This window comes from Zea mays, chromosome 1 (genome assembly GCF_902167145.1).
Source record: "Zea mays cultivar B73 chromosome 1, Zm-B73-REFERENCE-NAM-5.0, whole genome shotgun sequence".
Classification (NCBI taxonomy): domain Eukaryota; kingdom Viridiplantae; phylum Streptophyta; class Magnoliopsida; order Poales; family Poaceae; genus Zea; species Zea mays.
In genome coordinates, this window is record NC_050096.1 from 69,901,706 (window position 1) to 69,973,794 (window position 72,089).

Consider the following 72,089-nt stretch of genomic DNA (forward strand, 5'->3'; position numbering starts at 1 on the left):
CGAGGCGCCGAACCCCTAGCTCGATGGCGATGCGCAACCCGTTAACCGGAGCCTCGTACTCGGCCATGTTGTTTGACGCTGGGAAATGGAGGCGCATCACGTAGCGAAGGTGCTTCCCGAGGGGTGAGATGAAGAGCAGGCCCGCACCCGCTCCTGTTTTCATCAGCGACCCGTCGAAATACATGGTCCAGAGTTCCGGTTGGATCGAAGCTGCTGGAAGCTGGGTGTCGACCCATTCAGCCACAAAGTTCGCCAAGACTTGGGACTTGATGGCCTTTCGAGGAGCGAACGAGATTGTCTCGCCCATGATCTCCACCGCCCATTTTGCAATCCTACCCGGGGCCTCTCGGCACTGGATGATCTCCCCTAGGGGGAAGGATGACACCACAGTCACCGGATGAGACTCGAAGTAGTGTCGCAACTTTCGCCGCGTCAGAATTACCGCGTACAGTAGCTTCTGAATTTGCGGGTAGCGGATTTTGGTCTCGGATAGTACTTCACTGATGAAGTAGACCGGCCTCTGGACGAGCAATGCATGCCCTTCTTCTCGTCTCTCGACCACGATCGTGGCGCTGACCACCTGAGTGGTTGCGGCTACGTAGATCACGAGGGCTTCTCCGGCAGCGGGGGGCACCAAGATGGGCGCGCTTGTAAGGAGCGCCTTTAAGTTCCCAAGGGCTTCCTCAGCCTCGAGGGTCCAAGTGAAGCGCTCGGTCTTCCTTAAGAGGCGGTACAGGGGTAGGCCTCTTTCGCCGAGGCACGAGATGAAGCGGCTCAGAGCCGCAAGGCATCCCATGACCCTCCGTACTCCTTTCAAATCCTTGATAGGCCCCATGTCGGTGATGGCCGCGATTTTCTCCGGGTTGGCCTCGATGCCCTGCTCGGAGACGATGAACCCTAGGAGCATGCCTCGGGGGACTCCGAAGACACACTTCTCGGGATTGAGTTTTACGCCTTTCACCTTGAGACACTTGAATGTCGTTTCAAGGTCAGAGAGGAGGTCGGAGGCTTTCCTCGTCTTGACTACGATGTCATCGACGTAAGCCTCGACCGTTCGGCCAATGTGCTCTCCGAACATGTGGTTCATGCACCTTTGGTATGTCGCGCCTGCATTCCTCAAACCAAATGGCATAGTAATATAGCAGTACATGCCAAAGGGTGTGATGAAAGAGGTCTCGAGCTGGTCGGACTCTTTCATCCTGATTTGGTGATACCCTGAGTAGGCATCGAGGAATGACAGGGTTTCGCACCCAGCAGTGGAATCCACGATTTGATCGATGCGATGCAGAGGGTAGGGAACCTTCGGACATGCTTTGTTTAGACCAGTGTAGTCTACACACATCCTCCATTTCCCACCTTTCTTTTTCACAAGCACAGGGTTGGCTAGCCATTCGAGATGGAATACCTCTTTGATGAGCCCTGCAGCCATCAGCTTGTGGATCTCCTCGCCTATGGCTCTGCGCTTTTCTTTGTCGAATCGGCGTAGAGGCTGCTTCATGGGTCGGGCTCCAGCTTGGATGTCCAGCGAGTGCTCGACGATATCCCTCAGTATGCCAGGCATGTCCGAGGGACTCCACGCAAAAACCTCGGCGTTCGCGCGGAGAAAGTCGACGAGCACTGCTTCCTATTTGGGGTCGAGCTCGGAGCCGATCCAGACTTGCTTGGAGGCGTCGTTGCTGGGGTCGAGAGGGACGGACTTAACCGCCTCTGCTGGCTCGAAGTTGCCGGCGTGGCGCTTCGTATCTGGCACCTCCTTAGAGAAGCTCTCCAGGTCGGCGATGAGGGCCTCGGATTCGGCGAGGGCCTCAGCATACTCCACGCACTCCACGTCGCATTCGTACGCGTGTCGGTACGTGGATCCGACGGTGATGACCCCGTTGGGGCCCAACATCTTGAGCTTGAGGTAGGTGTAGTTGGGGACGGCCATGAACTTGGCGTAGCATGGTCTCCCCAGCACTGCGTGGTAGGTTCCTCAGAACCTGACCACCTCGAACGTGAGGGTTTCCTTTCGAAAGTTGGAGGGAGTCCAAAAGCAGACGGGCAGATCGAGTTGCCCAAGGGGCTGGACGCGCTTCTCGGGGATGATCCCGTGAAAGGGCGCCGCACCGGTTTGGATCGTGGACAGATTGATCTGCAAGAGCCCGAGGGTCTCAGTGTAGATGATGTTGAGGCTGCTGCCTCCGTCCATGAGGACCTTAGTAAGCCTGACGTTGCCGATGACGGGATCAACAACGAGCGGGTACTTCCCTGGGCTCGGCACGCGATCGGGGTGGTCGCCTTGGTCGAAGGTGATGGGCTTATTGGACTAGTCTAGGTAGACTAGCGCCGCCACCTTCACCGAGCAGACCTCCTGGCGCTCCTGCTTGCGGTGCCGAGCCGAGGCGTTCGCCACTTGCCCACCGTAGATCATGAAGCAGTCGTGGACCTCAGGGAACTCCTCTGCTTTGTTGCCCTCCTACTTGTCGTTGTCATGGCCTTTGCCACCTTCCGCCGGGGGCCCGGCCCTATGGAAGTAGCGCCGAAGCATGACGCACTCCTCAAGGGTGTGCTTGACGGGACCCTGATGATAGGGGCACGACTCCTTGATCATCTTGTCGAACAGGTTGGCCCCTCTGGGAGGCTTCCGAGGGTTTCTGTGCTCGGCGGCGGCGATAAGATCTGCTTCGGCGGTGTCACGTTTCGCTTGCGACTTCTTCTTGCCCTTCTTCTTCGTGCCGCGCCGAGCGGACGCCTCGGGGACGTCTTCCTGCTGGCGTCCCTAAGGCTGCTTGTCCTTCCAGAAGATGGCCTCGACCGCCTCCTGACCAGAGGCGAACTTGGTGGCGATGTCCATCAGCTCGCTCGCCCTGGTGGGAGTCTTGCGACCCAGCTTGCTCACCAGGTCGCGGCAAGTGGTGCCGGTGAGGAACGCGCCGATGACATCTGAGTCGGTGGTGTTGGGCAGCTCAGTGCGCTGCTTCGAAAATCGCCGGATGTAGTCCCACAGGGATTCTCCTGGCTGCTAGCAGTAGCTTCAGAGATCCTAGGAGTTCCCAGGGCGCACGTATGTGCCCTGGAAGTTTCCGGCGAAGGCTTTGACCAGGTCGTCCCAGTTGGAGATCTGCGCAGGAGGCAGATGCTCCAACCAGGCTCGGGCGGCGTCGGAGAGGAACAGGGGGAGATTGTGGATGATGAGGTTGTCATCGTCCGTTCCACCCAGCTGGCAGGCCAGCCGGTAGTCCGCGAGCCACAGTTCTGGCCTTGTTTCCCCCGAGTACTTAGTGATGGTAGTCGGGGCTCGGAACCGGGTCGGGAACGGCGCCCGTCATATGGCCCGGCTAAAAGCTTGCGAACCGGATGGTTCGGGCGAGGGGCTCCGATCCTCCCCGCTGTCGCAGCGTCCCCCACGCCTGGGGTGGTAGCCTCGGCGCACCTTCTCGTCGAGGTAGGCTCGACGGTCGCGGCGGTGGTGCTCGTTGCTGAGGCGACCCGGGGCTGCAGGCGTTGCATCTCGCGCGCGCCCAGTGTGGACCGAGGCTTCCCGCATGAATCGGGAAGTCGCGGCGCGATGCTCCGGGGGTACCCTTGCCTTCGGGAGGTAGAGCTCTCGGCCCGTCGGACCGCAGCATCCTCCAGGAGATTCTTTAGTTCTTCCTGGATACGCAGCCCCTCAGTGGTGGATGGCTCCGGCATCACTCAGAGTAGTATTGCTGCTGCAGCCGGGTTCTGGCCGACCCCACTGGAAGCCGGGGGCAGCCTTGCCCTGGCATCGTCAGTGATGCAGTGCTGGACGTCCTAGGCCGGATGACGCGCTTCTCCGGCTAGTGCTCGGCCTGCCCACTCCTGCCCGATGTTTTGCCGGAGCTGCACAAGTTGTCCTGCTTCCTCGTCGAGCTTGGCCTACATCTCGCGGATTTGCTCGAGCTGTGTGTCCTGACCCCCCGCAGGGACTAGGACCACAACTAGCTCCCGAAGGATGTCAACGCGAGGCGCAGGCCTAAGGGGATCATCGTCCTCCGGCATACCAAGGTGGTTGCCTTCGTCGAGACCCCCTAGAACGACGTGGAAACATTCGCGACTTGTGCCACAGCCCTCGTCGTCAAGGTCATGGCCATCATCGGAGCAATCGGAGAGGCAGTGGTCACATGCGGTCATGAAGTCTCGCATGGCGCTTGGATTACCGAGCCCAGAGAAATCCCAACCAGAGTCAAGCTCGTCGTCTTCCTCGGAGCCCGGGGGCCGTGGGTCGAGACGGCCGTCAGTTGGTCCCAGGTTGACCACATATGGTACCCCGGAAGGTTAGGATATGCCTTTATGAAAGCGTCCACCGAAGCGGGGTCGCTTGGTGGGTCGAAGCTGAATTTAAAAGGCACAGGGTGGAAAACAAATGGTACCTCTCGATCGATGGATGGTGACGAAGTCGTCTCGGGGACGGACTGCACCGTTATCTAAGGTACGAGGCTAACGCCCAGCAGGCCCTTCGCGAGCTTGCTGGCGTCATCCGTCTGCTTGGGGTTGGCGTGTTGCGGGGAAATGACGCTCGTCTTCATCTCAGACGCGAGGTCAACGCCCGACGTGTCCCCCGCTGGGGCACCGGCGTCGTCGACTCGCTCGACAGCCAATGAGGTGCCGCCTCCTGCTTGGCCATGGTTGCCCCGCCTCCTCCTCCTGCGGCGAGGAAGGTGACGGGATAGGCCCGGATGCTGCTCTTCCGCCATGGGGGGAAGACGTCGTCGATTCTACCACCGTCGGGCAGGCTGACGACCGTCTTTGTTGTTGTCGCGCGGCGGAGGAAGGAGTACCATGTCGTAGCTGCCGTCGAGGGACATGAACTCGAGACTCCCGAAATGGAGCAGCGTCCCGGGCTGGAGAGGTTGCTGGAGACTACCCATCTGGAGCTTGACGGGAAGCTGTTCGTCAACACGCAGTAGGCCCCTACCTAGCGCGCCAACTGTCGGCATTTTGACCCCGGGGGCTCCCAGGACTGACGAGTAAATTGTCGCTGCGTGCCCCAGCCCAGATGGGTCGACGCAAGATGGAACACAAGGAGGGGAAAACCGCGGCTTCGTGTTGTCCTGCGCCCAGGGTGGATGCGCTTGTAGTAGGGGGTTACAAGCGTTCGCGAGGGAGAGAGAGAGAGCTTGTCCGTCAGCCCGTCCTCCCGCGCGGCCGCCTCCCTCGTACGAGGGCCGTGGACCTTCCTTTTATAGATGTAAGGAGAGGGTCCAGGTGTACAATGGGGGTGTAGCAATATGCTAACATGTCCGGCAGAGAGGAACCAGAGCCCTATGTACATGCCGACGTGGCTGTCGGAGAGGTGTTAGTGCCCTGTGCATGTGATGTCGTGGTCATCGGAGGAGCGCTTGAGCCCTGTAGAAGCACAGCTGTCGGGGCTGTCGGGACCTTGCTGACGTCTCCTTGCTTCCGTAGGGGGCTGAGAACCGCCGTCTTCATGGGAGCACGTGGGGTGCCATCATTACTTGTTTACCAGGGCGAGCCAGATGGGACGTCGGTCTTGTTCCCTATAGCTTGAGCTAGCTAGGGGTAGGGTAATGATGTACCCCCTGTAGCGTGGTCGGTCCGAGCCCAAGGTCGGGCGAGGCGGTGACTCCTCCGAGGTCGAGGTTGAGGCCGAGCCCTGGGGTCGGGCGAGGCGGAGACCGTCTTCCGAGGTCGAGGTTGAGGCCGAGCCCTGGGGTCGGGCAAGGCGGAGACCGTCTTCCGAGGTCGAGGTTGAGGCTGAGCCCTGGTGTCGGGCGAGGCGGAGACTGTATTCCGAGGTTGAGGTTGAGGCCGAGCCCTGGGGTCGGGCGAGGCGGAGACCGTCTTCCGAGGCCGAGGCGGGGGCCAAGCCCCGAGGTCGGGCGAGGCGGAGCTTCCTATGGCGCCTGAGGCTGGACTCGGCTGCTGTCAGCCTCACCCTGGCGGGTGGCACAGCAGTCGGAGCAGGGCAGGCGGCGCTGTTTTCCCGTCAGGTCAGCCAGTGGAGGGGCGAAGTGACTGCGGTCACTTCGGCCTTGCCGACTGAGGAATGCGCGTCAGGATAAGGTGTCAGGCGATCCTTGCATTGAATGCTCCTGCGATACGGTCGGTTGGCGAGACGATCTAGCCAAGGTTGCTTCACTGTGAAGCCTGTCCGAGCTGGGCCTCGGGCGAGTCGAGGGTGCGCCCGTTGCTTGAGGAGGCCCTCGGGCAAGGCGTGAATCCGCCTGGGCCTACTGTTCCTGCGCGAGGCTGGGCTCGGGCGAAGCGAGATCGTGTCCCTTGAGTGGATGGAGCCTTGACCTGAATTGCGCCCATGAGACCTTTGCAGCTTGTGCTGATGGTGATTACCAGCCGAGTTTAGGAGTCTTGGGGGTACCCCTATTTATGGTCCCCGACAGTAGTGTAGGTAGTAATGTAATGTATCGAAAAATGGGGAGAAGACCGGCTCATAATGGGTCGGTCTTTTAAGTTTGTGGAAGGACTTCCCCTTTTATATAATGAAGAAAACTTTGGCTTGTTCCGTGCATATCTTTTGCCTTTCCATCGGTCCTTTGTAGTCGATCGACAGCTTGTATTTGTGCCCAATGCAGCCGTTGTTCTCAGAGATAATCGCTCGAGTAACGACTTGTAATTGATCTATCGTATTTAATTCTGCCTACATTTACGTAGAGAAAAAAACGACTGAGTTACTGCTGGTGTCTTCAGAGGTAACAGCCGAATTATGCTAGATTGCATTGGTGTTTTGGAGGTAACAGCCGAGCTATGCTTGGCGGCGTTGGCACTTTAGAGGTAACAACAAAGTCATGCCGAGCCACGTTGGCGTTTTAGAAATAGCAGCCGAGTGGTGCTTGGCGACGTCGGCGTTTTAGAGGTAACAGCTGAGTCATGCTAAGCCACATCGACGTTTTAGAAATAACGGCCAAGTGGTGCATGGCGACGTTGGCGTTTTAGAGGTAACAGCCGAGTCATGCTGAGCCACGTCGGCGTTTTAGAAATAACGGCCGTGTGGTGACCTAGCCCTTTTTAGAAACGGTGTCTGACCCGGGAAAACCCCATTTATATCATGTCACCGCACGCCTCTGTGTTCTGAGCCCTAGCCTCGCTTTTTTGCCTCCAAACATCCTCTGTTTCCCTTTGATTTCGCTTCCGCTTAGTCCACCGATGAGATTGAGATGGCGCCCAAGCGGAAGAACCAGAATTCTGCTGCTGTGGTCATTCCTCCTATCGATTTCAACAGCCAGTTGTCTTTCATAGGTAATCATATGTCTGTTGTTTCCGAGTCGGATCTTCTCCACCTTGTCGCTGTCGGAGTTCTTCCTCCGAAAGAGCTTTGCTCTTGGCGGATTTGCTGTGGGGTTACCATCCCGACAGAGGATACCCACGAGTCCGTTGTTTACATCCCTTTTCTTATCTGCGGCCTTGCTCTTCCCATTTCTCCCTTCTTTCGCGGTCTCCTTGACTTTTACAATCTAAATCTGACTCACCTGAATCCCAACTTTATTCTGCAAATTTTCGTCTTTGTTCATCTGTGCGAGGCCTACTTTGGAATTCTTCCTCACTTCGGTTTGTGGAAGTATTTGTATCACTGTCGTCCTAGGATGGCCGGGGGGCAGCACCTGCTCGTGGGCGGTGCGAGTCTGGAGATGCGCCGTGGGAGGAAAACAGAATACCTTGATATCCCACTTAAGGATAACATTAAAGGATGGCGTTTAGAGTGGTTCATTATGGAAAACCATGGCAAGTCCCTCCCCCCTCGGTCAGGGAGACAGCCGGATGTTCGCACTCCAAGTTGGATTAAGTCTCCTACAGACATGGAGATAACAGAAGCCAAGGTTCTGCTTGCTGAAATTTGTTTGTTGAAGGAGAGAGGTCTGACCGCTGAAGCTGTGGTTGCAAACTTTGTTTTTAAGAATATTCAGCCACTGAAGGACAGAGCATATCCGGCTTATTTGTATAGTGGTGTCACCGACTCAACCCGGGTTACCAACAAGAGGATTCCTGCTGTGGATTTGGTGAGCCGACTGGAGATGATCTTGAGGGGCAAAGTATCAAATATTGGTGCTCTCGTTGCATATTCTGCTTGGAATCTGCCACCTTCTAAGTCCTTTTTCGATTTCGTGTCCAATCCTCCTACTGGTGATAGTGGTTTGGGTCTTAGAGTGCGACCCTCTCTTGAAGAAGTTAGGTCCTGGTTGCTTCACTTGGTGATCTTCCCATTGATGAGAGGCAAGTTCACTTTGAGATGCCTATGAGTCCAGGTGATGCAGAGATAAGTGTTATGCTGGACATGTTAGCTGGGGATTCTTCTGACTCGGTCCCTGCTGAAACAATGGCTGTTGCAACTATCCCAGAGCTTGAGAAAACCGTGGACACTCGAAAGCCTGAGGGTACTCGCCCGAAACGTCTCTGCCAGGTCAGTCATCCAACTGCACCTGTCGAGGGGAAGAAAAAGAAAAAGAGACGGCTTCGGCGAGTGTCGTGTTTGGACCAGGATGCTGGCCCTTCTGCTCCTGCTGCTGAAGAAGTACCGGTGGAACTCTTTACTGGAGCTGATCCCAGTGGGTGTGACCCTACCAGAGCTGAACCCAATGGGTGTGACCCTGCTGACGCTAATCCCAATGGGTGTGACCCTGTAAGAACTGATCCCAATGGGTGTGACCCTGCCAGAGCTAATCCCAATGGGTGTGATCCTGTGTCGTTTATTGTCCGTATTGTTTATAAGGACGGAGAAGAAGAAGAGGAAGTCCCATTGATTCGGAAGAACAGTCGGCGTTACAGAGTCAGTGGGGGGAATAGCGATATTCCTTCTCCAGCTTTGTCTGCCCTTGTTAGCCTGCAAGAATTATCCATAGCAAATTTTGATCAGGCTCTCGAGGATGTTGTTCCTGAAGATATGCTGTCAGAGCCAACTGATGGTGATATGATGGACGTCTGCTCTGACACTCCAGATGTGGGATTAGAGGTATCCCGGGCAGCATCTTGTGCATCATCGACCTTGGAAGGCGGTCTTCGGAGCCAAGAGGTTGGTCAAGGTCGCTCAATTCCCACGGAGGTGACTGAGAATCCTTCAGCCTTAAAGGTGGTTGTTGCAGAGAACCCAGTCCTCAAGGGTGGTGTTGGCGGTTGCCCAGCCCCCGAGGATGTTGCTGGTAATGATCCGGCTCGGGTGGGTAGCGCAAGCTGCAACCCAGCCCCCGAGGGTGTTGCCGGTGATGATCTGGCTCCGATGGGCAGTGCGGGCCACAACCCAGCCCCAAGGGTGTCCGGGCGGGCTCCCCTTCTCATACCTCCATGGATGTCCACGTTGGGTCTTCTCCACCACATTCTGATGGCGTAATAGTAGCGCATGCTTCATGAGGAAGTCGCCTTAAAGGTCGGTGCACCGGATGCTAGAGTTCTAATGCCTGCTAGTGGTGTTGAATTGATCCCTGGTTGATGTTCTTCAGATTGCCCCGGTTGATATTCCTGCTCAGGCAATACTCCTAGCAAATTATTGTCTTTGCACTCATTTGTTTTTAATATCAGGCTTTGGTCGACGAGATGGCTGGTCAATTGAGATCACAAGGTGCCTCTATCCCAGAAGGAGCTCTGTCTCTGACGCAATGGATTCCGTTGCTGCTTCAGAAGAAGATATCTGATCTGAAAATGTCAAATGCTGGTTAGTGTCTTTGTTTCTTCCTTGGCTGATTGATTAGTCTGTTTTTAACTGTGTCCTTCTTCGACTGTTTTTTGTTAGATATGGCTCGGTGGTACTCTGAACTCGAGGGGAAGTATTCCCAAGGTCAGATTGACCTGGCTCGGGTTTCTGCTTCTTTAGACGATGCAAATTCTTTGAATTCCTCTCTTAGTGCTTAGCTTGACTCTGAAAGGGCGGCTAACGAGGTAAGCTTACTTGACTTTCTCTGTTGTGTTTTTACTGCTTACTGGATACTTGAGAGCTGATTCTTGTTTGTAGGAGAAGAAACGGGTATTGCGGCCTCTCGCGATAACCTTGATAGGTTGTATCGTGACGCCAGCAATTCTCTGACTATCTTGGAGAGGAGTCACCGTTTTACCATGGCAGATTTGGATCATCACCGTCACGAGTTGCAAGTATCGTAGGATGAGGTCCTGCGTCTTAGGCAGTTGGTGTCGAGCAAAGACTCCATCATCAAGGATCTGCGCGCCTCCAAGAGATCAGTCATCCAGGAGCAAGAAACCGCTCGACTGGCTACCAAGGTTGCCGAAGACAACTCCACCATTCTGAAGGCTCAGCGCGACAAGGCTATGGATAAAGCCATTCGTGCGGGGCGGATCTTGATGAGAAGGCCGGGCGTGGTTGTTCCTGATGATATAGTTGCCGATGTCAAAGCTGCTCCTGACTCCTCGAGTCGCCCTTCTTCGTCGGTTGCTCCTAAGAAAGACATTGCCAAGTAGAAATACTAAATACATTCATGAACTATATGTGTATGTGATCAATGTGCCCGAATACTCTGTTAGAACATGTTCTTGGTACTGAATGCTATTTTTGTTTTTCTGTTGTTGGAATTCAACAGTTGTTATGATTGCAGAAGTAAATGCAGTGTGCTAGTTTCGAAGCTTTTTCCTGTTTTATGCTAATTGATTAGCTAGTGAGGCATAGAGATCGCCATAAGATGAGTGATCGTAAGCATGTTATACTAGGTCGAGTAGGCGTGAGCATGTTGCACTGTCTTAAGTCATTGCCGACTTAAGTCGATTGCTCCGTTAGTAGGGTATAGTGGTCACCCTAAGTCGAGTAAGGGTGAGCATGTTGCACTGTCTTAAGTCATTGCCGACTTAAGCCGATTGCTCCGTTAGTAGGGTATAGTGGTCACCCTAAGTCGAGTAAGCGTGAGCATGTTGCACCGTCTTAAGTCGTTGCCGACTTAAGCCGATTGCTCCGTTAGTAGGGTATAGTGGTCACCCTAAGTCGAGTAAGCGTGAGCATGTTGCACCGTCTTAAGTCATCGCCAACTTAAGTTGATTGCTCTGTTAGTAGGGTATAGTGGTCACCCTAAGTCGAGTAAGCGTGCAGATTGGTAATAGATAGTTCGAGTACCGTTGAGAATGAGATCTTTTTATTGATGATGTATTTTCCGATTACAGAATACAATGCTGCCCCGATAGCTTTTGAAATCTAGCTAGGGGTAAAACTTTCTGAGATGCTCTATATTCCATGAATTCCCTATTTCCGTGCCATCCATCTGAGTAAGCCGATATGATCCTGGCCGAGTGACTTCTGCTACCATGAATGGCTCTTCCCATAGTGGCGACAATTTGTGCCGGCCTTCCCCCGTTAGAATTCGGCGAAGGACCAAGTCTCCCACTGTGAAGGATTGATGTCGTATGGCTTTATCATGATAGCGCCTCAGGGTTTGCTGGTATCTAGCTGACTGAATTACTGTATTCAATCGTTCTTCTTCTAATATGTCAATATCCTCTAGTCTCGTAGCTTCTGCCTCAGCTATGTTTTCGAAGACCAGCCTTGGTGCCCCAAATCTGAGGTCGGCAGGTAGCACGGCCTCCGATCCATAGACCATGAAGAAGGGAGTGTTTCCATGCAAAGCTCGACTAGGTTGAGTTCTTAGGCTCCAAATCACATACGGCAACTCTCTGATCCACTTTCTCGCGAACTTTTCATTCTTGTCGAAGACCTTCTTCCTGAGTGCTTCCAATATCATTCCATTAGCCCTTTCTACCTGACCGTTGGCTCTTGGGTGTGCTACTGACGCATATTTGATCTGGATGCTTCTTTGTTCGCAGAAGTCAAAGAATTCAGAGCTAGTGAAATTGGATCCCAAGTCAGTTATAATGCTATTCGGTATTCCAAACCTGAATATTATATCTTGTATGAATTCCACTGCCTTAGCTGAAACCAGAGAAGCAATGGGTTTGTACTCTATCCATTTAGTGAATTTGTCAATGGCAACCAGCACGTGAGTGTATCCTCCCTCAGCTTTCTTGAAGGGTCCAATCATGTCCAGTCCCCAGCACACAAATGGCCATGTTACGGGTATGGTCTGCAGTTGCTGTGATGGTAAATGCTGCTGCTTTGATAAGAATTGGCAAGCTTCACACCTCTGGACTAACTCGGCTCCATCACTCTTTGCTGTCGGCCAGTAGAAACCAGACCTGAAGACCTTCCCAACCAGAGTCCTGTATGCTGCGTGTATCCCGCACTGTCCGGCGTGGATCTCATATAGCAGTTGCTTCCCAGTAACCGAAGTAATGCACTTCATGAGGACTCCTGTTGCGCATCTTCTGTATAGTGTATCACCAATGAGGGTGTAGTGGGCTGACTGTCTTGCGATGCGTTCTACTGCCGCTTTATCATTCGGTTCTTCTTCATTCTTTATGTATTTGATGATGGGCTCCCTCTAGTCATTAGAGTGACTCTGGCTAGCTCAAAACATTGCACTCTTCTGCCCGATCTAAGGAAATACTCGGGCGTGGTACTTCTTGGACGAAAACTCCAGGCGGGACCTAGGTCCGACTAGATTCTAGTTTCGACAACGCGTCTGCTGCCGCGTTGCGATCTCTTTCCACATGATGAAATTCCAGCCCTTCAAATTTGTCTTCCAGCTTTCGGACGGTTGTGCAGTACTTGCCCATAGAGTCATTCGAGCAATCCCATTCTTTATTTATCTGACTTATGATCACCAGTGAATCTTCGTATGCCATCAACCTCTTAATGCCCAGCGATATGGCAATGTTCAATCCATGGATCAAAGCTTCATATTCTGCTGTATTATTGGATGCTGAGAATAACAATTGAAGAGCATATTTGAGTTGTTCACCTCCAGGTGCAATGAAGAGGATCCCTGCGCCTGCCCCCTGCAGCTTCAGTGAGCCATCGAAATACATCTGCCATACTTCTGCAGTCTCCGGGTTATCTGTTACTTGTTGCTCGATCCACTTTGATATGAAGTCAACTAGTGCTTGAGTCTTTATTGCAGTGCGAGGCCGAAACTCAATGTCGTGAGCTCCTAGCTCGCAGGCCCACTTGGCTATTTTTCCGATGGCTTCTTTGTTGTGGAGAATATCCCCTATTGGAAATCCAGTGACTACTATAACTTTGTGGTCATCAAAGTAGTGTCGGAGCTTGCGCGCAGTTAAAAGTACTGCATACAATAGTTTTTGAACTTGAGGATATTTCTTCTTTGAGGGTCCCAGAACTTCACTGATGAAATAGACGGGGTGTTGCACTGGATATGGATGTCCTTCTTCTGCTCACTCGACTACCAACACGGTGCTCACCACGTGAGTCGTGCAAGAGATGTACAACAACAGATCTTCGGCCGGCTGACTCGGCGTGGCTCGGCGTGGCGGCTTTAACACTGGCGATGTTGTCAGGAACTTCTTCAGTGCATCAAGGGCTTTCTGAGCTTCTGAGGTCCACTGGAACTTGTCTACCTTCTTAAGCAATTTGTAGAACGGTAGGCCTTTTTCTCCTAGCCTTGATATGAACCTACTCAAAGCTGCCATGCATCCAGTAAGCCTCTGTACTTTCTTCTGCGATCGTGGTGCTTCCATTCTCATGATAACTTCGATTTTCTCTGGGTTGGCTTCAATTCCTCGGTGGCTGACAATGAAACCGAGCAATTTTCCTGTTGGTACTCCAAAGACACATTTTTTGGGGTTAAGCTTCCACCGATATCGCCGCAGACTGTTGAAGACCAGTTGCAAATCTTCAATGAAGTTTTCAGTCTTGATCACCATGTCATCCACATAAGCTTCTACATGCTTGCCCCAGTGATCGACTAAGCATGTCTGAATGGCTCTCTGTAAGTTGCTCCAGTGTTTTTGAGGCCAAACGACATGGAGGTATAGCAGAAAGCTCCAAACGGGGTGATGAATGCAATTTTTTCCTCGTCTTATTTTGCCAGGCTGATCTGATGGTACCCGGAGTAGCAATCCAAGAAGGACAACACAGAACACCCGGTGGCATGGACTTCTTCGTGAGGCCTCTTCTCCCAATGTTTGTCGAGTTGTTGGTTCGCGTCGCGTCGCGGTGCCGTCGGTGCAGGCTTTGCTCCTCTGATGAGGTCCTGAGCTCATTCATCGGTGGTGATGTAGAGGTCCGCTTCCCTGAATAGCTGCTCGGAGGTAGTCGGTGCCTTTTGCAGTATGGCTCGAACGAAGGCCGAGTCATTAGATCCCCGGTAGAAGTCCTCGATTACTGCTGCTTCCGCAACCTCGGGGATATTATTTCTCATGGTCTAAAACCTTTTGAGGTACGACCAGAGAGTCTCATCCCCTCGGCGCTTGATGGATTTGAGGTCCCATGGCTACGCCAGCTTGTCGGAGAGAGATTGGAAGTTGGCAATGAAGCACCGACTGAAGTCGCTGCAGTCGTGGATGCACTGTCGGGGTAGGTGTCGTAGCCATTGCAGTGCATCTTGCCCGGGACGATGGGTAAGTATGCAGTCATCACATCTTCAGTTGCCCCAGCGGCTCGGGCAGTGGTGGTATAAACGGCCAACCAGCCTCCTGGGTCCTGCTTAGGCTCGTACTTGTCGACGTTGGAGACTTTGAAGTTAGGGGGCCACTGAATGGCCCTGAGACGTGGAGTGAGCGCCGATACTCCACATGTGTCCTCCTGTCGCCAATGATGATGTCGGTCCCGGGGAGGGGAGTTGTCGACGTGGTGCCTCGACCGTCCCCGGGTCATGCCGCCGGTTGAAGCTATTGCCGACCCAGCTCTGGTGGCCTGACTTCGCGCAGGGATGCCGTGATCTCGATCATACTCTTCTCGGTGCCGAATCTTGTTCTCGTGTCGTCGTTCGCGCAAAGCATTGATGGAGCTCCGTGCATCCCGCCGACTGTTGATGGCGTGTCGTAGATCGCTCGGAGGATGAGCGAGAGGCAGAAGATGATTAGATGCCCGAGTGAGCAGCCGCTGATAGCCCTCGGCGTCCGGAGTCCGGGGGAGGCCATAGGCTATCCGAGCCAACACTCCACCGACCTCGCTCGGTGTGTTCATGGCTCGAGCAAAGTCGGGGTTCAGGTTCCGTCCGAGAAGAGGGTTTTCTCTGCTTTGTCTCGCCTCCTGTTCAGCCTGCTCTTGAGCTTGCTGACGATCACGTCGTCGGGAATTCCTTCTTTCCCTGAAGACCCGTTCTTCTGGAGTTTCTCCCACCTCCGAGATCTCATCTCGTGACACAGGCTGCGCAGGGTCCTGCTCTCCGGCTTCATGATGTCGCTGGATATTTCGGCGTCGGTTCCTTCGTCGGCGAGATTCCCGCTGAAGAGGTTCCTCCCCCGGCGCGGTTGGTTCATCGTCAGAGACAGGGGTCGATTCCACTCTTCCCTCGATGAAGAGGATGTCGGGGTAGAATGGAACCGTCGTAGTGACAAGCTTTTTTCTGTTCTCCTTTGAGGGTGGAGGTACCAGAAGAGCAGCTTGACGAGCCTTCACCTCGTTTGCTTCCTTTTTCCTTGTGATCCGTGTACATTTTTTCGTAGAGGAGGTGGACAGCGGGGTTCTCTGGGCAGACGGATCCTCTGTTCCTGGCTTGCAGGAGGTAGTCTTCGCTCGGAGCGCTGGAGGTTGCGCTTTTTCCTGCTTTGCTCCGGCTTTCCCGGAGATCGTTGAGGAAGGCTTTCTCTCCGGCGGATCCACGATTCGATGTAGAGTTCCATCTTCATCTGCCACGGATGGCATGGTTCCAAAGCAGAACACGGATCCAGGGCGGAGGATGATCTTGTGCTGGAAAGTGATGGACATTGAGCTAGCTTGGATCAGTGACACACCCCCTACCTGGCGTGCCAGATGTCGGTGTTTTGGGTCCGACCGCACACCTAGGGTTGCCCCTCGGGGGTGCTTTTTGGTGTAGGACGGTGTTACCGACTGTAGCACAATGGTTCGTGCCAGATGCACGAGAGGCAGTAGACAATCTTATATAGGTTCGAGCCGCTTTGAGATGCGTAACACCCTACGTCCTGGTGTGGATCTTTTATGTGGTGGGTTACAGGGGAGTTCTCTAGTACCAGAGATGCTAGAGAGCTGAGTAGATGGCTAATGAGTGAGTTGTGTTCGAGGGGGTGCCCCTATGCCTTATATACTCGACCATGGGGCGTTACATGCGGATATGATAGCAACGTGTGCCTAAGTAATAGTGAACCGACTGAGCTTATCTTCCTATTATTCTGCCGACTTATCATCATTCAGGTCCGACGCCTGAGGCCGCAGCGTAGGAGAATCGGATCACTGCTGTGGATAATGCTTGAATTCATCGGGTCGCCTGGGCTCGAGTTGATCCAATCTTGCGCTGATCCATTCTGCCAGATATTCCTCCCCAGGCCCACGAAGGGATGGCCTTGCGAAACAATGGGCCCAAGACCTTTCTCGAGGTCTTCTAGCCTTCTAGTGGACCCAGGGGATATCTGTCCCCCACACATACCATGCTCTTGGGGCTTGCTTGAGCCCATAAAGCGCCTTTGAGAGTTTATAAACATGGTTAGGGTACTCACTATCTTCAAAGCCAGGGGGTTGCTCAACATAGACCTTTTCCTTGATTGGTCCATTGAGGAAGGCACTTTTCACTTCCATTTGATAAAGCTTAAAGCCATGGTAAGTAGCATAGGCAAGTAATATGCGAATTGACTCAAGCCTAGCTACGGGTGCATAGGTTTCACCAAAATCCAAACCTTCGACTTGTGAATATCCCTTGGCCACAAGTCGGACTTTGTTCCTTGTCACCACACCATGCTCATCTTGCTTGTTGCGGAATACCCACTTGGTTCCTACAACATTTTGGTTAGGACGTGGAACTAAATGTCATACCCCATTTTTCGTGAAGTTATTGAGCTGCTCTTGTATTGCCAACACCCAATCCGAATCTCTTAGTGCATCCTCTACCCTGTATGGCTCAATAGAAGACACAAAAGAGTAATGTTCACAAAAATGAGTGACTCGAGATCGAGTGGTTACCCCCTTATGAATGTCACCGAGGATGGAGTTCACGGGGTGATCTCTTTGAATCGCTTGGTGGACTCTTGGGTGTGGCGGTCTTGGACCCTGCACTTCTTGATCATCTTCCTTGTCTTGATCATTGTCATCTCCCCCTTGATCATTGTCCTCCTCTTGAGGTGGCTCATCTTCTTGATCTTCTTCTTCATTGTCTTGAGCTTGATCCTCATCTTGGATTGGTGGAGATGCTTGCATGGAAGATGACGGTTGATCTTGAGCTTATGTGGGCTCTTCGGATTCCTTAGGACACACATCCCCAATGGACTTGTTCCTTAGCGCGACAAACGGAGCCTCTTCATCATCTAGATCATCAAGATCAACTTGCTCCACTTGGGAGTCATTAGTCTCATCAAACACAATGTCACAAGAAACCTCAACTAATCAAGTGGATTTGTTGAAGACTCTATATGCCCTTGTGTTTGAGTCATATCCTAGTAAAAAGCCTTCTACAGCCTTAGGAGCAAATTTAGATTTTCTACCTCTTTTAACAAGAATAAAACATTTGCTACCAAAGACTCTAAAATATGAAACATTGGGTTGTTTACCGGTTAGGAGTTCATAAGATGTCTTCTTGAGGATTCGGTGAAGGTAGAGTCGGTTGATGGAGTAGCAGGCGGTGTTAATCACCTCAGCCCAAAACCAGTCCGGAGTCTTGTACTCATCAAGCATGGTCCTTGCCATGTCTAGTAGAGTTCTATTCTTCCTCTCCACTACACCATTTTGTTGAGGTGTGTAGACAGAAGAGAACTCATGCTTGATGCCCTCCTCCTCAAGAAAGCCTTCTATTTGTGAGTTCTTGAACTCCGTCCCATTGTCGCTTCTTATCTTTTTTATTCTCAATCCAAACTCATTTTGAGCCTGTCTCAAGAATCCATTCAAAGTCTCTTGGGTTTGAGATTTTTCCTGTAAAAAGAATACCCAAGTGAAGCAAGAATAATCATCCACAATAACTAGACAATACTTACTCCCATCGATGCTTATGTAAGCAATCGAGCCGAATAGATCCATGTGGAGTAGTTCCAGTGGCCTGTCCGTTGTCATGATGTTCTTGTGTGGATGATGGGTTCCAACTTGCTTTCCTGCTTGACATGCGCTACAAACCCTGTCTATCTCAAAATGAACATTTGTTAGTTCCGAAATGTGTTCTCCCTTTAGAAGCTTGTGAAGAATCTTCATCCCAACATGGGCTAGTCGGCGATGCCAGAGCCAACCCATATTAGTCTTACAATTAAGCAAGTATCAAGTTCAGCTCTATTGAAATCAACTAAGTATAGCTGACCCTCTAATACTCCCTTAAATGCTACTAAATCATCACTTCTTCTAAAGACAGTAGCACCTATATCCGTAAAAAGACATTTGTAGCCCATTTTGCATAATTGAGAAACTGAAAGCAAATTGTAATCTAAAGATTCTACAAGAAAAACATTGGAAATAGAATGATCAGGTGATATAGCAATTTTACCAAGTCCTTTGACCAAACCTTGATTTCCATCCCCGAATGTGATAGCTCTTTGGGGATCTTCGTTTTTCTCATAGGAGGAGAACATTCTTTTCTCCCCTGTCATGTGGTTTGTGCATCCGCTATCAATTATCCAACTTGAGCCCACGGGTGCATAAACCTGCAAAATAGTTTTAGGCCTTGTTCTTAGGTACCCAAACGGTCTTGTATCCTTTCACATTAGAAACAAGCACCTTGGGTACCCAAACACAAGTCTTTGATCCCTTGTGTTTGCCCCCAATATATTTGGCAACTACTTTGCCAGATTTGTTAGTTAAAACATAAGATACATCAAAAGTTTTAAATGAAACATTATGATCATTTGATACAGTAGGAGTTTTCTTTTTAGGTAATTTAACATGGGTTGATTGCCTAGAGCTAGAAGCCTCATTCTTATACATATAAGCATGGTGAGAAACAGAATGAGATTTTCTAGCATGAATCCTCCTAATCTTGTCCTCAGGATAACTAGCAGGATATAAAATGTAACCCTCGTTATCCTGAGCCATGGGAGTTTTTCCCTTAACAAAATTAGACAATCTTTTGGGGGCATTAAGTTTGACATTGCTTCCCTGTTGGCAACCAATGCCATCCTTAATGCCAGGGCGTCTTCCACTATAGAGCATGCTTCTAGCAAATTTAAAATTTTCATTCTCAATTTCATGCTCATTAATTTTACTAGTTAGCTGTGCTATGTGATCATTTTGTTGTTTAATTAAAGCTAGGTAATCATGAATAGCATCAACATTAATGTCTCTACATCTAGTACAAATAGCAACATGTTCAACAGTAGATGTAGAGGATTTGCAAGCATCTAATTCATCAATCTTAGCATGTAAAATAGCATTCTCATTTCTAAGATTGGAAATAGAAACATTGCAAACTTTTAAATCTTTAGCCTTAGAAATTAACGTTTCATTCTCAGTTTTAAGGCTAGCAATTGATTCATTCAATTTATCAATCTTAGCAATTAAACTAGCATTATCATTTTTAAGATTGACAATTGAATCATGACAAACATTTGATTTTTCAACCTTAGCACTCAAATTAACATTCTCCGTTCTAAGGTTGGAAATGGTGTTATGGCAAATGCTAAGCTCTTTAGTCAAATTTTCATTTTTCTCCATTTTCTGAGCATAAACATTCTTCACCTTAACATGCTTTTTGTTTTCCTTAATAAGGAATTCCTCTTGGCTATCCAAGAGTTCATCCTTCTCATGAATAGCACCTATTAATTCATTTAATTTTTCTTTTTGTTGCATGTTAAGGTTGGCAAAAAGACTAAGCAAGTTATCTTCATCATCACTAGAACTACCCTCATCACTAGATGTAGTATACTTGGGGGTGGTTCTAGCTTGTACCTTCCTTTTCTTGCCGTCCTTTGCCATGAAGCATTTGTGGCTGACGTTGGGGAAGAGAAGTCCCTTGTTTACGACGATGTTGGCGGCGTCCTCATCGGAGGAGGAGTCGGTGGAGCTTACGTCGGAGTCCCATTCCCGACACACATGGGCATCGCCGCCTTATTCTTGTAGTATTTCTTCTTCTCCTTCTTCCTCACATTCTTGTCGTTGTCCCTGTTACTATCACTAGACAAAGGGCATTTACGATAAAATGACCGGGCTTACCACACTTGTAGCACACCCTTTTGGAGCAGGTTTTGTAGTCCTTCCCCTCCTTTGCTTGAGGATTTGGCGGAAGCTCTTGATGATGAGCGTCATTTCCTCATTGTCGAGCTTGGAGATGTCGATGGGGAGCCTACTTGATGTAGACTCTTCTTTCTTCTCCTCCGTCGCTTTGAATGCGACGGGTTGCACCTCGGGTGTGGAGGTACTGCCTTACTCCAAGTTGACTATTTGTTTGAAGCCTTTGATCATCAATTCAAAGCTCACAAACTTCCCTATAACCTCCTCGGGAGACATTAGCTTATATCTAGGATCACCACGAATTAATTGAACTTGTGTAGGATTGCGAAAAACGAGTGATCTTAGAATAACCTTGACCATTTCATGGTCATCCCATTTTGTGCTCCCGAGGTTGCGCACTTGGTTGACCAAGGTCTTGAGCCGGTTGTATATTGCTTTTGGTCTTCTCCTTGGTTGAGGACGAATCGACCGAGCTCCCCCTCGATCGTCTCCCGCTTGGTGATCTTGGTCACCTCATCCCCTTCGTGCGTGGTATTTAGTACATCCCAAATCTCTTTGGCACTTTTGAGCCCTTGCACCTTATTATACTCCTCTCGACACAAGGAGGCAAGGAGTATAGTAGTTGCTTGGGAGTCAAAGTGCCAGATTTGGGCGACTTCGTCCGAATCATAATCTTCATCCCCTACGGATGGTACCTGCGTTCCAAACTCAATAGTGTCCCATATGCTAGCGTGGAGTGAGGTTAGGTGATGCCTCATTTTATCACTCCACATACAATAATCTTCACCATAAAAAACCGGTGGTTTGCCTAATGGGACGGAAAGTAAAGGAGTGCGTTTAGAAATGCGGGGATAGCGTAGGGGGATCTTACTAAACTTTTTGTGCTCATGGCGCTTAGAAGTGACGGACGGTGCGTTGGAGCCAGAGGTGGAGGGTGACGAAGAATCAGTCTCGTAGTAGACCACTTTCTTCATCTTCTTCTTGTCGCCACTCCGATGCGACTTGACACGGGGAGGTGATTCCTCCCTTCCTTTGGCGCCGGACTCCCTTGATGGAGCCTTACCGTGGCTTGTGCTTGTTTCCATCTCCCTCTTAGCGGAACCTCCCGACATCACTTCGAGTGGTTAGACTCTAATGAAGTACCGGGCTCTGATACCAATTGAAAGTCGCCTAGAGGGCGGTGGATAGGCGAAAACTGAAATTTACAAGTTTAAACACACTACAAGCCGGGGTTAGCGTTAGAATAAAAACCAAGTCTGGGAGAGAGGGGAAAACAAATCAACCAAGAAAATAAAGCGGATGACACGGTGATTTGTTTTACCGAGGTTCGGTTCCAAAGAACCTAATCCCCGTTGAGGTGGTCACAAAGTCCGGGTCTCTTTCAACCCTTTCCCTCTCTCAAACGGTCACTTAGATCGAGTGAGGCTTCTTCCTTAATCTCACGGGTCACTTAGACCCCGCAAGGACCACCACACAATTGGTGTCTCTTGCCTCGTTTACAAATCTTGAGAGTAAAAAGTGAGAAAGAAAAGAAAGCCAAGCCAAGCAAACAAGTGAAACAAGGAACACAAAGAATCCTCTCACAAGTCCTAATGCGCTAGAGTTGAATTTGGGACTTTGAGCGGATCGATCACTTGAATTGTGTCTTTGGAGTGAAGTGTATTGCTCTTGCATTAAATTCACTGTTGTGAATGCTTGGATGGTTGGAGTGGAGGTGGTTGTGGGGTATTTATAGCCCCCAACCACCAATTCAACCATTGGGGCAGGCTACTGTCGATGGGCGCATCGGACAGTCCGGTGCGCCACCGGACAGTGTCTGGTGTGCCAGCCACGTCACTCAACCGTTAGGGTTTTGACAGTTTCGACCATTGGAGCTTTGTCTTCATGTGGCACCGGACAGTTCGGTGCCGCACCGGACAGGTATTGTTCACTGTCTAGTGCACCTTCTGCGGCTGCTCTGACTTCTGCGTGAACTGTCCGCGCACTGTAGCGTTGCAGGCGACCGTTGCAGTCCACCGTTGCCCTGTCTAGCCATTGCTCCGCTGGTGCACCAGACAGTCCAGTGGCACACCGGACAAACCGGTGAATTATAGCGAAGCGGTGCTTCTGAAACCCGAAGGTGAAGAGTTTGAAGTCATACTGTCCGGTGCGCCAAACCAGGGTGCTCTTCGGTTTCTTTTGTTCCTTTCTTTTTGAACCCTAACTTGATCTTTTTATTGGTTTGTGTTGAACCTTTAGCACATGTAGAATATATAATCTAGAGCAAACTAGTTAGTCCAATTATTTGTGTTGGCCATTCAACCACCAAAATTATTTATAGGAAAAGGTTAAACCCTATTTCCCTTTCAGTGGGCCTAGCAAATCTAGGCCCCACCTTTGCAGTGGTCAGGTGGGCTGTATTAGTTGGGTTAAAGTCGAAGGTTATTTCTGGTCTCTAGCACATCTCTGGCAGTTTTCACATTTTTGAACCAAGTCTGCTGCATCCGAAGCTGTCTTCAGCCAATAAAATCCTTGTCTGAAAACTTTCCCCAGCAAAGGCCTAGACCCAATATGAGCTCCACGCAGTTCTGCATGTATCTCCTTCATCAGCTCTTGACCTTAGGTTCTAGACAAACATTTTAGTAATGGAGAGCAGACTCCTTGTTTGTACATCTCTCCTCCTATGATTACATAGGGTCTTGCTCTTGCTTCCATTCTCTTGTTGTAAACTTCATCATCCGAAAGACATTTATTTTGGAGGAAAGATACAATCTCAGTCCTCCAATCTTCGCTATGCACTGGCGAGATTGTAAGCACTGCTCTTTCCATGAGCTCGACTGAAGGTGCTTTTATTGTTTCGAAAAATACCTCTGAAGGTAACGGAAGCCCCTGTGCCGCTGATTTAGCTAACAAATCTGCATGTTTATTTTCTCCTCTTGGGATATTTTTTACAGAGAAACCTTCAAAAGAGGCTTCTATCCTTCGGACTGTGTCCAAATATTTCTCGAGCTTTGGGTCCCTTGCTTTGCTACTCTTGTCAACGTGACTGAAAATGACTTGTGAGTCGGATTTAAGTATTGCCCTTCTTATTCCTATTTCCTTAAGTTTTTGAAGCCCCAAGAGAAGGGCCTCGTACTCTGCAATATTATTTGTGCAGTTGAAGTCCAACCTTGCTGCATAGCAAGTTTTGATTTTAGATGGTGAAATTAAAACGATAGCTGCTCTTGCGCCGAAGGTTCCCCATGACCCATCACAAAATATTGTCCAGGCTTCGGCATCGTTTGTTTTCCCTTCGTCCTAAGCCCCTGGCGTCCAATCAGCAATGAAGTTTGCTAATGCTTGGGATTGGATCGAAGATCTATGAACGTAATCAATAGTGAATTCATTCAATTCTACAGCCCATTTTCCAACTCTTCCTGTTGCTTCTCTATTTCTCATTATATCCTTGAGGGGTTGTGAAGAAGGTACTATGATATGGTATGTTGGAAGTAATGATGAAGCTTCCTAGAAGCCATCAGTACAACATATAGTACCTTCTCCAACTCTGTGTAATTTTTCATTGATGGACTAAGAACTTCAGAGACGAAGTACACATGCACTTGCTTCTTTGCCTGGCCATCCTGCTTTTCTTGCACCAGCGCTGCACTGACCACAGCGTGGGAAGCAGCTACATACAGTAGTGTCGGGGACCATAATTAGGGGTACCCTCAAGGCTCCTAATTCTCAGCTGGTAACCCCCATCAGCATAAAGCTGCAAAGGCCTGATGGGTGCAATTAAGTCAGGGATCAGTCCATTCGAGCGACTCGATCACGCCTCGCCCGAGCCTAGCCTCGGACAAGGGCAGCCGACCCCGGAAGATTTCCGGCTCGCCCGAGGCCCTGCCTTCGCTAAGAAGCAACCCTGACTAAATCGCCGCACCGACCGACCAAATCGCAGGAGCATTTAACGCAAAGGTGGCCTGACACCCTTTTCCTGACACGCGCCCTCCGGCAGAGCCGAAGTGACCGCCGTCACTTCGCCGCTCCACTGACCGGTCTGACAGAAGGACAGCGCCGCCTGCGCCACTCCGACTGCAGCGCCACTTGGCAGAGTGATACTGACAGGAAGCCAGGCCCTGCCAAAGGCACCATAGGAAGCTCCGCCCGACCCAGGGCTCGGACTCGGGCTAAGACCCGGAAGACGGCGAACTCCGCTTCGCCCGACCCAGGGCTCGGACTCGGGCTAAGACCCGGAAGACGGCGAACTCCGCTCCGCCCGACCCAGGGCTCGGACTCGGGCTAAGACCCGGAAGACGACGAACTCCGCTTCGCCCGACCCCAGGGCTCGGACTCGGGCTAAGACCCGGAAGACGGCGAACTCCGCTTCGCCCGACCCAGGGCTCAGACTCGGGCTAAGACCCGGAAGACGGCGAACTCCGCTCCACCCGACCCAGGGCTCGGACTCGGGCTAAGACCCGGAAGACGGCGAACTCCGCTCCACCCGACCTAGGGCTCGGACTCGGGCTAAGACCCGGAAGACGGCGAACTCCGCTCCGCCCAACCCAGGGCTCGGACTCGGGCTAAGACCCGGAAGACGACGAACTCCGCTTCGCCCGACCCCAGGGCTCGGACACCGCCCTGGCCTCTGCCGACGACCTCCGCCTCGCCCGACCCAGGGGCTCGGACTCGGCCTCGGCCATGGAAGACAGACTCGACCTCGACTTCGGAGGAGCCTCCACGTCGCCCAACCTACGGCACAGGCCAGCCACGTCAACAGGAAGCGCCATCATCACCCTACCCCGAGCTGACTCGGGCCGCAGAGAACAAGACCGGTGTCCCATCTGGCTATCTCCACCAGATAGGCAATGATGGCGCCCCGCATGCCCTGTGACGACGGCGGCTCTCAGCTCTCTTACGGAAGCAGGAGGACGTCAGCAAGGACACAACCGCTCCAACAGCTGTCCCTCTGCCAGGCTCCGCCGCTCCTCCGACGGCCACGACATCACACTAGTTGAGTTCCAAGATCTCTCCGGCTGCCACATTGGCATGTACACAGGGCACTAGCTCTCCCTCGCTAGACACGTAGCACTCTGCTACACCCCTATTGTACACCTGGATCCTCTCCTTGCGTCTATAAAAGGAAGGACCAGGGCCCTCTTAGAGAAGGTTAGCCGCGCGGGACGAGGATGGGACAGGCGCTCTCTTGGGGCCGCTCGCTTCCCTCACCCGCGTGGGCGCTTGTAACCCCCTACTGCAAGCGCACCCGACCTGGGCGCGGGACGAACACGAAGGCCGCAGGATTCCCACCTCTCTCGCGCCGGTCTCCGGCCGCCTCGCTCCGTTCCCCCTTCGCGCTCGCCCACGCGCTCGACCCATCTGGGCTGGGGCACGCGGCACTCACTCGTCGGCCTGAGGGACCCCCCGGTCTCGAAACGCCGACAGTTGGCGCGCCAGGTAGGGGCCTGCTGCGTGTTGACGAAAAGCTTCCCGTCAAGCTCCAGATGGGCAGTCTCCAACGACCTCTCCAACCCGGGACGGTGCTTCGTTTCGGGAGTCTTGAGTTCATGTCCCTCGGCAGCAGCTACGACATGATACTCCTTCCACCGCCGCGCGACAACGACACTGGCGGCCGACAGCCCGCCCGCCGGCGGCGGAACCGAGGACGTCTTCCCCGCGTGGCGGAAGAACAACATTCGAGCTCGCCCCGTCCTCTCCCCCGCCGATGGAGGAGGAGGCGGGGCAACCAAGGCCAAGCAGGAGGCCGCGCCTCGTCGGCTGTCCAGCGAGTCGACGTCCCTACCACCCCAACGGGGAGCGCGTTGGGCGTCGACCTCGCGTTTGAGATGAAGGCGAGCGTCGTCTCCCCGCGACACGCCAATCCCGAGCAAGTGGACGACGCCAGCGCGCTTGCGAAAAGCTTGCAGGACGTCGCCCTCGTACCGGAGGCGACGATGCAGTCAGTCCTCGACGTGACTTCATCGCCGCTCGATGACCAAAAGGTACCAACCGATTCCCATCCTACGTCATTTATACTCAGCCTCAACCCGCCTAGCAATCTCGCTTTGGCGGGCGCCCTTGTAGAGGCGAGTACAAACCCTCTGGGGTTTCGCTTGCGGTCGCCTTGGGACCGGCTGACGGACGTCTCGACCTACGGGCCTTCTGGGTCCGAGGAAGATGACGACCCCAACATCTGTTGGGATTTCTCCGGATTTGGCAACCCCAGTGCCATGCGGAACTTCATGACCGCATGTGACTACTGCCTCTCCGACTGTTCCGACGGTAGCCGCAGCCTCGATGACGAGGACTGCGGCCCAAGCCGCGAATGTTTCCACGTCGATCTAGGGGGTCCCTCCGGAGGCAACCATCTTGGCATGCCGGAGGACGGTGCTCCCCCTGGGCCAGTGCCTCGCGCTGACATCCCGCGGGAGCTAGCTGTGGTCCCCGTTCCGGCGGGGGGTTACGGCCCACAGCTCGAGCAAGTCCGCGGGGCGCAGGCCAGGATCGACGAGGGAGCAGGAGCGCTTGAGCCGATCCGCCGGGACGTCGGGCAGGCATGGGCGGGCCAACCCCCGGCCGGAGAAATACGTCACCTGCCCCAGGGTCTCCAGCACCGCGTCGCCGATGTCGTCAGGGTCAGGCCACCACCTACATCCAGTGGGGTCGGTCAGAACCTGGCCACAGCGGCGATGCTCCTCCGCGCGATGCCGGAGCCATCCACCACCGAGGGTCGGCGAATCCAGGGAGAACTCAAAAATCTCTTGGAAGGCGCCCCGGTCCGACGGGCCGAGAGCACTGCCTCCCGAAGGCAAGGATACCCCTCGGAACCTCATGCCGCGACCTCCCGATTCATGCGGGAAGCCTCGGTCTACACCGGGCGCACGTGCAACACCGCGCCTGCGGCCCCGGGCCACCTCGGCAACGAGCGCCATCACCGCGACCGTCGAGCCCGTCTCGACGAGAGGGTGCGCCGAGGCTATCACCCCAGGCGTGGGGGACGCTACGACAGCGGGGAGGATTGGAGTCCCTCGCCCGAACCACCCGGTCCGCAGGCCTTCAGCCGGGCCATCCGGCGGGCACCGTTCCCGACCCGTTTCCGACCCCCGACTACTATCACAAAGTACTCGGGGGAAACGCGGCCGGAATTGTGGCTCGCGGACTACCGCCTGGCCTGCCAACTGGGTGGAACAGACGACGACAACCTCATCATCCGCAACCTCCCCCTGTTCCTCTCCGACACCGCTCGCGCCTGGTTGGAGCACCTGCCTACGGGGCAGATCTCCAACTGGGATGACCTGGTCCAAGCCTTCGCCGGAAATTTCCAGGGCACGTATGTGCGCCCTGGGAATTCCTGGGACCTCCAAAGCTACCGACAGCAACCGGGAGAGTCTCTTCGGGACTACATCCGGCGATTCTCGAAGCAGCGCACCGAGCTGCCCAACATCACCGACTCAGATGTCATCGGCGCGTTCCTTGCCGGCACCACCTGCCGCGACCTGGTGAGCAAGTTGGGTCGCAAGACCCCCACCAGGGCGAGCGAGCTGATGGACATCGCCACCAAGTTCGCCTCTGGCCAGGAGGCGGTCGAGGCTATCTTCCGAAAGGACAAGCAGCCCCAGGGCCGGCCGTCGAAAGATGCCCCCGAGGCGCCTACTCCGTGCGGCGCCAAGAAGAAAGGCAAGAAGAAGTCGCAAGCGAAACGCGACGCCGCCGACGCGGACCTTGTCGCCGCCGCCGAGTACAAGAACCCTCGGAAGCCCCCCGGAGGTGCCAACCTTTTCGACAAGATGCTCAAGGAGCCGTGCCCCTATCATCAGGGGCCCGTCAAGCACACCCTTGAGGAGTGCGTCATGCTTCGGCGCCACTTCCACAGGGCCGAGCCACCCGCGGAGGGTGGCAGGGCCCGCGACGACGACAAGAAGGAAGATCACCAAGGAGGAGTGTTCCCCGAGGTCCGCGACTGCTTCATGATCTACGGCGGGCACGCGGCGAATGCCTCGGCTCGGCATCGCAAGCAAGAGCGCCGGGAGGTCTGCTCGGTGAAGGTGGCGGCGCCAGCCTACCTAGACTGGTCCGACAAGCCCATCACCTTCAACCAAGCTGATCACCCCGACCACGTGCCGAGCCCGGGGAAATACCCACTCGTCGTCGACCTTGTCATCGATGACGTCAGGCTCACCAAGGTCCTTATGGACGGGGGCAGCAGCCTCAACATCATCTACGCCGAGACCCTCGGGCTCCTGCGCGTCGATCTGTCCTCCGTCCGAGCAGGCGCTGCGCCCTTTCACGGGATCATTCCCGGGAAGCGCGTCCAGCCCCTCGGACGACTCGACCTCCCTGTCTGTTTCGGAACACCCTCCAACTTCCGAAGGGAGACTCTGACGTTCGAGGTGGTCGGGTTCTGAGGAACCTACCACGCGGTGCTGGGGAGGCCATGCTACGCGAAGTTCATGGCCGTCCCCAACTACACCTACCTGAATCTCAAGATGTCGGGCCCCAACGGGGTCATCACCGTCGGCCCCACGTACAAACACGCGTTCGAATGCGACGTGGAGTGCGTGGAGTACGCCGAGGCCCTCGCCGAATCCGAGGCCCTCATCGCCGAAGACGGCTAAGGCCGTCCCCCTCGACCCCAGTGGCGACGCCTCCAAGCAGATCCGGATCGGTTCCGGGCTCGAGCCCAAATAGGAAGCAGTGCTAGTCGACTTTCTCCGCGCGAACGCCGACGTCTTCGCGTGGAGTCCCTCGGACATGCCCGGCATACCGAGGGATGTCGCCGAGCACTCGCTGGATATTCGGGCCGGAGCCCGACCGGTCAAGCAGCCTCTGTGCCGATTCGACGAGGAGAAGCGCAGAGCGATAGGCGAGGAGATCCACAAGCTAATGGCAGCCGGGTTCATCAAAGAGGTATTCCATCCTGAATGGCTCGCCAACCCGGTGCTTGTGAGAAAGAAAGGGGGAAATGGCGGATGTGTGTAGACTACACTGGTCTCAACAAAGCATGTCCGAAGGTTCCCTACCCTCTGCCTCGCATCGATCAAATCGTGGATTCCACTGCTGGGTGCGAAACCCTGTCTTTCCTCGATGCCTACTCAGGGTATCATCAAATCAGGATGAAAGAGTCCGACCAGCTCGCGACTTCTTTCATCACGCCCTTTGGCATGTACTGCTATGTCACCATGCCGTTCGGTTTGAGGAACGCGGGTGCGATGTACCAGCAGTGCATGAACCATGTGTTCGGCGAACACATCGGTCGCATGGTCGAGGCCTACGTCGATGACATCGTAGTCAAGACAAGGAAAGCTTCCGACCTCCTCTCCGACCTTGAAGTGACATTCCGGTGTCTCAAGGCAAAAGGCGTCAAGCTCAATCCCGAGAAGTGTGTCTTCGGGGTGCCCCGGGGCATGCTCTTGGGGTTCATCGTCTCCGAGCGGGGCATCGAAGCCAACCCGGAGAAGATCGTAGCCATCACCAGCATGGGGCCCATCAAGGACTTAAAAGGGGTACAGAGGGTCATGGGATGTCTCGCGGCCCTGAGCCGTTTCATCTCGCGCCTCGGTGAAAGAGGCCTGCCTCTGTACCGCCTCTTAAGGAAGACCGAGTGCTTCACTTGGACCCCTGAGGCCGAGGAAGCTCTCGGGGACCTGAAGGCGCTCCTCACCAAGGCACCTATCTTGGTGCCCCCAGCCGATGGAGAAGCCCTCTTGGTCTACGTCGCCGCGACCACTCAGGTGGTTAGCGCCGCGATTGTGGTCGAGAGGCAAGAAGAGGGGCATGCATTGCCCGTTCAGAGGCCGGTTTACTTCGTCAGCGAGGTACTGTCCGAAACCAAGATCCGCTACCCACAAGTTCAGAAGCTGCTGTATGCAGTGATCCTGACGAGGCGGAAGTTGCAACACTACATCGAGTCTCACCCGGTAACTGTGGTGTCATCCTTCCCCCTGGGGGAGATCATCCAGTGCCGAGAGGCCTCGGGCAGGATTGCGAAGTGGGCGGTGGAAATCATGGGCGAGACCATCTCGTTCGCGCCTCGGAAGGCCATCAAGTCCCAGGTCTTGGCGGACTTCGTAGCCGAATGGGTCGACACCCAGCTACCGACGACTCCGATCCAACCGGAGCTCTGGACCATGTTTTTCGACGGGTCGTTGATGAAGACGGGAGCCGGCGCGGGCCTACTCTTCGTCTCACCCCTCGGAAAACACCTACGCTATGTTCTACGCCTCCATTTCCCGGCGTCCAACAATGTGGCTGAGTACGAAGCTCTGATCAACGGATTGCGAATCGCCATCGAGCTAGGGGTCCGACGCCTCGACGCTCGCGGCGACTCGCAGCTCGTCATCGACCAAGTCATGAAGAACTCCCACTGCCGCGACTCGAAGATGGAGGCCTACTGCGATGAGGTTCGGCGCCTGGAAGACAAGTTCTACGGGCTCGAGTTTAACCACATCGCTCGGCGCTACAACGAGACTGCGGACGAGCTGGCAAAAATAGCCTCGGGGCGAACAACGGTTCCCCCGGACGTCTTCTCCCGGGATCTGCATCAGCCCTCCGTCAAGATCGACGACCCTCCCGAGCCCGAGGTACCCTCGGCACAGCCCGAGGCACCCTCAGCTCAACCCGAGGTACCCTCGGTCTCCGAGGGCGAGGCATTGCGCATCGAGGAGGAGCGAAGCGGGGCCACGCCTGATCGAAATTGGCAGACCCCGTACCTGCAATATCTCCGCCAAGGAGAGCTGCCCCTCGACCGAGCCGAGGCTCGGCGGATAGCGCGACGCGCCAAGTCGTTCGTCCTGCTGGGCGATGAGAAGGAGCTCTACCACCACAGTCCCTCGGGCATCCTCCAGCGATGCATCTCCATCGCCGAAGGTCAGGAACTCCTGCAAGAGATACACTCGGGGGCTTGCGGCCATCACGCAGCGCCCCGAGCCCTCGTCGGAAATGCTTTCCGGCAAGGCTTCTGCTGGCCAACGGCGGTGGCTGACGCCACAAGAATTGTCCGCACCTGCGAAGGGTGTCAATTCTATGCGAAGCAGACCCACCTACCCGCTCAGGCTCTGCAGACGATACCCATCACCTGGCCCTTCGCTGTGTGGAGTCTGGACCTCGTCGGCCCTTTGCAGAAGGCGTCCGGGGGCTACACGCACCTGCTGGTCGCCATCGACAAATTCTCCAAGTGGGTCGAGGTCCGACCTCTGAACAGCATCAGGTCCGAGCAGGCGGTGACGTTCTTCACCAACATCATCCATCGCTTCGGGGTCCCGAACTCCATCATCACCGATAACGGCACCCAGTTCACCGGCAGAAAGTTCTTGGACTTCTGCGAGGATCACCACATCCGGGTGGACTGGGCCGCCGTAGCTCATCCCATGTCGAATGGGCAAGTAGAGCGTGCCAACGGCATGATTCTACAAGGGCTCAAGCCTCGGATTTACAACGACCTCAACGAGTTCGGCAAGCGATGGATGAAGGAACTCCCCTCGGTGGTCTGGAGCCTGAGGACGACGCCAAGCCGAGCCACGGGTTTCACGCCGTTCTTCCTGGTCTACGGGGCCGAGACCGTCTTGCCCACTGACCTGGAATACGGCTCCCCGAGGACGAGGGCCTACGACGATCAAAGCAACCAAGCTAGCGAGAAGACTCGCTGGACCAGCTGGAAGAGGCTCGGGACAAGGCCTTACTACACTCGGCGCGGTATCAGCAGTCCCTGCGGCGCTACCACGCCCGAGGGGTCCGACCCCGAGACCTCCAGGTGGGCGACCTGATGCTTCGGCTGCGGCAAGACGCCCGAGGGAGGCACAAGCTCACGCCCCCCTGGGAGGGGCCATTCGTCATCGCCAAAGTTCTGAAGCCTGGAACGTACAAGCTGGCCAACAGTCAAGGCGAGGTCTACGGCAACGCTTGGAACATCCAACAGCTACGTCGCTTTTACCCTTAAGATGTTTTCAAGTCGTTCATATACCTCGCACCCATGCAAAGTTTAGTCATCAAGGAAGGGTCGGCCTCGCCTCGGCAAAGCCCGACCCTCCCTCGGGGGCTAAAAGGGGGGGAACCCCCTCTGCGTCGAAATTTTCCTCGAAAAAAGGTCTCTTCTGCCAGAATATCTTTCGTGCTTTTTGACTACTTTGAAAAGTGGATCCTGAAAACGACGGAGTACACGTAAGCAACCAAGGCTGACCGAGCCGAGGGACTCCTACGCCTCCGGGATACGGATACCTCACTCATCACCTTCTGCGATAAGTAACTCGCGTTCGGATAAAATGATTCCGCGGACTGAACAAGTCTTCATGTTCGGAAGTTCTTCTGCCGAAGCAATCCTTCGAGCCTTCTCGACTGAGTCGGTGGCAGGGCCTCATGGACAGGTGAAAGTACGCGTAAGCGGCAAGGCCGACCGAGCCGAGGGACTCCCACGCCTCCGGGATACGGATACCTCACTCATCACCTTCCGCGAGAAGCAACTCCCACTCACACAAACATCCCTGTTACCGACAAAAAAGTCCAGATACTCGAAACAAGAGGAAAGGAGAAGCAGCTTTACAACACAGCGAGGGCGTGTATTCTGACCTCGGCGGCTGCAGAAGGCACACGCTATAAGACACTCTGACCCTGCAGGCTCGGGTCTTGACGCTGGAAGGGGGCAGCAACACCCTCGGCATCGACGACACCTTCGGCGAGGCCCGACCTGGCCTCGGACGGCGACGCGGTCCGAGGATCTCCGCTCCGAAGGACGACGCCATCACCACGCCCGGGCAATCGCTGCCAGGGACTCCTCCGGGAATCCGGCCCGAGCAGGCGGCTCAGCCGGTCACCCCTGGGGCCTCGGCCGACCATCTCCCAAGGGCGCCAGCCCGACCTGAGGCCTCGGCTGATCAACTCCGACGTCGGTCCCGCCAACGGACAACCCGGCTAGGCTCCGGCCAACCAGGTTTCATTTTCGAGCCGACTCCGCCTCTGTTCATACTGATATCGCTACCCCTGGCCTCGGCTCGTCGAAGAGCGGCCGAGGGGTCCCTTTAACTAAGCTAGAGGAGCCTCGGACAGCAAGGCCGACCGAGCCGAGGGACTCCTACGCCCCCGGGATACGGATACCTCACTCGTCACCTTGACACGGGGCGACTCATGCTTGGTGAAGCGGTTCAGATAATCAATAGACGAGTCTTAGCGCTCAAAAATGAGGAAAAAACACGGCTCCGTGCCGAAATTACATACATGTTCAGGCCCCGAAAGCCGTGATGAACAAAAACACTGGCATTCGAAGTGCCATTACAAACGGAACTCCGGTTCCCCCCTCCGCAGGTACGAACAGCCCCACTCGATAGGGGTGGGCCTGCGGAGCAACGGAAGACCGACGAACGGCGCGCCGTCACCCGCTCCAGCAGTGGCGACGACGACGACTTCTGCTCCGGGGTGCCGAACAGCGGCAGCACTGACCTCAGGGCGGATGCTGCTGCCAGGAGGCCCCCGCCCATGCCCAAACTCGTGAGGCAAGGACGGGCAGAAGGCCGTAGAGTTGGAGGTCAGCCCGTGGCCGGCCTTGGCTATCAGCGCCGGCGGAAGAACCTCTTCCAGCTGCCGTGGCAGACGCCGGCGCAGCGAGCGGCTCCGAAGCCACTCGCGTCCGAGAGCCAGGCACGGTGCAGCTGCCGGCGCCACGGACGACGACCGCCCTTCCCTCCAATCACTGAGTGAAGGAGCGGGCCGCCGCTCACGCAGGGACAGACCCCAACTCGGCACACTCTCCTCCCTAGCCCCGGTGATGAAAATCCTTGAGGCTGAGGGAGGGGCAGAGGCCGCAGCCCGGCTCGCTTTCCCCCACCATCAAGCTGGAGGTCACCATCTTGGGTGACCGCCGGTGGAGGGGTGCAGCCGGGCTGCATGATGAAAATCCTTGAAGCCGAACGATGGCTGAAAGGTACCAACTCCCACGGAGTTGCGTCCCTCCAACGACGAGGCAAAAAGACGGCGGGTATCCCCCATCCGGGGGCTTGGAAGGTGGAAAGACGCGGTGCATAAGGGAGCGAGAAGACACGGTCGCCTTTAGAAAGGGGTCACCCTCCTTTTAAAGGCAACTCTCCCTGCTTGCGCCCCCAACCGTCACGGGCTGAGTCTTCTCCAACATGCTCCAAAGCCCTCCCCTGCGGCACGGGGGCTGGGTCCCGCATGTCATGCAGACCGGCTCCGAGCAGAAGAAGCCAAACCGCCGTGCGTGGTGCACGCAACCGCCCAGCGGTTACAAGTGACCCTCCACTTTTGCCCAGACCAACGGGCGAAAGAGGCGGGCAGCCATGCAGGCGGCATGCAACCGCGCCAAGTGGACGCGCTTCTCCGACTCCCGACACGCCAGCATGGAGGCCCAGGCCCACGCGCCGCGCAACCGGCGCGCCGGATGCTGCATGCAAGCAACTGCACCGCCACTTGCGCCACCACCGCGCCTCCTTGATTGCGGAACCAACACCACGACTCAAGGCGACCCAGCGCGCGACCCAGCAGCGCCAGCCTGACGCGGCGGTCAATGCGGCCAAAAGTGGGCCGGCAGTAATGACGGTGGCAGGAGCGTGGGAGCAGCGGTCACGTCGTCAGCCAAGCTCACGTCCCATCCGGGGACAGCAAGAGAACCCCCTCTCACGGCATGAAGACAACGCGCCCGTGATCCATTCCTCGAACGCCCCGCCAACTACTCGCCCCGTCGCATTAACTCCGCGGCTGGACAGGAGGCGCTTCTGGCAGGAGCAGCGGGCGACGCTTCGCCTTCGCCGAAACAACCGCGCCAAAAAAGGTACGCCGCGTCGTTCGGTTTCGTATCCTTTTCCCTTTTTCCTCTTTCTCTATCTCTTACGACAGGGACCGGGAAAGGGGGATACTCCGAAAGGGATCCTTCCCCGTGAAGGAACCAGGCTCCGAGCCTCCTTACTGATCAGAGGTTCGAAGGCTGGCCCCCCGAAGGGTTCAACAGCCGCCTCAGATCGCGTGGGCCCTACACCCACTACTGGTCAGAGGTTCGAAGGCCGGCCCCCCGAAGGGTTCCACGGCCGCCTCAGGCTACTCGGGCTCCGTGCCCATTACTGATCAGGGGTTCGAAGGCTGGCCCCCAAAGGGTTCACAGCCGCCTCAGACGCCGAGCGAGGGATGACCAGGGGTACGTTCGATACATAACCAAGGCTCGGGCTGCGCTCCCGAGGTACCCTAGGACATTTCTGAGACCAGCGGGAGCGATCTTGCAAGGAATCCCATCGGAGGGAGGCATCGAGCCCTCGGACCCCGTCGCTAGGGGACCGGGTCCGGCAGATCACCCGCAGGTACTTTTGGGCTTGCCTCTGGGCCCCTAGCCGACCCCTAACGAACGGGGCACGGACGTCCACTCGGATTACCCGCTTGCAGCTCACCGGAGACACCATGTTCGGCGCCCATCGAGGGTAACATGGCGCTCTCCCCCCCTCCTCCTTGCGGAAAGGCGACGCAGGGGCATATGTAAAAAAGCCGAGTCTGTCCCTGATCGCCCTCTCGCCCTGTGCAGAGGCTCGGGGGCTGCTCTCGCAAAACCCGGCTCCGGCCAAACCGTTGACAGCGTCAACATACCAGCCCGAGAACTTGGGCCCCGACCGTACACCCGGGCTACGACCAGCTCGCATGAGGGAACAACCAGACCAGCCGAAGCATTACGCAAGGCATTAAGACCTCGAAGGAGTGAAACCACTCCTCCGAGGCCTCGGGGGCTACACCCGGCGGGTGCGCTCGCGCGCACCCACCGGAACAAAATGCAACCGAGAAAGGCTGGTCCCCTTGCAAAAAAGTGCGACGAAAGCCTCCAAGCGAGTGCTAACACTCCCTTCGAGGCTCGGGGGCTACTGTCGGGGACCATAATTAGGGGTACCCTCAAGGCTCCTAATTCTCAGCTGGTAATCCCCATCAGCATAAAGCTGCAAAGGCCTAATGGGTGCAATTAAGTCAGGGATCAGTCCATTCGAGCGACTCGATCACGCCTCGCCCGAGCCTAGCCTCGGACAAGGGCAGCCGACCCCGGAAGATTTCCGGCTTGCCCGAGGCCCTGCCTTCGCTAAGAAGCAACCCTGACTAAATCGCCGCACCGACCGACCAAATCACAGGAGCATTTAATGCAAAGGTGGCCTGACACCTTTTTCCTGACACGCGCCCTCCGGCAGAGCCGAAGTGACCGCCGTCACTTCGCTGCTCCACTGACCGGTCTGACAGAAGGACAGCGCCGCCTGCGCCACTCCGACTGCAGCGCCACTTGGCAGAGTGATACTGACAGGAAGCCAGGCCCTGCCAAAGGCACCATAGGAAGCTCCGCCCGACCCAGGGCTCGGACTCGAGCTAAGACCCGGAAGACGGCGAACTCCGCTCCGCCCGACCCAGGGCTCGGACTCGGGCTAAGACCCGGAAGACGGCGAACTCCGCTCCGCCCGACCCAGGGCTCGGACTCGGGCTAAGACCCGGAAGACGACGAACTCCGCTTCGCCCGACCCCAGGGCTCGGACTCGGGCTAAGACCCGGAAGACGGCGAACTCCGCTCCGCCCGACCCAGGGCTCGACCCGGAAGATGGCGAACTCTGCTCCGCCCGACCCAGGGCTCGGACTCGGGCTAAGACCCGGAAGACGGCGAACTCCGCTCCGCCCAACCCAGGGCTCGGACTCGGGCTAAGACCCGGAAGACGATGAACTCCACTTCGCCCGACCCCAGGGCTCGGACACCGCCCTGGCCTCTGCCGACGACCTCCGCCTCGCCCGACCCAGGGGCTCGGACTCGGCCTCGGCCATGGAAGACAGACTCGACCTCGGCTTCGGAGGAGCCTCCACGTCGCCCAACCTAGGGCACAGGCCAGCCACGTCAACAGGAAGCGCCATCATCACCCTACCCCGAGCTAACTCGGGCCGCAGAGAACAAGACTGGTGTCCCATCTGGCTGTCTCCACCAGATAGGCAATGATGGCGCCCCGCATGCCCTGTGACGACGGCGGCTCTCAGCTCTCTTACGGAAGCAGGAGGACGTCAGCAAGGACACAACCGCTCCAACAGCTGTCCCTCCGCCAGGCTCCGCCGCTCCTCCGACGACCACGACATCACACTAGTTGAGTTCCAAGATCTCTCCGGCTGCCACATTGGCATGTACACAGGGCACTAGCTCTCCCTCGCTAGACACGTAGCACTCTACTACACCCCTATTGTACACCTGTAAAAGGAAGGACCAGGGCCCTCTTAGAGAAGGTTGGCCGCGCGGGACGAGGACGAGACAGGCGCTCTCTTGGGGCCGCTCGCTTCCCTCACCCGCGTGGACGCTTGTAACCCCCTACTGCAAGCGCACCCGACCTGGGCGCGGGACGAACACGAAGGCCGCGGGATTCCCACCTCTCTCGCGCCGGTCTCCGGCCGCCTCGCTCCGTTCCCCCCTTCGCGCTCGCCCACGCGCTCGACCCATCTGGGCTGGGGCACGCGGCACTCACTCGTCGGCCTGAGGGACCCCCCGGTCTCGAAACGCCGACAAGTAGCAATGGAGTTCCTGATGAAGGTGGGGTTAAGGTTGTTAGTTCTATCAAATACTGCTCTAGTTCTTCGAAGGCTTTTTGCTGAGATGGTCCCCATTGGAAAACTTTGGATGACTTCAGCACTTCGAAGAATGGCAAGTTCCTCTAGGCACCTTCCTGTTAACCTATTCAATGATGTCAGCCTTCCTGTTAACCTCTGGGCACCTTTTCGTGACTTTGGTGGCTCCATCCGAAGTATAGCTTCTATCTTACTTGGATTGGCTTCAATCCCCTTTTTTGATACCAGACAACCAAGAAATTTTCCCTTCTTCACTTCAAAAACACATTTTTATGAATTTAACTTGAGACCAGCTCTTCTGAAGTTAACAAATGTTTCTTGTAAATCAGCAACGTGATTTTCTTGTTTTGTACTTTTTACTATGATATCATCAACATATGTCAGCACATTCTTGCCGATTTGGGAATGGAGGACTTTGGCAGTCATCCTGTTAAAGCTTCCTCCAGCATTCTTGAGCCCTCGGGCATCCGAAGGTAGCAGTAGGTTCCACTGGGGTTATGAAGCTTGTCTTGGGTTCATCTTCTTTCTTCATCCAAATTTGATGGTAGCCTGAATAACAATCCAATAGGCTCATTAGCTCTGAAGTAGCTACTGCATCCACTACAGAGACTATTCTTGGTAAAGGAAACTCATCCTTCGGACACGCTTTATTAAGATCTATGAAATCAATGCACATTCTCCACTTTCCATTAGCCTTCTTCACCATTACAGTATTGGCCAGCCATTTTGGATATGTTACCTCTCTGATTACTCTGGCACTCAGAAGCCTTTTTACTTCGTTTCGTGCACCTTCGGTTTTATCTTCAGACATCTTCCGAAGCTTCTGCCTTCTTGGCCTGATAGCAGGATCTACATTAAGTGAATGCTCGATGACGTCTCTGTTGACACCACAGAAATCATTGGTTGACCAGGCAAAGACATCCTTGTTGTTGAATAAAAATTTCAGCAGGGTTTTTTCTTGTTTGTTAGATAGTTGTGATCCCAGCAACACCTTCTGCTCAGCTATGTCCTCACATAGAAGCATGGGCTTTGACTGGTCTGCTGAGGCAATCTTATCTCTTTTGTGCTTGTATTGTTGATGGGCTTCGACTTCATCTATGTTATGGATAGCCTTCGAGTCTATCCAGTTCCCTTCAGCCCTTCTAGCAGCTTCTTGACTCCCATACACAACTATGGGGCCTTAGTCTGATGGTATCTTCATGCACATATATGTTGGATGAAGTATTGCTTCAAAAGCGTTTAATGTTCCTCGCCCAATTATTACATTGTAGGGAAACTCCATATCAACAATGTCAAAGACAACCTGCTCTGTCCTTGTGTTGTGAATATAGCCGAAGGTGATCAGCATAGTAATCTTGCCGAGTGCCATTATCTGCCTTCCTCCGAAGCCACAGAGGAGGTGTGTTGCATCATGTATCTTGTCATCCTGCTCTTGCATTTGTCTGAAAGCTTTCGCGAAGATGATGTCTGTTGCACTACCTGTGTCTACAAGGACATTGTGAACCAGGAACCCCTTGATGACACAAGATATAACCATTGCATCATTGTGAGGATAATCCTTGAGCTGAAGGACTTCCTAGGAGAAGGTGATTGGTATATGAGACCATATGGACTTGATGAAGGGTTCTTGCACTCCAACATGATGTACGCTTCTCTGTGCTTCCTTCTTCTGCTTCTTATTGGCTGGTTCAGAGCTTGAGCCGCCAGTAATTGGGAGCATCATCTTCGTAGTCGAAGGTGCCACAACTTGGTTGCCTTGCGAAGCCATCATTGCAGTCGCGGAAGTGAGTTCCCCCACGGTGGGCGCCAATGTTGGTCACTTGTTCTCAAATGTTGTAGGTCAAGAACAAGACAACACAATTGTTAATTATTAAGGACCTTCGTCTTCTAAAACATTATCTCCACAATGGGTATAATGCTCATCAGACGAAGGTCAAGAAGGACATACCTTCATCATTTATTATGTGAACGAAAATGCAAAGAGATGAAGACAATAAGTGCACTCCATTAATTCATTCATATTTGCATTCTATAAAACATATATGAATATTTACAGTATTAATATTACATTGGTACCTTCGGCTTGCTCGAAGGTGAAGATGCGAAGGAGTGATTACAATTCAGCGTGAACAGTACGATGTTACTATTCATCTATTTATAGGCACGAGACGCAGCCCGGGTAAAATTACATCCATGCTCTTGAACATTTGTTTATAAGCAACTTAAACTAATAAGGTCTATCTAGTCTTTTCCTTCTTTGCTTGATCTGAGCCGAAGCTACTGAGCTTCGGCGTTCTGCATTGTTGCTTCTTCCCGAGGTCTTTGTCTTGAGAACCTTCGGCAGAAGAAGGGCAGACCTCTTGTGGCATTTTGCCAAAGGTGTTTGTGTCTTGAGGACCTTCGGCGGAAAATAAGACCCCCAATAGTAACCAACTTCAGTGTGTTTTGTTCTTACATAGAAAATTAGATTAAATGCTAAGTACATGGAGGACTTGAAACTTGTAATTCACGCTATAAGATATGTATCCACATCATCTCGGCAATAGCATTCACTAGTGTTTTGTATTCTATGTTAGTACTAGATCTAAACATTGTTGTCTATTTCTTTGCATTTCATTAAACAAGATTATTTCCTAGTAAAATATTAAAGTCTCTTGTAGATATCCTATCATCTAGACAATCTACCGAATCTGAATCTGAGTAACCATTCACTACCATTGAGAAGGATTTGTATATCTTCACGCAGATATTAATTAGTGTAAGATTTGATATATTTTAATATTTGCTTTACTACTACTGAAAGGGAAATGGGCTTAAACATTTCCTATAATCGATTTTGGTGTTTGACGTCCATCACAAACCATGTGGGCTAACTAGTTTGCCTAGTTATCATTTGTCTTAGGTGCATAAACTTTCTTACATTGAGAGCCTTCGTGAACCCATCGATGACTTCGTCTTCTATAGGCATGAATCAGTATCAAGTAATTTTCTGGCCACTCGTTCTATGAGGAAGTGGTAATCAACTTCAGTGTGTTTTGTTCTTACATAGAAATTCAGATTAAATGCTAAGTACATGGAGGACTTGAAACTTGAAATCCACGCTGTAAGGTTTGTATCCACATCATCTCGGCGATAGGATTCGTTAATGCTTTGTATTCTACTTTAGTACTGGATCTAAACATTGTTGTCTATTTCTTTGCATTTCAGTAAACAAGATTATTTCCTAGAAAAATATTAAAGTCTCTTGTAGATATCCTATCATCAAGACAATCTACCCAATATGAATCTGAGTAACAATTCACTACCATTGAGAAGGATTTGTATATCTTCACACAAATATTAGTTTAAGATTTGATATATTTTATTATTTGCTTTACTGCTACCCAATGCACCGTAGTAGGAGTATGCAAATATTGGCATGTCTTGTTAACCAGAAATGTAATATGAGGTCTAGTCAAAGTCAAATATCAGGAGCATCCACTATACTCCTATATTGTGTTGCATGTTTTGGTCGTAGCAAGGGATTCTTCATGAAGCGATAATTTTTCACTAGTGAATAATGGTGTGCTTACACATATACGGTCAACCATGCAAACTCTTTGAAGAAGGTTTGTTGCATATTTAGCTTGTGTTAAAATTATGTCATCATGCATCTTGTTTACTTCTATGCCTAGAAAGTAGTGAAGATTCTTCACATCCTTCAATGAGAGGTCTTGTTTAATATTCTACAACAATGTTGTGGCCCCCTCTTGTTTTGAACTTGTTATAATTATAACATCAACATATACTAGAATAAATATAGTTATATCATTATTATGATAATAAAATAATGAGGTATCCACCTTTGATCTTTTGGAACCAAGAGCACAAAATTTCTTACTCAACTTGGCATAACACACACGAGGAGCTTGTTTCAGTCAGACATAATCAGGACATGTCTGATCTTCAAACCCTAGAGACTATCAAATGTAAACTTCTTCTAAATCCCCATGCATAAAAGTATTTTGCACATCTAGTGGATAGAGAGACCATCCTATAGATACATTGATAGAAAGATAGTTGCTGCTTTACCAATAGGACTAAAAGTATTCTCATCATCAATGCCATATGTTTGTTTAAAGCCCCTAGGAACAACACGAGATTTGTATCTGTCAATACTTCCATCTTGTTTTCTTTTGGTTTTATATACCCATTTGCAATCAATACATTGCGACCCTTATGAGGTGTTACTAGATGTTTATTTTAATTTTCTACAGTTATGAGGTTGGCCTAGATGTTTAGTTTTATTTTTCTACAATGCCAAATATTCAATATCTATATCATTTTTCCAAATTTTATCATGCAGAGTTTCTTCTAAATTTTGCAGTTCATTAGTGGTTGCCAAAACTCCATTCTGAACTATACCATGTGTATAGACATTGGGCTTGTGGATGCCATGTTGAAATCATGTGGAAGAACATGCTTGTTCTCCCTGAAAGTTGCCTAGAAGGTGGTGAATATGTGAAACCTAAAAATTATAAACTTTGAACACGAACTTCACCTGGGGTTAGGATTAGAAATGGGTAATAACGAAATCGGAGTGCGGAAGTGAGTTCTTTAGAAGCTAACTCAAAAGGATTGTAAGCAAGAGAACTTAGAGAGAGGTGAGAGGAAGAATCAAATCATAAGGTAACGAACAACATAGATGAACACAACGATTTGTTTCCCGGGGTTCAGTTCCAAAGAACCTACTCCCCATTGAGGAGGCCACATGGGCTGGGTCTCTTTCAACTCTTTCTCTCTCTCAATTGGTCACTTAGATCGGTTGAGTGCTTCTTCTTAATCTCGAGGATCTCTTAGACCTCGCAAGGATCACCCCACAATTAGGTGTCTCTTGCTATCTTTACAAGTCACTTCATAGTTTAGAAGGAGATGAAAAAAGCACGATTAGGAAAACCAAGCAATAAGAAAAACACAAGATCACACTCTCTCTAGACTTTCCAAGGCACTAATCACTAATGATCAGTAGTCACAATTATGGCTCTTGTAGAAGCTTGGAAGCTTTAAATGTGACTTGGGATGAAGTGTGTAACATCCCAGTTTTTACCCCAAGGTTAGAAACCCTAAAACTCCTAACCCCTCCCCTTTTTAATTATCTCTTAAGGCCCCCACCTCATAAGACATCTCATTCATCATATGAATACACCATGGTTGTTAGTAGCACCTCACATAGAATATTTTTGACACCCAAGAAACATAGATCAATATTTGTTCAAAAGAAAAAGGAGATTAAAGAAAAAGAGAAAAAGAAATAGAAATAGAAATAGAAAAAAAAGGAAATCTCCCCCCCTCGGCTGGGCTGGATCTAGCCCACCTCTCCTCCCCGCGCGCTCGTGCTCCTCTTTTCCCTTGCGGCCCACGCGGCCCATCTCCCACGCGCCCACGCTACTCCCTCCCCCACTGACACCCTGGCCCCGCCTGTCAGCCCCTTCTCCCCCGCGCCCGTGACCAGGTTGCCGGCGTGTTCGCCGCCGTCCACCGTCCGCCCCATCTCCTCGCCAATAACGCGCTCACCAGCTCGGTTGGCACCATGCGCCCCTGCTCACTATGCCCGAGCCGTCCCTTCACCCCCGCCTGCCTGAGTCGTCCTGTCGCCATTTTGCGCCATCAACACCGTCATGGCGAGCTCGCCGGTGCTCGCCACCCCTCCTCCCTTCCCCCTCCCCGGCCACCTATAAAAGGACTGCCCGAGCCCCTTGTTCCACCACACCAGGCCTCAGCCACTCCACCTCCCTCCCTCGGGCCCAATCGAGCTCGGCGCCGTCGTCCCTCCCCTCTCCAGTGAGCTCCGCCCTCCTCTCTCTAGTGGCTTATGATCAAAGTGCTTTAGCTTTTAAGCTCCGCCTCTCTGTCGCAAGCCTAGCACACACCTTCTCTTCACTTATTGCGCCCGGTAGCCTCGCCGGCGACTTCACCGCCGCGAGCGCCCGCCACCCGCCGTGGACCGGCCACCCCAAGCATCCACCAGCCAAATTGACCCCACCTCCGTGACCCCCTACCCCCGCTCGTGCTTTGCCACCATTCCGTCTACTCAGAACCGGACCACCGGTGAGGAACCGTCGTCGGGTTCACCAGTGACCGGTTCTCCCCCGCCGCGGACCGCCCTCCTCCTCTCCCTTGATGTCGTCTCCCCTTCCCTATCTGGCGCGTGGGCCCGCGCCCACGGCGTCCGCCACGCCGTCCCCGCTCCTCGTGGGCCGTCTGGGCCCATTTGGCCGCGACGCCGCGCGCCCGCGCCCGACCAGGCCAAAATCCCCCCCGGCCCAGTTAGCTTGGAATTCCTTTTCTTTTTCCTTTTCCCATTTCTTTTTCCTATTTTCATATATATATTTATATGCTGATATTTTATGCACCAAAAATAGTTTAAATAAATTATAGGGCATGAAAATAATAAGGTATAATAATTGGCACGCCCCACCAAGTCACCATGATTGATGTATCATTCCTTATCTGTGTTTGTTAGCGGAAGAGGGATCCGATCCTCCGGAATTTGTAGCTCCGGAAGAAGGGCAGGAACTCGACCCCTCTGAGATAAATCTTTTGTGCCAGGAAAGCTTCGACGAAGGCAAGTCCATCCTTCCCTTGATGCATAATTTACCTATTCTCTCTACCACTGCCTAAGCCGGGATTAAGGGATGGAATAATTGCATTGTGAGCAGAGAGATAGCCCGCATTAACAAACATCTTTTGAGCATAAATTGTGGGATGGGAAAAAGGGCAGTGGTTTTGACCAAACGATGCTTTTAAAAAGTGTGCGATGAAGGGTATTCACCCTCATCACCTTGTGAGTGGGATGATCAGGGACTCCCTGGTTTAGGGGAGGACCTAAGGCGATGGCTCAGTTGGTTTAGGTGTGAGCAGAAGGATTGTCCCCTCATATAAGGACCGGTTTGTCATCCTTCACTACATGTACTCATGAAAAGTACAACCACTCGAGGCTGTATGGGCAGTCACTCAATCTGAACTCGTATGGTCCAACCCGAGGGTTATGAAGGCTGGGGAGCACTGGGAGGATAAGGAGGGGAATGTTTTGTCCGGTTTGGACATGGCGGTGGCCTGACTCCTTCCGGTATAACCGTTAAGGTTAGGACGTGCGAGGAAGGAAATAGATTCGGATTCGGATCTCATTGGCCATGAGATCGCAGAGTCGGACTAGTGGGTAAAGTGTACCCCTCTGCGCAGAGTTCAAACCTATTCGAATAGTCCGTGTCCACTGGAATGGACGAGTCTGGTGTGGTATGACAATTAGTGTTTTACAACCTCCGTGAACAGGGAAATGTGTGAGTGTGTCTTTGGAAAAGAAAATGATGCCACGGGAGCGGGAAGCTCAGTGGTGGTTGAGCAATGTGTTATTTCTATTTCTTCGGAAAAAACCCTAAAAAGTACTGCCTTTCTCTTAGAAAAAGAAGAGTGACTTCAACTCCACCATATAAAGCATGTATGATATAGGTCCCTTTCTCTTTACGGGAGCGGGGTGGGCTTGCGAAATACCTAGTGTATTCACCTAGATTTATTTATTTTTTTCAGCAGCTGAAGACTTCTTTTCTGCTATGCTTGATTGAGGGGGCTATGTCTGCACCCAGTTCTACCTGTGGCTTGGGCTAGTTTATCTTCTACTACGCTTTGTATTTCTGGCTCTCTCGAGCTTGTACTCTGGTATTGTAATAACATTTATTCGAACTTTGTACTATTTGAAGTAAGGAATGTGGTTACTAGCCTCCTAGGACTAGTAATTGTATCACATTTGAGTCCCAAAGGATCGGGGCGCTTCAGGTGGTATCAGAGCCCATAGGACTGGTCGTAGATCGCAGCCCTGACCTTAAAAGTTGCCTTAACAAGAAAACACATCTTACCCCTAAGAAAAACCTTCTCTCCTTTCCCGGATATTAACAGGCTCTTCTTTTCTTCTACCAGATGGAAGGTTCTTGGGTCATTAGGACATCCTACTGCTCAGAGGAGGAAGGATTCCCTCATCTCTTACGGAGTTACTCGCTTCGCATGGGGATCCGCAAGAAGCCGGAATATGTCTGGAAAGAATACCGCGAAAATGGAATTGAGAAGTGCTCTATGGCAGTCTACCTGGGAGAAAGCTGAAGTTACCCAAACCACCCTCCTTTCCAAGTCACCTTCATCAGACACCGCTTCCCAGACACTTGCCAGAATGTTGCCCGAAAAGCCCTTCGACAGCTATGCCAAAACTACAGCAGAGAGGTATTTGAAACCCCCCTTCGTTACATCCCACCTAGCAACAAAAATACCCCCACCCGGAGGAAAAGACTTCAGACCTTGTTAGGGAGAGATCCTACCGAGGATGACCCCACCATCGTCTACATGGTCGGATATCTCCACACTCTCGATAACCACTACGATGACCTTTCCTCCCACTGCACCCACCTAAACTCCTGGGTGGAAAGCTTAGAGCAGCAGGTCAAGGAACTTAAAAAGGAGAAGGCATCCCTCCAAGAGTGTCTCGATATAGCAGAAGGCGAGGAGGCCAACACTCGTGAAGCCTACCGAACCCTGAAGATGGATTACGATAAGAAGCTAAAGAAGCTCGCCCCCACGAAGAAAATCCAAAAGAAGACCAAGAGCCAAGGATGCCAGACTGAGCGGAAGAAGAAAGCCCCTCTAGCACCACCTCCCTCCAAGATAGAGAATTTGTCCGGCGTCGAAGATATGTCCCTAGCTAGCCTTGATGACCTTCTCAAGGAATTTGGGGACACTTTAGAAAAGGAGTTCGGAAGTACCTCAGAAAGCGCTCGCGTGTAGTGCGACTTGTAGTAGCTGTATGCTTGTAATGAACTGGTGTAATGAATAAAATAACCTGGTTGAAAAAATTTCGCATATGCATAATAGTAACTCTCTCCCTCTGGCAGATGGCTTCGGATAAAACCACGCCTACCGCCTCCGGGATTGGAGCAGGGTTTCCCCTAAGAGCTGAAGGAGAAGCCAGTGGAGAAGGGAGTGAGACCCACCTCCCCGCACCTTCGGAGCTACGCTTAGATTTATCCCAAGTTCTAGCCACCAAACCCGACTCATTGAGGTCCTCACTAGAAGTCTGGAGAATCAACGCCCGAATGGTGGAAGACCACAAGACAGGATAAGAGATTTTCTGAGGCTCAAGCCTCCCACATTCGCTAGATCTAGAAATCCCCTTGATGCTGATGACTGGCTGTGCACGATTAAAAGGAAGTTAGAAGCCATCGGATGCCCGGAAAATCAGTGTGTTCAATTGGCTGCTCATCAACTTTCCGGGATGGCCCTAGCTTGGTGGGATACCTTCAACGCTGCCATCAAAGATGCTACCTGGACAGAGTTTGAAACTGCTTTCCGAGAGCACCATGTGCCCCAAGGGATCGTTCAGCTCAAGGAAGATGAATTCCGGGAACTAACTCAAGATGGAAGATCTGTCAGTGAATACGTGCACAAATTCACAGAATTGGCTCGCTACACGCCGGATGACGTCAGCACCGAAGTCAAGAAGATGGCCCGCTTTTTGAAGGGGCTCAGACCAGAACTCAAGACCATCCTAGCCAACCAAGATTTCCTCAGCTTCTCGCACCTCTCAAACAAATCCTTACAAGTGGAAAGGGCAAGGGAAGAAGAAAAATGTCACCTCAAGAGGAAATTCCAAGTCCTCCGAGCTCAGTAGCAAGACCGGCACCAGAGAACTCGATCCTTTGGGTTTCCACCCAAGGGACCAAGCTTCATTAGACCAGCTGGACCCACTCCGTCATGTTTCAGTCAGCAGAGTCAGAGCTCCTTTCATGCCCCCTCGGTTGCGAGCAACCAACCGCCAGCAAATGCCTGTTGGCACTACGGAGACCCCAGTCACTTCAAGAACAACTGCCCCCAGTTGAAGGCATCAGGACCTGCTTACTCCAACTCGGTGAATGGCCCCAAGAATACCTTAGCACCCACCCCCAAGGCGCCCTCCTCCATCAGCCAGCAGAACAAGACCCAGTATCAAGGAAGGGCACGAGTAAACTGAAAGGGAAATAGGCTTACACCTTTTCCTAAATTGATTTTGGTGGTTGAATTGCCCAACACAAACAATTGGACTAACTAGTTCACTCCAGATTATAAGTTCTACAAGTGCCAAAGGTTCACAACAAACCAAAAAAAGACCGGAAAAGGATTCAAAAATAGAGAGCAAAAGTCAGCCGAAGTGTGCCCTAGTCTGGCGCACCGGACAGTGTCCGGTGCACCAGGGAATCCAACTCCAAACTGCTCACCTTCGAGAATTCTGGGAGCCACTCCACTATAATTCACCGGACTGTCCGGTGTAGCACCGGACTGTGTCCGGTCGCGCACCGGACTGTCCGGTGTGTCAGCAGAGCAACGACTACTTCGCGCCAACGGTCGTTTGCAGAAGGCATTAAATGCGCTACAGTGTGCGCCAGAGTCAGAGAAAAGCCAGATGGCGCACCGGACACTGAATAGTGCCTGTCCGGTGCACCACCGGACTGTCTAGTGGCCCAGAAGATAGAAGCTCCAACGGTCGGAATCCAACGGCTTGGTGACGTGGCAGGCGCACCGGACAGTGTCTGGTGGCGCACCGGACTGTCTGGTGCGCCATGCGACAGCAGCCCTCACCAAACGGCTAGTTTGGTGGTTGGGGCTATAAATACCCCCAACCACCCACCATTCATTGCATCCAAGTTTTCTGACTTCCCACACCTTACAAGAGCTATAGCATTCAATACAAGACACACCAAAGAGATCAAATCCTCTCCCAAGTCCATAGATCATTCCCAATTAAATAGTGACTAGTGAGAGAGTGACTTGTGTTCATTTGAGCTCTTGCGCTTGAATTGCTTCTTTTTCTCATTCTTTCTTGTGATCAACTCAATTGTAACTGAGGCAAGAGACACCAATTGTGTGGTGGTCCTTGCGGGGACTTTGTGTCCCATTTGATTGAGAAGAGAAGCTCACTCGGTCTAAGTGACCGTTTGAGAGAGGGAAGGGTTGAAAGAGACCCGGTCTTTGTGACCACCTCAACGGGGAGTAGGTTTACAAGAACTGAACCTCGGTAAAACAAATCCTTGTGTCTCACTCTTTATTTGCTTGCGATTTGTTTTTCGCCCTCTCTCTCGGACTCATTCATAATTCTAACACTAACTCGGCTTGTAGTTGTGCTTAAGTTTATAAATTTCAGATTCTCCCTATTCACCCCCCCTCTAGGAGACTTTTAATTGGTATCAGAGGCCGGTGCTTCATTAGAGCTTAACCGCTCGAAGTGATGTCGGGAGATCACGCCAAGAAGATGGTGATCGACGGTGAGAAGACCGCTACAAGCCACAAGAAGGCTCCATCAAGGGAGTCTGTCAACAAGAAGAAGCATGGATCCCCTTCACGTATTCGATCACACAAGAGTGGCGAGAAGAAGAAGAAAATGAAGAAAGTGGTCTACTACAAGACCGACTCTTCCTCACCCTCTACATCCGGATCCGACGCCGCGTCCGTCACTTCTAAAGCGCCAAGAGCGCAAGAAGTATAGTAAGATCCCCCTACGCTATCCTCGCATTCCTAAGCATACTCCATTACTTTCTGTCCCATTAGGCAAACCACCGACATTTGACGGTGAAGATTATTCTAGGTGGAGTGATATGATGAGATATCACCTAACCTTACTCCACAAAAGTATATGGGATGTTGTTGAGTTTGGTGTACAGGTACCATCCGTAGGGGATGAAGATTATGATGAGGACGAAGTGGCCCAAATCGTGCACTTCAACTCCCAAGCCACCACTATACTCCTCACCTCTCTAAGTCGAGAGGAGTATAACAAGGTGCTAGGATTGAAGAGCGCCAAGGTGAAAGGGAATTAGGCTTACAACTATTTCCTAATTAATTTTGGTGGTTGAATTGCCCAACACAAATAATTGGACTAACTAGTTTTGCTCTAGTGTATAAGTTGTATAGGTGCCAAAGGTTCACACTTAGCCGATAAAAGACCAAGAAGTGGGTTCAACAAAGAGAGCAAGGGATAACCGAAGTGTGCCCTGGTCTGGCGCACCGAACTGTCCAGTGCACCAGGGGACTTCACGCTGAACTCCTCGCCTTCGGGAAAATCCAGAGGCGCTCCGCTATAATTCACCGGACTGTCCGGTGTACACCGGACAGTGTCCGGTGCTCCAAGGAAGAGCGCCTCAGGAACTCGCCAGCTTCGGGAATTCGCTCCGCTATAATTCACCGGACATGTCCGATGTGCACCGGACTGTCCGGTGAGCCAGCGGAGCAACGACTACTTCGCGCCAACGGTTACCTGCAGAGGCATTAAATGCGCGCCAGAGCGCGCAGAAGTCAGTCACGCGCGAAGTGGCGCACCGGACACTCTACAGTACATGTCCGGTGTGCCACCGGACATCCAGGCGGGCCCAGAAGTCAGAGCTCCAATGGTCGGAACCCAACGGCCTGGTGACATGGCTGGCGCACCGGACACTGTCCGGTGTGCACCGGACTGTCCGGTGCGCCATGCGACAGCAGCCTCCACCAAACGGCTAGTTTGGTGGTTGGGGTTATAAATACCCCCAACCACCCCACATTCAAGACATCCAAGTTTTCCACCTTCCAACTACTTACAAGAGCTCTAGCATTCAATTCTAGACACACCCAAGTGATCAAATCCTCTCCAAATTCCACACACCGCCTTAGTGATTAGTGAGAGAGATTTGCTTGTGTTCTTTCGAGCTCTTGCGCTTGGATTCCTTTCTTCCTTTGATTCTTTGTTGCGATCAACTCAATTGTAACCAAGGCAAGAGGCACCAATTGTGTGGTGGCCTTGCGGGGAAGTTTTTGTTCCCGTTTGATTGAGAAGAAGAAGCTCACTCGGTCTGAGGGACCGTTTGAGAGAGGGAAAGGGTTGAAAGAGACCCGGTCTTTGTGACCACCTCAACGGGGAGTAGGTTTGCAAGAACCGAACCTCGGTAAAACAAATCCGCGTGTCACACTCCTTATTCGCTTGCGATTTGTTTTGCACCCTCTCTCGCGGACTGGATTATATTTCTAACGCTAACCCGGCTTGTAGTTGTGATTAACTTTGCAAATTTCAGTTTCGCCCTATTCACCCCCCCTCTAGGCGACTTTCAATTGGTATCAGAGCCCGGTGCTTCATTAGAGCCTAACCGCTCGAAGTGATGTCAGGAGAACACGCTAAGATAGAGATGGAGACCGGCGACAAGCCCGCTACAAGCCACGGGAAAGCTTCATCGGAAGAGTCCCGCAAAAAGGGAAAGGGGAAGGAGAAGAAAGCCTCTTCCCATAAGTCGCATCGGAGTGGGGACAAGAAAAAGAAGATGAGGAAGGTGGTCTACTACGAGACCGACACCTCATCGTCATCTACCTCCGGCTCCGACGTGCCCTCCGTAACTTCTAAGCGCCATGAGCGCAAGAAGTTTAGTAAGATCCCCTTACATTACCCTCGCACTTCTAGACATACTCCATTACTTTCCGTTCCATTAGGCAAACCGCCAACCTTTGACGGTGAAGATTATGCTAGGTGGAGTGATTTAATGAAATTTCATCTAACCTCACTCCACAAAAGTATATGGAATGTTGTTGAGTTTGGAGCACAGGTACCATCCGTCGGGGATGAGGATTATGATGAGGAAGAGGTGGCCCAAATCGAGCACTTCAACTCCCAAGCCACAACCATACTCCTCGCCTCTCTAAGTAGGGAGGAGTACAACAAGGTGCAAGGATTAAAAAGCGCCAAGGAAGTTTGGGATGTACTCAAGACCGCGCACGAGGGTGATGAACTCACCAAGATCACCAAGCAGGAAACGATCGAGGGGGAGCTCGGTCGCTTCCGTCTTCGCCAAGGGGAGGAGCCACAAGATATGTACAGCCGGCTCAAAACCTTGGTGAACCAAGTGCGCAACCTCGGGAGCAAGAAATGGGATGACCACGAGGTGGTTAAGGTTATTCTAAGATCACTCATTTTTCTTAACCCTACTCAAGTACAATTAATTCGTGGCAACCCAAGATATACACTAATGACCCCGAGGAAGTTATCGGGAATTTTGTGAGCTTTGAATTTATGATTAAGGGCTCACGGAAGATCAACGAGCTTGACGGTCCTTCTACGTCCGAAGCTCAACCGGTCGCATTCAAAGCGACGGAAGAAAAGAAGGAGGAGTCTACACCGAGTAGAACACCCATTGACGCCTCCAAGCTCGACAATGAGGAAATGGCACTCGTCATCAAGAGCTTCCGCCAAATCCTCAAGCAAAGGAGGGGGAAAGATTACAAGCCCCGCTCCAAGAAGGTTTGCTACAAGTGTGGTAAGCCCGATCACTTTATAGCAAAATGTCCTATTTCTAGTGACAGTGACAGGGGCGACGACAAGAAGGGGAGAAGAAAGGAGAAGAAGAGGTACTACAAGAAGAAGGGCGGCGATGCCCATGTTTGTCGCGAGTGGGACTCCGACGAAAGCTCTAGCGACTCCTCCGACGACGAGGACGCCGCTAACATCGCCGTCACCAAGGGACTTCTCTTCCCCAACGTCGGCCACAAGTGCCTCATGGCAAAGGACGGCAAAAAGAAGAAGGTTAAATCTAAATCCTCCACTAGATATGAGTCTTCTAGTGATGAAAATGCTAGTGATGAGGAAGATAACTTGCGCACTCTTTTTGGCAACTTAAACATGCAACAAAAGGAGAAGTTAAATGAATTAATTAGCGCCATTCATGAGAAGGATGATCTCTTGGACTCCCAAGAGGACTTCCTTATAAAAGAAAACAAAAAGCATGTTAAAGTAAAAAATGCTTATGCTCTAGAAGTTGAAAAATGTGAAAAATTATCTAGTGAGCTAAGCACTTGCCATGAGACTATAGACAACCTTAGAAATGAGAATTCTAAATTGTTAGCTAAGGTTGATTCTATTACTTGTAATGTTTCAATTCCCAATCTTAGAAATGATAATGATGATTTGCTTGCTAAGATTGAAGAATTAAACATGTCTCTTGCTAGCCTTAGGATTGAAAATGAAAAATTGCTTGCCAAGGCTAAAGAATTAGATGTTTGCAATGTTACAATTTCGGGCCTTAGAACTAAAAATGATATATTGCAAGCTAAGGTTGTAGAATTGAAATCTTGCAAACCCTCTACATCTACCGTTGAGCACACTTCTATTTGTACTAGATGTAGAGATGTTGATATTAATGCTATACATGATCACATGGCTTTAATTAAACAACAAAATGATCATATAGTCAAATTAGATGCTAAAATTGCCGAGCATGAACTTGAAAATGAAAAATTTAAATTTGCTCGATGTATGCTTTATAATGGGAGACGCCCTGGCATTAAGGATGACGTTGGCTTCCAACAGGGAGACAATGTCAAGCTTAATGCCCCTCCTAAGAAATTGTCTAATTTTGTTAAGGGCAAGGCTCCCATGCCTCAAGATAACGAGGGTTACATTTTGTACCCTGCCGGTTATCCTGAGAGCAAAATTAGGAGAATTCACTCTAGGAAGTCTCACTCTAGCCCTAACCATGCTTTTATGTATAAGGGTGAGACATCTAGTTCAAGGCAACCAACCCGTGCTAAGTTGCCTAAGAAGAAAACTCCTAATGCATCAAATGATCACGACATTTCATTTAAAACCTTTGATGCATCTTATGTTTTAACTAACAAATCCGGCAAGGTAGCTGCCAAGTATGTTGGGGGCAAGCACAAGGGGTCAAAGACTTGTGTTTGGGTACCCAAAGTTCTTGTATCTAATGCTAAAGGACCCAAAACCATTTGGGTACCTAAAGTCAAGAACTAAACATGTTTTGTAGGTTTATGCATCCGGGGGCTCAAGTTGGATCATCGACAGCGGGTGCACAAACCACATGACAGGGGAGAAGAAAATGTTCTCCTCCTATGAGAAAAACCAAGATCCCCAACGAGCTATCATATTCGAGGATGGAAATCAAGGTTTGGTCAAAGGATTGGGTAAAAAAGCTATATCTCCTGACCATTCTATTTCAAATGTTTTTCTTGTAGATTCTTTAGATTACAATTTGCTTTCTGTTTCTCAATTATGTCAAATGGGCTACAACTGTCTTTTTACTGATATAGGTGTCACTGTCTTTAGAAGAAGTGATGATTCAATAGCATTTAAGGGAGTGTTAGAGGGTCAGCTATACTTGGTAGATTTTGATAGAGCTGAACTCGACACTTGCTTAATTGTTAAGACTAACATGGGCTGGCTCTGGCATCGCCGACTAGCACATGTTGGGATGAAGAATCTTCACAAGCTTCTAAAGGGAGAGCACATTTTAGGATTAACAAATGTTCATTTTGAGAAAGACAGGATCTGTAGCGCATGCCAAGCAGGGAAGCAAGTTGGTGCCCATCATCCACATAAGAACATCATGACGACCGACAGGCCACTGGAGCTCCTACACATGGACCTATTCGGCCCGATTGCTTACATAAGCATCGGCGGGAGTAAGTTCTGTCTAGTTATTGTGGATGATTATTCTCGCTTCACTTGGGTATTCTTTTTGCAGAAAAAATCTCATACCCAAGAGACCTTAAAGGGATTCTTGAGACGGGCTCAAAACGAGTTCGGCTTAAGGATCAAGAAAATTAGAAGCGACAACGGGACGGAGTTCAAAAACTCTCAAGTTGAAGGCTTCCTTGAGGAGGAGGGCATCAAGCATGAGTTCTCTTCTCCCTAAACCCCTCAACAAAATGGTGTAGTGGAGAGGAAGAATAGAACCATATTGGACATGGCAAGAACCGTGCTTGATGAGTACAAGACTTCGGATCGGTTTTGGGCCGAGGCGGTCAACACCGCCTGCTACGCCATCAACCGGTTGTATCTACACCGAATCCTCAAGATGACATCATACGAACTCCTAACCGGTAAAAAGCCCAATATTTCATATTTTAGAGTCTTTGGAAGCAAATGCTTTATACTTGTTAAAAGAGGTAGAAAATCTAAATTTGCTCCTAAGACTGTAGAAGGCTTTTTTACTAGGATATGATTCAAACACAAGGGCATATAGAGTCTTTAACAAGTCCACTGGACAAGTTGAAGTTTCTTGTGACGTTGTGTTTGATGAAACTAACGGCTCTCAAGTAGAGCAAGTTGATCTTGATGAGATAGGTGATGAAGAGGCTCCGTGCATCGCGCTAAGGAACATGTCCATTGGGGATGTGTGTCCTAAAGAATCCGAAGAGCCTCCAAGTGCACAAGATCAACCATCCTCCTCCACACAAGCATCTCCACCAACTCAAAATGAGGATGAGGCTCAAGTTGATGAAGGAGAAGATCAAACAAATGAGCCACCTCAAGATGGCAGCAATGATCAAGGGGGAGATGCAAATGATCAAGACAAGAAGGTTGAAGAACCAAGACCGCCACACCCAAGAGTCCACCAAGCAATCCAACGAGATCACCCCGTCGACACCATCCTAGGTGACATCCATAAGGGGGTGACCACTAGATCTCGTGTTGCACATTTTTGTGAGCATTACTCTTTTGTTTCCTCTATTGAGCCACACAGGGTGGAGGAAGCACTTCAAGATTCGGATTGGGTGGTGGCGATGCAAGAGGAGCTCAACAACTTCACTAGGAATGAGGTATGGCATTTAGTTCCACGTCTTAATCAAAATGTTGTAGGAACCAAATGGGTGTTCCGCAACAAACAAGACGAGCATGGTGTGGTGACAAGGAACAAATCACGACTTGTGGCCAAGGGATACTCCCAAGTCAAAGGTTTGGATTTTGGTGAAACCTATGCACCCATAGCTAGGCTTGAGTCAATTCGTATATTATTAGCCTATGCTACTTACCATGGCTTCAAGCTTTATCAAATGGACGTGAAGAGTGCCTTCCTCAATGGACCAATCAAGGAAGAGGTCTATGTTGAGCAACCTCCCGGCTTTGAAGATAGTGAGTACCCTAACCATGTTTATAAACTCTCCAAGGCGCTTTATGGGCTCAAGCAAGCCCCAAGAGCATGGTATGAATGCCTTAGAGATTTCTTTATCACTAATGGATTCAAAGTCGGAAAGGCCGATCCTACACTCTTCACTAAAACTCTTGAAAATGACTTGTTTGTATGCCAAATTTATGTTGATGATATTATATTTGGGTCTACTAACGAGTCTACATGTGAAGAATTTAGTAGGATCATGACACAAAAGTTCGAGATGTCTATGATGGGGGAGTTGAAATATTTCTTAGGATTTCAAGTAAAACAACTCCAAGAGGGCACTTTCCTAAGCCAAACGAAGTATACTCAAGATATTCTAAGCAAGTTTGGGATGAAGGATGCTAAACCCATCAAGACACCCATGGGAACCAATGGGCATCTCGACCTCGACGAAGGAGGTAAATTCATCGATCAAAAGGTATACCGGTCGATGTTTGGGTCTTTACTCTATTTATGTGCATCTCGACCGGATATTATGCTTTCCGTATGCATGTGTGTAAGATTCCAAGCCGACCCTAAGGAAGCTCACCTTACGGCCGTAAAACGAATCTTGAGATATTTAGTTTATACTCCTAAGTTTGGGCTTTGGTATCCTAGGGGATCCACTTTTGATTTGATTGGTTATTCGGATGCCGATTGGGCGGGGTGTAAAATCAATAGAAAGAGCACATCGGGGACTTGCCAATTCTTGGGAAGATCCTTGGTGTCTTGGGCTTCAAAGAAGCAAAATTCCGTAGCTCTTTCTACCGCTGAAGCCGAGTACATTGCCGCAGGCCATTGTTGCGCGCAATTGCTTTGGATGAGGCAAACCCTTAGGGACTATGGTTACAAATTAACCAAAGTTCCTCTTCTATGTGATAATGAGAGTGCAATCCGCATGGCGGATAATCCTGTTGAGCATAGCCGCACTAAACACATAGCCATTCGGTATCACTTTTTAAGGGATCACCAACAAAAGGGAGATATCGTGATTTCATACATTAATACTAAAGATCAATTAGCCGATATCTTTACCAAGCCACTTGATGAACAAACCTTTAACAAACTTAGGCATGAGCTAAATATTCTTGATTCTAGGAACTTCTTTTGTTGATTTGCACACATAGCTCATTTATATACCTTTGATCATGTCTCTTTCATATGCTATGACTAATGTCTTTTCAAGTCTATTTCAAACCAAGTCATAGGTATATTGAAAGGGAATTGGAGTCTTCGGCAAAGACAAAGGCTTCCACTCTGTAACTCATCCTTCGCCGTCACTCCGAGCAACTCTTCGTCTTTGGTATAATCTCACTCATTTATTTATGACCAAAGGGGGAGAAAGTAATTCCACGGGCTCTAATGACTCCGTTTTTGGCGATTCATGCCAAAGGGGGAGAAAGTATTAGCCCAAAGCAAAAGGACCGCACCACCACCTAATTTTAAAATGATTTTCAAATTGGAAATTTCAAATTGGTATCCTATTATGTTCAAAAGGGGGAGAAAGTAGTATTTCAAATTGATATATCAAAACCCTCTTGAAAACTAAGAGGAGGATTTCATCTAGGGGGAGTTTTGTTTAGTCAAAGGAAAAGCATTTGAGACGGGGGAAGAAAATTTCAAATCTTGAAAGTGCTTTGCAAAATCTTATTCATTTGCCTTTGACTATTTGCAAAAGAACTTTGAAAAAGATTCACAAAAGAATTTGCAAAAACAAAACATGTGGTGCAAGAGTGGTCCAAAATGTTAAAAATGAAGAAACAATCCATGCGTATCTTATAAGAATGAATATTGGCTCAATTCCAAGCAACCTTTGCACTTACATTATGCAAACTAGTTCAATTATGCATTTCTATACTTGCTTTGGTTTGTGTTGGCATCAATCACCAAAAAGGGGGAGATTGAAAGGGAATTAGGCTTACACCTATTTCCTAATTAATTTTGGTGGTTGAATTGCCCAACACAAATAATTGGACTAACTAGTTTTGCTCTAGTGTATAAGTTGTACAGGTGCCAAAGGTTCACACTTAGCCAATAAAAAGACCAAGAAGTGGGTTCAACAAAGAGAGCAAGGGATAACCGAAGTGTGCCCTGGTCTGGCGTACCGGACTGTCCGGTGCACCAGGGGACTTCACGCTGAACTCCTCGCCTTCGGGAAAATCCAGAGGCGCTCCGCTATAATTCACCGGACTGTCCGGTGTACACCAGACAGTGTCCGGTGCTCCAAGGAAGAGCGCCTCAGGAACTCGCCAGCTTCGGGAATTCGCTCCGCTATAATTCACCGGACATGTCTGATGTGCACCGGACTGTCCGGTGAGCTAGCGGAGCAACGGCTACTTCGCGCCAACGGTCACCTGCAGAGGCATTAAATGCGCGCCAGAGCGCGCAGAAGTCAGTCACGCGCGAAGTGGCGCACCGGACACTCTACAGTACATGTCCGGTGTGCCACCGGACATCCAGGCGGGCCCAGAAGTCGGAGCTCCAACGGTCGGAACCCAACGGCCTGGTGACGTGGCTGGCGCACCGGACACTGTCCGGTGCGCCATGCGACAGCAGCCTCCACCAAACGGCTAGTTTGGTGGTTGGGGTTATAAATACCCCCAACCACCCCACATTCAAGACATCCAAATTTTCCACCTTCCAACTACTTACAAGAGCTCTAGCATTCAATTCTAGACACACCCAAGTGATCAAATCCTCTCCAAATTCCACACAACGCCTTAGTGATTAGTGAGAGAGATTTGCTTGTGTTCTTTCGAGCTCTTGCGCTTGGATTCCTTTCTTCCTTTGATTCTTTGTTGCGATCAACTCAATTGTAACCAAGGCAAGAGGCACCAATTGTGTGGTGGCCCTTGCGGGGAAGTTTTTGTTCCCGTTTGATTGAGAAGAAGAAGCTCACTCGGTCCGAGGGACCGTTTGAGAGAGGGAAAGGGTTGAAAGAGACCCGGTCTTTGTGACCACCTCAACGGGGAGTAGGTTTGCAAGAACCGAACCTCGGTAAAACAAATCTGCGTGTCACACTCCTTATTCGCTTGCGATTTGTTTTGCACCCTCTCTCGCGGACTCAATTATATTTCTAACGCTAACCCGGCTTGTAGATGTGATTAACTTTGCAAATTTTAGTTTCGCCCTATTCACCCCCCCCCCCCTCTAGGCGACTTTCACAAGGAGATTTGGGACGTACTCAAGACCGCGCACGAAGGAGACGAGGTGAAAAAAATCACCAAGCGGGAGACGATCGAGGGGGAGCTTGGTCGCTTCTGGCTTCGCCAAGGGGAGGAGCCACAAGAGATGTACAACCGGCTCAAGACCTTGGTGAACCAAGTGCGCAACCTCGGGAGCACCAAATGGGATGACCATGAAAATGGTCAAGGTTATTCTTAGATCACTCGTTTTTCTTAACCCTACGCAAGTTCAATTAATACATGGTGATCCTAGATATACACTAATGTCTCCCAAGGAAGTAATAGGAAAATTTGTGAGCTTTGAGTTGATGATCAAAGGCTCAAAGAAAATCATTGAGCAAGATGCCTCCTCCACGCCCGAAGCACAACCGGTCGCATTCAAGGCGACGGAGGAGAAGGAAGAGTCTACATCAAGTAGACTCCCCATTGACGCATCCAAGCTCGACAACGAGGAGATGGCGCTCATCATCAAGAGCTTCTGTCAAATCCTCAAGCAAAGGAGGGGGAAGGACTACAAATCCCGCTCCAAGAAAGTGTGCTACAAGTGTGGTAAGCCCGGTCACTTTATTGCAAAATGTCCATTATCAAGTGACAGTGATAGGGATAACGACAAGAAGGGCAAGAGCAGAGAAAATAAGAGGTACCACAAGAAGAAGGGCGGCGATGCCCATGTGTGCCGCGAGTGGAACTCCGACGAGAGCTCCACCGACTCCTCCTCCGACGAGGACGCCGCCAACATCGCCATCACCAAAGGCCTCCTCTTCCCCAACGTCGGCCATAAGTGCCTCATGGCAAAGGACGGCAAAAGGAAGAAGGTAAAATCAAAATCCTCTACTAAATATGCAACCTCTAGTGATGAGGATAATTCTAGTAACGAGGAGGATAATTTGCGCACCCTTTTTGCCAACCTAAACATGCAACAAAAAGAGAAGTTGAATGAATTAATTAGCGCTATTCATGAGAAGGATGAACTCTTGGACACCCAAGAGGACTTCCTAATTAAGGAAAATAAGAAGCATGTTAAGGTTAAGAATGCTTATGCTCTAGAAGTAGAAAAATGTGAAAAATTATCTAGTGAGCTAAGCACTTGCCATGATGTCATTGCCAACCTTAGAAATTAAAATGCTAGATTAATTGCTAAGGTTGATTCAAATGTATGTGATGATTCAATTTCCAATCTTAAAGATGATAATGCTAGTTTGCTTGCTAAGATTGAAAAATTGAATGATTCCCTTGCTAGCCTTAGGATTGAAAATGAAAAATTGATTGCTAAGGCTAAAGACTTAGATGTTTGCAATGCTTCCATTTCCAATCTTAGAAGTGAAAATGACATATTACATGCTAAGATTGTTGAATTAAATTCTTGCAAACCCTCTACATCTACCGTTGAGCATGTTTCTATTTGCACTAGGTGCAGAGACATTAATGTTGATGCTATTCATGATCACCTAGCTTTAATTAAGAAACAAAATAATCACATAGCTCAACTTAATGCTAAAATTAATGAGCATGACTTAGAAAATGAAAAATTTATATTTGCTAGAAGCATGCTCTATAGTGGGAGACGCCCTGGCATCAAGGATGGCATTGGCTTCCAAAAGGGAGACAATGTCAAACTTAATGTCCCGCCTAAAAGATTGTCTAACTTTGTTAAGGGCAAGGCTCCCATGCCTCAGGATAACGAGGGTTACATTTTGTACCCTGTCGGTTATCCCGAGCACAAAATTAGGAGAATTCACTCTAGAAAGTATCACTCTGGCCCTAATCATGCTTTTATGTATAAGGGTGAGACATCTAGCTCTAGGCAATCAACCCATGCTAAATTGCCTAAGAAGAAAACTCTTAGTGCATCAAATGAACCTAGCATTTCATTTAAGACTTTTGATGCATCTTATGTTTTAACTAACAAATCCGGCAAGGTAGTTGCCAAATATGCTGGGGGCAAACACAAGGGGTCAAAGACTTGTGTTTGGGTACCCAAAGTTCTTGTATCTAATCTCAAAGGACCCAAAACCGTTTGGGTACCTAAAATCAAGAACTAAACTTGTTTTGTAGGTTTATGCATCCGGGGGCTCAAGTAGGATCATCTACAGCGGGTGCACAAACCATATGACAGGGGAGAAGATGTTCTCCTCCTATGAGAAAAACCAAGATCCCCAACGAGCTATCACATTCGGGGATGGAAATCAAGGTTTGGTCAAAGGATTGGGTAAAATTGCTATATCACCTGACCATTCCATTTCAAATGTTTTTCTTGTAGATTCTTTAGATTATAACTTGCTTTCAGTTTCGCAATTTTGTAAAATGGGCTACAACTATCTTTTTATGGATACAGGTGTTACTGTCTTTAGAAGAAGTGATGATTCAATAGCATTTAAGGGAGTATTAGAAGGTCAGCTATACTTAGTAGATTTTGATAGAGCTGAACTCGACACTTGCTTAATTGCTAAGACTAACATGGGCTGGCTCTGGCATCACCGACTAGCACATGTTGGAATGAAGAATCTTCATAAGCTTCTAAAGGGAGAACACATTTTGGGACTAACAAATGTTCATTTTGAGAAAGATAGGATTTGTAGCGCATGTCAGGCAGGGAAGCAAGTTGGTGTTCATCATCCACACAAGAACACCATGACGACTGACAGGCCACTCAAGCTCCTACACATGGACCTATTCAGCCCGATAGCTTACATAAGCATCGGCGGGAGTAAGTACTGTCTAGTTATTGTGGATGACTATTCTCGCTTCACTTGGGTGTTCTTTTTGCAGGAAAAATCTCATACCCAAGAAACCTTGAAAGGATTCTTGAGACGAGCTCAAAATGAGTTCGGCTTGAGGATAAAAAAGATAAGAAGCGACAATGGGACGGAGTTCAAGAACTCACAAATCGAAGGCTTCCTTGAGGAGGAGGGCATCAAGCATGAGTTCTCTTCTCCCTACACTCCACAACAAAATGGTGTAGTGGAGAGGAAGAATAGAACTCTATTGGACATGGCAAGGACCATGCTTGATGAGTATAAGACTTCGGATCAGTTTTGGGCGGAGGCGGTCAACACCGCGTGCTACGCCATCAACCGATTGTATCTACACCGAATCCTCAAGAAGACATCATATGAACTCCTAACCGGTAAAAAGCCCAATGTTTCATATTTTAGAGTCTTTGGTAGCAAATGCTTTATTCTTGTTAAAAGAGGTAGAAAATCTAAATTTGCTCCTAAGGCTGTAGAAGGCTTTTTACTAGGATATGATTCAAACACAAGGGCATATAGAGTCTTTAACAAGTCCTCTGGACTAGTTGAAGTTTCTTGTGACATTGTGTTTGATGAGACTAACGACTCTCAAGTAGAGCAAGTTGATCTTGATGAGCTAGATGATGAAGAGGCTCCGTGCGTCGCACTAAGGAACATGTCCATTGGGGATGTGTATCCTAAGGAATCCAAAGAGCCTCCACAAGCACAAGATCAACCATCTTCCTCCATGCAAGCATCTCCACCAACTCAAGATGAGGATGAGGCTCAATATGATGAAAACAAAGATCAAGAAGATGAGCCACCTCAAGAGGAGAGCAACGATCAAGGGGGAGATGCCCATGATCAAGATAAGGAAGATGAACAAGTTCCAAGACCGCCACACCCAAGAGTCCACCAAGCAATCCAACGAGATCACCCCATGAACACCATCCTCGGCGATATTCAAAAGGGGGTAACTACTAGATCTCATGTTGCTCATTTTTGTGAACATTACTCTTTTGTTTCCTCTATTTAGCCACACTAGGTAGAGGAAGCACTTCAAGATTCGGATTGGGTGGTGGCGATGCAAGAGGAGCTCAACAATTTCACAAGGAATAAGGTATGGCATTTAGTTCCACGTCCTAACCAAAATGTTGTAGGAACCAAGTGGGTTTTCCGCAATAAGCAAGATGAGCATGGTGTGGTGACAAGGAACAAAGCCCGACTTGTGGCCAAGGGATATTCACAAGTCGAAGGTTTGGATTTCGGTGAAACCTATGCACCCGTAGCTAGGCTAGAATCAATTCGCATTTTACTTGCCTATGCTACTTACCATGGCTTCAAGCAAACCAAATGGACGTGAAGAGTGCCTTCCTCAATGGACCAATCAAGGAGGAAGTCTATGTTGAGCAACCTCCTGGCTTTGAAGATAGTGAGTACCCTAACTATGTATATAAACTCTCTAAGGCGCTTTATGGGCTCAAGCAAGCCCCAAGAGCATGGTATGAATGCCTAAGATATTTTCTTATTACTAATGGCTTCAAAGTCAGAAAAGCCGATCCTACACTCTTTACTAAAACACTTGAAAATGATTTGTTTGTATGCCAAATTTATGTTGATGATATCATATTTGGGTCTACTAACGAATCTACATGTGAAGAGTTTAGTATGATCATGACACAGAAATTCGAGATGTCTATGATGGGGGAGTTGAAGTACTTCTTGGGATTTCAAGTGAAGCAACTCCACGAGGGCACCTTCATTAGCCAAACGAAGTATATTCAAGACATTCTAAACAAGTTTGGGATGAAGGATGCCAAGCCCATCAAAACACCCATGGGAACTAATGGGCATCTCGACCTCGACACGGGAGGTAAATCCGTAGATCAAAAGGTATACCGGTCGATGATAGGTTCTTTGCTCTATTTATGTGCTTCACGACTAGATATTATGCTTTCCGTATGCATGTGTGCAAGATTCCAAGCCGACCCTAAGGAAGCTCACCTTAGGGCCGTAAAATGAATCTTGAGATATTTAGTTTATACTCCTAAGTTTGGGCTTTGGTATCCTAGGGGATCCACACTTGATTTAATTGGTTATTCGGATGCCGATTGGGCAAGGTGTAAAATTAATAGAAAGAGCACATCGGGGACTTGCCAGTTCTTGGGAAGATCCCTGGTGTCTTGGGCTTCTAAGAAGAAAAATTTTGTAGCTCTTTCTACCGCCGAAGCCGAGTATATTGCCGCAGGCCATTGTTGCGCGCAATTGCTTTGGATGAGGCAAACCCTTAGGGACTATGGTTACAAATTAACCAAAGTTCCTCTTCTATGTGATAATGAAAGTGCAATCCGCATGGCGGATAATCCCGTTGAGCATAGCCACACTAAACACATAGCCATTCGGTATCATTTTCTAAGGGATCACCAACAAAAGGGGGATATCTAGATTGCATATATTAACACCAAAGAACAATTAGCCGATATCTTTACCAAACCATGAACAAACATTTAACAAACTTAGGCATGAGCTAAATATTCTTGATTCTCGAAATTTCTTTTGATGTCTTGCACACATAGGTCATTAATATACCTTTGATCATATCTCTTTTATATGCTATGACTAATGTGTTTTCAAGTGTATTTCAAACCAAGTCATAGATTCAAAAGGAATTGGAGTCTTCGGCGAAGACAAAGGCTTCCACTCCACTCCATCAAATTACTCATCCTTCACCGTCGCTCCGAGCCGCTCTCCAACTTTGGTATAATCTTCACTCTTATGTTATTTACCATTGGTAGAGAAAGTAAAAGGGCTTATATTTCACTCTAGTATCCGTTTTTGGCAATTCATGCCAAAGGGGGAGAAAGTATTAGCCCAAAGCAAAAGGACCGCACCACCAATTTCAAAAAAAATTGAGTTAAGAAAAGATTTTGATTTTTCAATTTGATATCTCATCTTTGATAGAATTTCAAATTGGTACAACCCTTTCAAAACTAATATCTAAAACCCTCTTGAACACTAAGAGGAGATTTTTATTGAGGGGGAGTTTTGTTTAGTCAAAGGAAAAGCATTTGAAACAGGGGGAGAAAATTTCAAATCTCAAAAATGCTTCTCAAAATCTTATTCATTTACCTTTGACTATTTGCAAAAGGACTTTGAAAAGAATTTACAACAGAATTTGCAAAAACAAAACATGTGGTGCGAGCGTGGTCCAAAATGTTAAAAATAAAGAAACAATCCATGCATATCTTATGAGAATATTTATTGGTTCAATTCTAAGTAACCTTTGCACTTACATTATGCAAACTAGTTCAATTATGCACTTCTATATTTGCTTTGGTTTGTGTTGGCATCAATCACCAAAAAGGGGGAGATTGAAAGGGAAATAGGCTTACACCTTTTCCTAAATTGATTTTGGTGGTTGAATTGCCCAACACAAACAATTGGACTAACTAGTTCGCTCTAGATTATGAGTTCTACAGGTGCCAAAGGTTCACAACAAACCAATAAAAAGACCGGAAAAGGATTCAAAAATAGAGAGCAAAAGTCTGCCGAAGTGTGCCCTGGTCTGGCGCACCGGACTATCCGGTGCACCAGGGACTCCAACTCCAAACTGCTCACCTTCGGGAATTCTAGGAGCCACTCCGCTATAATTCACCGGACTGTCCGGTGTGTCAGCGGAGCAACGGCTACTTCGCGCCAACGGTCGTCTACAGAAGGCATTAAATGCGCTACAGTGCGCGCCAGAGTCAAAGCAGAGCCAGATGGCGCACCGGACACTGAACAGTGCCTGTCCGGTGCACCACCGGACTGTCCGGTGGCCCAGAAGACAGAAGCTCCAACGGTCGAATCCAACAGCTTGGTGACGTGGCAGGCGCACTGGACAGTGTCCGGTGGCGCACCGGACAGTCCGGTGCGCCATGCGACAGCAGCCCTCACCAAACGGCTAGTTTGGTGGTTGGGGCTATAAATACCCCCAACCACCCACCATTCATTGCATCCAAGTTTTCTGACTTCCCACACCTTACAAGAGCAATAGCATTCAATACAAGACACACCAAAGAGATCAAATCCTCTCCCAAGTCCATAGATCATTCCCAATTAAATAGTGACTAGTGAGAGAGTGACTTGTGTTCATTTGAGCTCTTGCGCTTGGATTGCTTCTTTTTCTCATTCTTTCTTGTGATCAACTCAATTGTAACCGAGGCAAGATACACCAATTGTGTGGTGGTCCTTGCGGGGACTTTGTGTCCCGTTTGATTGAGAAGAGAAGCTCACTCGGTCTAAGTGACCGTTTGAGAGAGGGAAATGGTTGAAAGAGACCCGGTCTTTGTGACCACCTCAACGGGGAGTAGGTTTGCAAGAACCAAACCTCGGTAAAACAAATCCTTGTGTCTCACTCTTTATTTGCTGGTGATTTGTTTTTTGCCCTCTCTCTCGGACTCGTTCATAATTCTAACGCTAACCCGGCTTGTAGTTGCGCTTAAGTTTATAAATTTCAAATTCGCCCTATTCACCCCCCTCTAGGCGACTTTCATAAACCACGTCGATGCTCAAGAGGCTCAGCAAGCTCCGGGAGTAGTGCTCGGTGAGTTCCTTGTTGAATTTACTCCCGCTACTGTACTTTTTGATTCAAGAGCATCCCATTCTTTTATAGCCACTAGTTTTGTGGAAAAGCATGGCATCCCCTCTACCCCTCTAGAGATTCCCTTGGTCACCCGAACCCCAGGGTCAGACCTTCTATGCTAGCTCAAATGCTCCCAAGTCAGAATTCTTTTAAGTGGGGTAGTGTTCTTGGCAGACTTAACTGCTTGCCATCCCAAGGGGTTGATGTTATCTTAGGAATGGATTGGTTAACCAAGCACAAAGGCATCATAAGTTGCGCAAACAAGACAGTCCTTCTCACAGACCACCAAGGAAAGTCAGTCTCTTGTCAGGCTCAGCCACCCGCCAATGATCCAATGGTGTCTAATCTAGCAACAGAAAGCATATCAGTGGTAGAGGAATTCATGGATGTATTCCCAGAAGAGTTGCCAGGAATGCCGCCAGAACGAGAAGTGTTGTTCTACATAGATCTGATCCCTGGCACGGCGCCCATCGCAAAGAGACCATACCGCATGGCTCCTACCGAGTTAGCAGAATTAAAGCTCCAAATCGTAGATCTTCAACAAAAAGGGTACATCCGCCCTAGCTCATCCCCTTGGGGAGCACCAGTCCTTTTCGTCACTAAGAAGGATGGAAGTATGAGGATGTGTATTGATTACCGATCTTTAAATGAAGTTACAATCAAAAACAAGTATCCACTCCCTCGAATCGATGACCTCTTCGACCAGCTTCAAGGGGCCAAATACTTCTCCAAGATAGACCTGAGGTCTAGTTTGTGGGGGACGGATATCCCCTGGGTCCACCAGAAGGACAAGATACCTCGCGAGGTGCCCGTGGGCCCAACAATCCGTGAGGTCACCCCTTTGTGGTCCTGGGAGGAATGTCCAATAAAGCGGATTGACACAAGATCAGATCGACGCAAGCCCAGACGGCCCAACGAATTCAAGCAGTGATCACAATAGTGACCCGACCTTCTCGCACAGGAGCCCCGTACATCGGAACCAAGCGAGGATGGGTCGGCTGAATTATAGGAAGATAGATTCAGTCAGTTCACTATTACTTAGGCACATGTTGTTATCATATCCACATGTAATGCCCCACGGTCGAGTATATAAGGCCTAGGGGGCACCCCTTCAAAGACATCTACCTCACTACTTAGCCATCCACCCGGCTCTCTACGTCTCCAACACTAGAGAACCTCCTTGTAACCCACCACATAAAGTACTCACGCCAGGACATAGGGTGTTACGCATCTCAAAGCGGCCCGAACCTGTACACAACTGTCCACTATTTCTCGTGCATCTAGCTCGAACCATCGAGCTACAGTCGGTAACACCGTCCTACTCCAAAAAGCACCTTTAGGGGCAACCCCGGGTGCGCGGTCGGACCCAAAACATCGACAGCTGGCGCGCCAGGTAGGGGGAGTGTCATCGATCCAAGCTAGCTCAATGGCCGTCACCTTCCAGCACAAGATCATCCTCCGTCCCGGGTCCATGTTCTGCTTTGGAACTATCTCATCTGTAGCGGATGAGGAGGGAACTCTGCATCGGATCGCGGATCCACCGGAGAGAAAGTCTTCCTCAAAGATCTCCAAGAAAATCGGAGCAAAGCAGGGAATAGCGCAACCTCCAGCGCTCCGAGAAAAGATCACCTTCAGCAAGCTAGGAGCCGAGGGTCCGTCTACCCGGAGAACCCCACTGTCCACCTCTCCGACGGAAAAATGGACACGGATCACAAGGAGGAAAGAAGCGAATGAGGCCAAGGGTCGTCAAGCTGCTCTTTCTGTGCCTCCATCCTCAAAGGAGGACTGAAAGAAGATCGTCGCGATAGCTGCTCCATTCTACCCCGACGTCCTCTTCATCAGGGGAAGAGTGGAATCAAATCCTATCTCCGACGATGAACCAACTGCACCAGAAGAAGAACCTCTTCATCGGGAATCTCGCCGGCAGAGGAACCGCCGCTGAAATATTCGGCGACATCACGAAGCTGGAGAACGGGATCCGGCGCAGCCTGTGTCACGAGACGAGGTCTCGGAAGTGGGAGAAACTCTAGAAGAACGGGTCCTCAGAGAAAGAAGGAACTCTCGTCGACGTGATCGTCGACAGGCTCAAGAACAGGCCGAGCAGGAAACGAGGCAACACCGAGAGAATCCACTCTTCGGACGCAACTTGAACCCCGACTTCGCCCGAGCCATGAACACGCCGAGTGAAGTCGGAGGAGTGTTGGCTCGGATAGCTGATGGCCTCCCCCGGACTCCCGACGCCGAGGGCTATCGGCGGCTGTTCACTCAAGCAGCCAACCACCTTCTACCACTCGCTCATCCACCGAACGATCTACGACACGCCATCAACAGTCAGCGGGACGCACGGAGCTCCATCAATGCTTCGCGCGAACGATGACACGAGAACGAGATCCGTCGCTGGGAAGAGTACGACCGGGATCACGGCATCCCAGCACGGAGTCAGGCCACCAGGACCGAGTCGGCCACGGCTTCAACTGGTGGCACCACCCGGGGACGGTCGAGGCACCACGACAACCACTCCCCTCCCCGGGAAAGACATCATCACCAACGACAAGAAGACAGCTGTAGAGTATCGGTGCTCACTCCACGCCTCAGGGCCATTCAATGGCCCCCTAACTTCAAGGTCTCCAACGTCGACAAATATGAACCTAAGCAGGATCCGGGAGGCTGGCTGGCCGTCTACACCACCGCTGCCCGAGCCGCTGGGGCAACCGAGGATGTGATGACCGCGTACTTGCCTGTCATCCTTGGGCAAGACGTGTTGCAATGGCTGCGACACCTACCCCGACACTACATCGACGACTGGAGCGACTTCAGTTGGCGCTTCACCGCCAACTTCCAATCTCTCTTCGCCAAACCGGCACAACCATGGGACCTCAAATCCATCAAGCGCCGAGGGGACGAAACTCTTTGGTCGTACCTCAAAAGATTCTAGACCATGAGAAATCGTATCCCCGAGGTCGCGGAAGCAGCAGTGATCGAGGACTTCTACTGGGGATCCAATGACTCGGCCTTCGTCCGAGCCATACTACAAAAAGCGCCAACCACTTCGGAGCATCTATTCCGGGAAGCCGACCTCTACATCACCGCCGATGAACGAGCTCTAGACCTCATCGAAGGAGCAAAGCCTGCACCGACAGCACCGCGACGCGACACAAACCAGCAACCCGACAAACGCTGGGAGAAGAGGCCTCGTGAAGAGGTCCACACCGCCGGACCGCCCACCTCTCGCGCTCGAGGAGGACCTCGCGGAGGCGAACGCACGCTGGATGACATCCTCGACGCCCAATGCCCGTACCACAAGGACATGCGCCACACCCTCCAGAACTACAGAGACTTCAAGCATTCCGTGGGGAACGGCCGACCCTTCCAACCTCTACCTCCTCCCCCGCCGCGAGGAGGACCATGAGAACCGTGACAACCCCAGCAGCAGGAGGAGGGAGGAGGAGGAGGAGGAGGAGGAGCCTTCCCTCACGTTGATAGAGAAGTCAACGTCATCTTCGGAGGACACGGGTCGCAAGAAAGCAACAGACAACAAAAGCTCAACGATCGTCAGATACTGGTGGCGGCTACCAGTCCTCCCGCCTCGTACCGATGGTCTGAGCACCCGATCACCTTCCCTCGGGCAGATCAGTGGCTCAACTTCGACCACCCAGGCAAGTACCCGCTCCTCGTCGATCCGGTGATCTGAGAGAGCAGGGTAAAGAAGGTGTTAGTGGATGGGGGAAGCAGCATCCACGTCACCTTCCCCGGACACTCCAAGGCTTGGGAGTTCCCCTCAAAGAGCTCTACGAGTTGGACACTCCCTTTTTAGGCATCGTGCCGACTGAAGGAGAATATCCGTTGGGCCACATCTACATGCCAGTCACCTTCGGAACTCCTGAAAACTACAGAACCGAGTTCCTGAGGTTCGAGGTGGCGAACTTCGACTGCGGATACAACGCTATCATCGGGAGGCCTGGATTGGCGAAATTCATGGCCATTCCGCATTATACATACATGATATTGAAGATGCCAGGACCATAAGGAATCATAACTGTGTGCGCTGACTTCCAAGGCGCCGCAGAATGTTTCCGAGTGGCCATTCAGGCGGCTCTCACTACCAAACCATCGACGACTTCTTCTGCGCAGGCGAACTCAAAGCCTGAGGAAGATCTCGCGGTACCCGCGAATGAAGCCCAAGCCGTGACCTCTATACGGCCGACTGAAGAAACCAAGAGAATCAATCTTGGGTTCGTCGACGAACGCAAAACAGCTATCATCAGTTCCAGCCTGGATGACAAATAGGAAGGTGCGCTCGTCCAGTTTTTGCAAGATAACCGAGACGTATTCGCATGGCAACCTGCGGATATGTCGGGAGTCCCGAGAGAACTTGCCGAGCACAAATTGAAGGTCTACCCCCAGGCGAGGCCGATACGACAAAAATTACATCGCTTCACGCCCGACAAGAGAGAAGCCATCCGTGCTGAGCTGGCTCACTTGGTCGTGGCCAGATTCATTAGAGAGGTGTTACATCCTGAGTGGTTAGCTAACCCTGTTCTTGTACTCAAAAGAATAAAGTGGATTGGCGCATGTGCGTCGACTATACGAATCTCAACAAACATTGTCCGAAGGATCCCTTCGGACTTCCTAGAATAGACGAGGTGGTGGACTCAACCGCCGGATGTTCTGTGTTGTCTTTCTTGGATTGCTACTCTGGGTATCATCAGATTAGCTTGGCAAAAGAAGACGAGGAAAAAACAGCATTCATCACCCCGTTCGGAGCCTTCTGCTATACCTCCATGTCGTTCGGCCTCAAAAATGCTGGAGCGACTTATCAGAGAGCTATTCAGACATGCTTAGTCGACCACTGGGGCAAGCGTGTGGAAGCTTATGTGGATGATGTGGTAATCAAGACAGAGAATACAGAAAATTTCATTGAAGATTTACAGCTGGTTTTCAACAGTCTACGGTGATACCGATGGAAGCTTAATCCCGAAAAATGTGTCTTCGGAGTACCGGCAGGAAAGTTGCTCGGGTTTATTGTCAGCCACCGAGGAATTGAGGCCAACCCAGAAAAGATCGAGGCTATCATGAGAATGGAAGCACCACGATCACAGAAGAAAGTACAAAGACTTACTGGATGTATGGCAGCTCTGAGCAGATTCATATCAAGGCTAGGAGAAAAAGGCTTACCATTCTATAAGTTGCTCAAGAAGGTAGACAAATTCCAGTGGACTGCAGAAGCACAGGAAGCTCTAAATGCGCTGAAAAAATTCTTGACAACACCACCAGTGCTAAAACCGCCGCGCTGAGCCACGCTGACTCAACCGGCTGAAGATCTGCTATTATACATCTCTTGCATGACTCACGTGGTGAGCACCGCGTTGGTAGTTGTAACACCCTGAATTTGGGGGTATAAAATTTCTTTTCTAATATCCACCAAATTCAGGTGTTACTCTCTCAGTTCTTCGCTTTTCTTTCTCTTTTCCCTAAAAATGGAGAATTATTTTGTTTTATATTAGCGTAAACCTAGTGGAATGAGCCCTAAAGGCACTTTGGTTGTTGCATTCATGCTGTTGCATGGTGTTTCTAAGTGCAAAATGTGTTTGAAACATGTTAACATATCTTATAGGAGCGCTCGGTAAATTTTCATATTTTTCGGAATATTTTTCTATTTTCCGGAAACAAAAAACTATTTATTTGTGGAACTTAAAAATATTTTTAGAAATTCTAACTATGTTTTTTGAGTTCATTAGGTGCCAAAACATTTATAGGAATTTTTCTAGAATTTTTGAAAGCATATATAATATTTTGAGCACAAAATATGGATTTCTAGGCTTTTTCGAATTTTAAAAATGGTAAAATCCGAATTTTAACCGAATTTTTATCTCGTCCGAACCCTAGATATATATACATGTCCGGCTTCATCTCGTCGAGCCCGATCCAGAACACGAAACGGTTCATCCAAATCCAATCCCTAGCTCCCGGTATTGCCCGCCGAAGTTCGGGGCGGTTCCAACTCCG